At 38.6% G+C, this 72,089-nt stretch overlaps 1 long non-coding RNA gene and 2 pseudogenes across 7 annotated transcripts; 1 reads left to right on the top strand and 2 right to left on the bottom strand.

Annotated features, from left to right (window-relative positions):
• Positions 1 to 6,538: 6,538 nt before the first annotated feature.
• LOC107848560 lies at positions 6,539 to 12,344 on the bottom strand. 7 transcript variants are annotated; one of them, XR_007046556.1, is made up of 7 exons: positions 12,195 to 12,344; positions 10,804 to 10,914; positions 9,960 to 10,197; positions 8,770 to 9,104; positions 8,530 to 8,599; positions 7,935 to 7,950; positions 6,539 to 6,760 (listed from the first exon to the last, which is right to left on the bottom strand). It is a non-coding gene; the product is annotated as an uncharacterized LOC107848560 (long non-coding RNA). The 7 variants fall into 7 exon arrangements; XR_007046553.1 differs by having other exon boundaries at positions 7,857 to 7,950; XR_007046552.1 differs by lacking the exon at positions 7,935 to 7,950.
• A 1,576-nt stretch (positions 12,345 to 13,920) lies between these two features.
• Positions 13,921 to 43,370, bottom strand: LOC107846819 (annotated as a pseudogene).
• Positions 29,067 to 30,188, top strand: LOC107846915 (annotated as a pseudogene).
• Positions 43,371 to 72,089: the final 28,719 nt, after the last annotated feature.

Below are 72,089 nucleotides of genomic sequence, written 5' to 3' on the forward strand. Positions count from 1 at the left end.
AACTAAAGAAGAACATTTAAAATTATTAGAACAGTTCACAGATATAATAGTAAAATCGGGAATAAGTCTAAGCAAAAAGAAAGCTGAAATTATGAAAAACCAGATAGAATTTTTAGGAATACAAATAGATAAAAGTGGAGTAAAAATGCAACAACATATAGTACAAAAAATAATAAATTCGAAAGAAGAATTAGATACAAAAAAGAAATTACAATCATTTTTAGGATTAGTAAACCAAGTAAGAGAATATATTCCAAAATTAGCAGAAACCTTAAAACCACTGCAGAAAAAATTAAAAAAGGAAATAGAATATAATTATGATGAAAAAGATAAAAAACAAGTTCAAAAAATAAAATTACTTTGTAGAGAATTACCAAAATTGCAATTTCCAGATGAAAATAAAAAATTCATATATATAGTAGAAGCAGATGCAAGTGAATATAGTTACGGAGGAGTACTTAAATATCGATATGAAGCAGAAAAAATAGAACATCATTGTAGATATTACTCAGGTACGTTCAACGAGACAGAAATAAAATGGGAAATAAATAGGAAAGAATTGTGTTCATTATATAAATGTTTATTAGCATTTGAGCCATATATTGTATATAACAAATTTATTGTACGAACAGATAATACACAGGTACGCTGGTGGTTAACAAAGAAAATACAAAATTCAGTTACAACAAAAGAGATTCAAAGACTAGTTTTAAATATATTAAATTTCACATTTACAATTGAAGTGATCAGTACTAACAAAAATGTTATTGCAGATTACATATCAAGACAAAGCTACACAGACTGAAATAGTAGAGGAAGATACTCTAGAAAAAATACTTAACACCCTAACTACGCTTTCAATGAAAGTGGACAGTATGGGTAATGAGATAGAAAAGCTAAAGACTAATGAAGGTAAATTGAAGTCTATAGCTACAAATCAGCTAACTCAGCAGTGTGCAGAGCTATGTCGATCGGAAGACATTAAAAATTCAGAGCTAGAAGGAGACGTTGGGACACTCCATAAAACCCATAACGTTTATCAATCTACTTCTGCAGGTACAAGCAAAGGAGTTAATAGGCCAAGATACCAAAATGCAAATATGAACAAAATATTTGAAAAACCATTTACCCCAAAAACACAAAAAGACCATTTATTCATACCCCCACAAGTTAATACATACCGAGATAGCCTAAACCAAGACAAAAAAGTATACAACTACACCGCCCAGAAATACATAGAAAATATATACAGAGTACAAACCTTTCTAAACCATAACCCCAGAGCTACAGACATCAATGAACCAAATACCAATTATATAACCCAAAAACTACAAGGATACAATAAACTAATCGCACTACCCAAAACTAACCCAAGCCTAGTTAAAACTTGTTTTGACTATGGACTACTAAATACCATATATACCCACGACGGAGAAGAGCTAACAGCTATGGAGGAATTATACAAGATATTCACTACCTATAAAAGAATAACAAAAGGAAATTTATTTTATATAAAGTGTTATACTGCACCAGCAGAGATATTATATGACGAAATAAAATCAGTTATACAAGTTGTAAAGATAGGACTAACAAGAGATATGATTATACCAGAAGATATTTCGCAACAACCGGAGATACCTAGGATCGAGATACCAGATTTTTATGCAAATAAAAGACTTATTGGACTAGCTACGATCATTCAAGAACTAACAAATAATTTTATGAACGGAAACCCAATATGGAGCTACTATTCAAGAGATCATCAAATGATATATTCAAATTCGAAAGAGCTACGACAAGCAGATATGGAAGACGTAAGACAATGGATAATGACGCTACTCAACCCAGAAAAACAATCTACCGCGAGAGCAATAAAAAAGGGATTTATTTCATCAGGACTATTAACAAGATACTGTAAAATAATTGGACATAAATATCCAGACCACCAATGTTCGAGGTGCAATGGAGAAGATAATATTATTCCAGAGGTACATCTAGAATAAAGAATACAAAATACCAGCTGGAAAGATAAGATAAAAGAGCAATAATGGAGCAGATAAGAGAGCAATAATAGAGCAGATACAGAGCAATAATGGAGCAGATACGACAAAATACTGTACAAAAACAGAATTATTGTACATTATGTAACAAAAGTCTTTTGTACATTTATTAGGTTGTTGAAGTTGTTGACAACCTTTACGTAAAGATAAGTTAGAATTAGGATTAGGAAAGTTAGGCCATTATGGCCACTTTTGTTGACTTTTGTTTTTCTTAGTTTTTAGAATTAGAAACACGTGAATGTAAAAACTTGTAAATTCTCGTTCTATAAATACAGAGGCAGAAGGCATTGCAAAAAGCAAGCCTTCATGCGTTGAAGCACCTTGCTCTCTCCAATCCACAAAAAAAATAAAAATATTACTCAGTTAATTAGATAAACATACTCCAATGGAAAAGGCTATGGAACAACAAAACTCAGAAATAACAAAGCTACCCGAACAGGTATATCTATTTACGATTATGAATAGCTAATTTCATAATTCCCAACAATCATGATATGATAAAATAAATTCATATTAGTTACTTTATAGTAGAATTATTCGAAGAATAATATGTTAAGAAGTTTATTAACAAAGAGGAAACGGAGAAATATCCCTAAGGACTATGCCATCCTAAAGGTGAAACCAATGAGGCAAGAAGCCGTGGCGGGGAATAACCAGAGTAGAGGCGCTGTTTAAGGGAAAAATATCCGGATTACCATGTTAATAGTGACAGAAGAACATATTATTTAAGAATAATCTAGTATATAGTAAGCTAAGATGACTATATTTTATGTACATGGTTGAAGGAAATATTTTGAAAAAAGCAATTTTATGAAAATGAATGATAATATATCTGATGTGATGGTAGATAAATTCAAGATACTTATTTTGTATACACTTAGAAATATAAAAGTAGCAATTATAAGAAAAATAATATTAGAAAAAGCTTTTGGTAAATATTACATGACTAGAATAAATTATATACCACAACTACCTAACTACTCTTATAAATACTTACGATGATAAGTTACATAAAATTTTTAGAAAAAGATAAAAAAAAAAATGCAGTTACTAGAAAAACAGATAAAAATAAATATAGATAAATACATGGAAAATAAAGATATAAAATTTCTTAATAAAAATATGCAAAAACTACTAAGGCTAAAACAAATAACTACAAAATATTATAATTTTAAAAATAGATCATTTAGATTATCTTAAAGTTTTAATATTATATATACTTAAAAACATAGAAATCATAGATATCAAGAAGATAATATTAGCAAAAGTAATAAACTATGAAATTGAAACTATAAATTATCTAGAACAGTTATACGAAGAAATTTACCCAGAAGGATATTATTCAGATTAAAAAAATGTTAGAATATATTAGAAAAACAAGAGAAAATCAAGAAAACCTAAATAATGAAATTAATTATAGAAACCAAATTAAGAAAATAATGGAAGACCTAAAAGAAAAATTAATATGGATAGAAAAAACTTTAGAAAATTTAGATAAAAGTACATGTGATAGTTTACATAATTTAAAAAACTCACTACGAGAAGAACAACACAAGATAATAAATAACATTGAAAATCTAGAATTGGATATACATTATAGCACAGATAGGATAAATTATTATACAAGAATTTGTAACTCTGCAATTACTACAGGATAAAATAATTAATGAATATATCTTACAAAAAAAGTAAATTATTAAAAGATATTGAAACAAAAAATCCACGCACTAATAAAAATAGATTCACTAGAAACCTACTAAATCTATTATACCTATGGTATCCGCGCACCCCCCTACAAATGGTTGTGAGCTTTATTCCGGAACCTCAGCTTAAGGAAAACAGTCCTAAGCAGTTTAGATAAAAGAATAGGGAGTACAAAAAAACATCAGATAAGTACGCAAAGCACCAGATATTAAGGGAAAAGAAACTACAACAAAATAGTTCAAAATTTAGGTAAAAGAAAGAAGAGATAGTAAAATTATCCGAAGAACAAGAAACAAAAATGTTACATTAACAAATCTCGAATAAATCTTGACATTTACTACAAAACTCAAGTATAACAGCACAATAAAAGATACTATGAATTGTGATTCAAAACCATATACAAAATCAGTATATAATTGATATATAAATATAAAATATAATTAATACTGTTTTGTTCGAGATTAACAACACAATACTAGAAAGTTTTGCAGATCAATTCCACTATTTCAGCACATACAAAACCACATGCAAAAACAAATCAACATGGATGCTAACCAATCTATTCAAAACACGGAAAGTCACAACAATACCAACAAAGCAACCCCCAATTAACAGCACATTAGACCATTTTTGACATAAATTACATAATATCAACCATAGATTCATCAATACATCAGTAGAAAAGTATAACACATGCCTGGAGAATCAGTATACACACCAAATTTCAGTAAGTTAATCATGTCATTCCAGCTTATAATAATCATTTTCAACTGCATCAAGCTCAGATCTCATTTGCATGTTCAAATCGGAAAATGAAAACAAATAATAAGGAAGAAAAAGGGCTTATTCGATAATGTTAATACCACAATAACAGGGACATAATACATAGATCGAAAATCTATCTATCATTTGCCCGATATCTAACAATAAACTATTTCAAATTAGTCAACCAAGATACAAATAATAAAAACTTAGCTAACGTAAACTAATAATTACTCACACAAAATCTGGGGTTAGTGAATAACAACTTCTATTGAAAATGTTAATTTAAATATAGAAAAAATAACAAAATACACAGACCCATTTACAACAACAGCATACCCAGTATAGACCCATTTCGATTTAATAATGAAAAAACATATTTAAGCTTAGTTTTTTACCTTCAAAATTGAAATATTACCAAGTTAGTTGCAGACGAAAATGGGATTTTAATACAATCAGTAGATCTGATTAAGGATGTTACATATACAATCCATATAATGAAGTTAAAGAACCAAATGAGATAATTGAAAGAAGATGCATGCCTAAGAAGAAAATTTAATCTTAATAATGGTATAGAAATTAATATGAACAAGCATCTGCCATTTTTTTTTTATCGACATCAAGAAAATAAAGATGGAGGTAATAGGATAGTGACTTTTCAAACAAAAAAAAATTAATACCAAATGTTTCCTATTCTAGATACATCCAGGTATTTATTTTATTTTTTAGAAAAAAGGGCTATTATTTAATGAGCTGGATCATTATTATGAATTCACTTGGGCTAATATGGGCTGGATCATTATTATGAATTAACTAGGCCCGATATTTATGGGCTGGATGTTTTTTATTAGTTTGGACCATAATTTTATTTAGGAAAACTAATTTAATAAATTCAATTAATTAAGAAAACATAAAATAAATTTGTATTTAATTTATTACTTAATATTAATGGTAGTATATTGCTTGAAACTACATGTGCCTATACATTTGCATCAGTCAATTTATTTTGATATTATAAATTTTTATTAGTTTAATTTGTAAAAAAATTTAAATATGTTAAATCAATAATCAAATTAATAAATTATTTTATCTATTTATTAATACTTAACAATTTGGATGACATTTAATTAATAATATAATATTCATAAATAATATAATATTAATTTATCTAAAATTTCGAATCACAGTTTAACCAAAAATCATAGAAGATGAATTTTAATTTCAGATATCTAAAAATATGAAAAGATTGATAATAATTAGTTGTTTTGTAAAAATTATATAAACATTAAGATAAATATTTATTAATAAGTATATGAATATGTATATGCATTATAATAAAATGAAAATTCACATTTCTATGATATACAATTTCTTGATAGTTTCATTTTTTGCACTCTCCTACATACACCTTTTTCAAAAAATTTATGTTATTTATGCTATTATAATTCTATTCATTTAAAAATTAAAAATAAAAACTTTATTCATTTAATTCATAGAATTATAATATTAATTTAATACGTACATGATCCGCGCATCGCGCGGGTAAATATACTAGTATTATTAAAAGGAGAGGACAAAGCCTCTCCATTTGGAAACATTACATTTTGACACATATTATTTTAGTTAATTAGTTAGGAAATAGTTGTTGCATTAGTTGCTTTATAAATTTCAAATGCAACTTTTCCGTTACTTTACAATTAAAAATTTCAAATTCAAATTATCAGATACTTCACAATTTTATACTTTCTGTTACTTTACAATTTTATAGTTTTTTTTTTTTTAAATTTCAACTTCAAATTATCAGCTACTCCACAATTTTATATTTTTAGTTCGAATGTTTGTAAGTTGGTTATAATTGTTACCCCTTTTACAGTGTAATATAATACACTTTACAAATACAAACTTCCTATACTACTTTTTATAGAACAAAATTGATTTTGAATTTGTTTTATGTAACTGTACTATTTTTTTATTTTTTTTATGATCATAACTATACTATTATCAATAACAACTTACAAGTGCAAAAATACACTGTTTATTACAAATCTCTTACTTGAAATTCTTATTACAAATCTCTTACTTGAAATTCACATTCATTAAATCAAAATTCAAATCAAATCAAATTAAATCACATAAATTGCTTATACATTTAGTATATTGGCATCACTTCAAGCAAAATTTGATTATGATGCAACCTCCTCATTCAACCATATGTTATCATTTACAATATCCATCTGCATTGAATTGTAAACAAATCCAAATGTTAGTAATTCATTGTTGCATTTTTAAAAAAAAAAAAAAAAATTCAAACTTTCAAACTTATACACTTAACTAAGTAGCAAATATAAACGAGTTAATTTGTTTAATTAAAAATTTCATATTTATATCTATATCTATATACTCTTAATAACAAAAGGTGCAGCTCTCTCATTCACCCAAATGTCATCCTTTAAAATATCCATTGCTTTTATTATTTTTTAATTAATTTTAAATAATTAAGTTTTAATTTTAAACAATAACTAAAAAGATGAAAAATATGTAAAAGTTTAACAACTTCTATAAACTAACAACAAAAAACTGTAAATTTAATTTCAGTTAAACTATAACAATTGAATGATAAGTTAATTTCAATAAATAAATATAAATATTTCTGTAGTAAAAGCAATGTATCGGTTTGGTAAATATTTTAAAAATTTAAAGTTTAAAACTTACCACACTCTAACATTTGGACCCTTATTTCAAAAAGGAAAAAAGCAAAAACAAACTAAAATGAATAGTTGTTATGTTAGTTATTTTTAATATATATATATATATTAGTTGTTATGTTAGTTATTTTTAAACATTCAAATTCAAATTTACAATTACATTATCTTTTAATTTTTTTTAAAACAGATAAATACAATTAAAGATCAGTTATGACATCAAAAATTTACATACAGTTATAACATAAAAAATTTACATTCTTTTAAGTTGTATTTGTAATTGTAAAAAAAATATCGTAAAACTAAGGTATCAAAAATATTAACTAATTTATATAGTGTACTCTTTTTATTCCATAAGTACTAACGTAGCAAATATAAAAAATAATTTATAGAGTTAACTCTTTTTATTCAATAAGTTACCAAGGTATATTATAACTCTTTTATCAACATCTTATTTATCCATTTATCCACTGCTCAACGGAATCCTACCTATTTCACAACTATCATTAATCTTATCCTCAATTGTTAAATGCCCTTATTTTTCATCCCCTTCATCTATAAATTCAATTCATCTTCCGTTGTAACCACTGATTCCTCCGTATACCACTACAACTCTAACGGCCCTTACCGTTGTCTACAGAAACCTTGAAATGTTAATGTAACCAATGATTTCTTCTTAAACGACTTCTATACTTTAAATCCTTACCACAATCTGCATATACCTGCATACATCAAATATTAATGTTATCACTGATTCCTTCATAAACTACTTCAATTCATTTAATCCTTACCACAATCTACATATACTTTCATTCTCTATAAAAAATGTTAAAGACTTCATCAATGACTTAACAATCACTAAAATGTAGTGGAAGTTAAAGATCTTGGTTGTTTGGCTATGGAAAGTGAAAGCTCGCTTTAATCCTGACGCTGTTACGCAATTGAAATAGTACTTCAGGATAAAAAGGTATTAAATTTTGTTTACAATTGTTCATATTTCTTATACTCAGATTGTTTCCATTGTTTATAAACCTATTCTACAGTTTAAAAATATCTTTCTGTTTGTTGCTACTACTTTAAGATGTATTTGTTTTCACTGTTTTCGGGGTGACAGGATACAGGCTTCTAATGTAGTTTAGTGCTTAAACAATTCAAATCAAAAATCAAAGAGCATGAATTATATTTTATTCAGACAGTCAAGTTTCAGCCGAAAAAAAGAAGAAAAAATAGAAGTCAAATGATGCAAATTATAGTACACTATGCTCAAAGAAAAATGACCTTTGAATGAAATGTCGACTTACCTGGTATGGTTGGATAATCCACGACCCATAGAATCATTTTTGTTGTGCATCCTTTCTTGAACAATTCACCCTGTGTAAATGCAGAAAATAAGTGTATGTTATGGAAGCTTTTAATAGGTATTTATATATATGTGAACTCTCTCAAAGGCATGGGGTAGACTTAGACATTACCACACATTATGTGGTATAGCAAGCAATACGAAGGAAGCAACATGTGACAACTAAAGATTTGGTAAGTACCTGCAATTTTCAAGGTTCATTCATTTCTTTGCTAGCATATATTTGAGCCTTCTTGGTTTAACAACGACAATGTACACTCTCTTCTTCACAATTTCAATTTGGGGCTTCATATCAACTCCATCAATATACATCAAAGGCCTCAGTGTCTTGCAAGCTCTTAAGCTAGACATACAATCAAATCAAGTGGTTCTTCACCGGGAGCAATAGGCATCATAACCTCTTCCGGCAAATCCACCATGATAAGTGGCAAAACAAAACCGAGGTCTTTCCATAACTTATTACTATCTTTAAACTTTGAAATCTTCTTTATTACAGCATGCTTTCATATATTCTAGCTGCAATAAATGTGGCTTTCCTATAGTTATAAGTTCTCTTTACAGTTTATAACTAACAAAGTCAATCGTGAAAACTGCTCCTATTTCTATTAATAAAACCCAGCAAAATAAGTACAGAAAGTTAATTTAATTTATATGTAAGAGCATGTTGCTGTAACAGGTCGTATACCTCTTAAGAATTACTCCAGAATTATAGACTCATTTTCATTTTCAACTGTTGACTGAAAAGATAACAATTTGATATAATCAACGGTAAAAAAAAAAAGATTCATTAGCAGGCAAGAAGAGTTACACATCAGGCTGGACATGTAACAAACAATGAAATTATCTAGATAACTATTTCCATTAGACAGGAAGACATGACCACAAAAATCAAATTGAAATAATAGACAACGTGATCGAAACATTTTTGTAGTTTAACCTTGAAGTCTTATTTACATTCAACAATTTAAAACCCAAACACTAAATATGCAAATGAGATATTAGCACCTACAAGAATTAAGACATGGCAACACAGTTCTGGGGAAAAAATTATCCTTGAATCTGCATATTCTACACCCATATGATCTCAAAATCTGAAGTAATTAAATCCGAATACACTATAATTTATTCACCAGCCATGGGCTAAATCTACATTCTTTCACTGGCTAAAGATACATATCAACATATTCTGTAAAAGCATTCACATTTTAGCTTTGGTTTAAGCATTCTATTAACCAACACACATAATCTGAACTACAAGTGAATATATATTCTATAATTTGTCATCATAAATTTGTCCATGTTTGAGTAACAAACATTATATCCAAGAACTCTAGAAAATCTGGCTAAGTTTTACTAAGACATAGTTCTTACCATTAATCAGTCAACTCACGTTCAGTTTTTGAATTCTTAACCTTTCTCATCAGAACAATGATAGGATGAATTTGGATTTCTTGATTCCAGTTAATAAAATAGAAATAAGCCCAATTTCTTTACCGCAATAAGAGAAGCACACCTGCCTCAGATGGGAGACGTGTTAAATAGTTAAGTGCAATATGAAGTTGTCTCATACTGGTCCAAGTGCCGATTTCTTTTGGGCAATGTTGCTATGCTGCATACCAAGAAGAAGATTAGTAGATACAATCATATAAGAAATCTTTAGTCGAAATAATGACATATGATAAATGGTTGAGGTTGGTAAATAGAGTAAGCCGTATTAGAAAATAAAATTGTAACACGAAACAACATCTAAATGCCACTGATCAAAATAATTTAATACCATGAATTTTGTGAATGAAGGATACGCGGCTTTATACTACTCACTGATATACTTCAGTTTTCATATTATAATTTTACCAAAACAATCCAATAAATTAGAACTATGACACTGCGTCCCTCACACTCAAATGTACCTACATATTTGGTGTACCCATCAGTTAATGGTGCAGAAAATAATGTGTGAACTTTAAGAATCTCATTAAACTTGAAGAGTAGTATGCTGATGAAGGAAATATCTGGTACTTACTGGTTTTCGTTCAGTGAAATAAACACAAGATTCTTTAGAGAAGCTATCTCTTCCAGCTTAATGAATTATCCATGATTTTATTTCCATTATGAATCAATTTATGGTAAGCAGAACACTACCGAAACAAAATTTCTTCCTAACAGTGAAAATATCACAATTTAAAAGATATGTAAAGGAGTCAGCTCTACTGACCTAAAGAGAACTCAAGTTATTATTTGTGGCAGGAAGACGCTGTATTGAGCCGTGGCTGAGATCAAGGACTCTAGCAGAACATCCACAGGTCAATAGTTCATTAGGCAGGGCCTATCAACTTCCAATAAGTAATGAGAACAATATCTTCAAGAGGTAGAAAAAGTAAAATAATTGGCTAGCAACGTAGTTTAAGGACGTACATAATACTATTTACAATTTAACAGAAGTAGATAAATGACCCTTGCCCAATAGAAGGAATCAAACTTGATTCTACTAGATGGCTAAGATAAGTTTACCATTTGACCATAGTTATAATGACAAATTAAAAACACAATCAAATTGACATCAAAGTGACTATATTGGATGGACCAAGTAGGCTTAGGCCTGCTTACAAATTTTTGCAATGGTGGGCATGCCATCTACAATTCTTAGACATTGTAGAAGAATAATGGAGGCATGATATTGAGGGATGTAAAATGTTCATAGTGGTAAAGAAGTTGAAGTATTTAAAGACGAGATTGAGAAGACTAAATGGGCAAACAATTCAAGAACATTATCACAGAAGCAAATGACAAAAGGGTTGCTTTTGCACAAGCCCAGGCTTCATTGAACCTATAACCATTGGACAAAAGTTTACAAGCTCAAAAAAGGAACAACACCAAAAGTTCAGAAGGTCATCATACTTGGCTAAGATATTAGTAGATATGACTTATTAGATGTCATGCAATCATGAAAACAAGATTAAAGGAACAAGAAAATATCATTAACATCATTATACAGCTTCAAATATTATATTAATCAAAAAATTTTATTTTATTCTATATTTTTATCAAGCTTAACTGCATCAGATCTCCAATTTCACTTGCATGGTCTAATTAAAGAGGAATTTTTTTTTTTACATTGATAAGAGAGCATACCAGACATTATAAAGACCATGAAATCAGATAATTACTGGCATAAAAAAAGATTATTTTTCAACATCTACTAAAAATTCAACAACATAAATCATAGATTTCAATTGCATGATCAAATTAAAATTTAAAAAAATCACAAATAGAGGAGAATTTATCAGACTTTACAGAGACTAAATCAATTATTGACGTATGATTGGGGTTTATTTTTCTACATCTACTACAAATTCAACAATTAATAAACCACAGATTTCACTTGGATGTTCAAATCTACAAAAAGAAAAAGAAAAACACAGTAAAAGGAGAACTTACTAGACATTTCGGAGACCAAAATCAAATACCAACCAACATAAATGGAGATTATTTTCAAAGATCTATACAAATTTAACAATAAATAACACGGAATGATTTGAAGAATCCAACAAGAAACAAGTCGGAAAGCTTCGAAAAAACTAAGTAAGAAAAAAGAAATGCTTGGACCTTTCAGCAGCTATTTTTTGTTCCAAAGTGGAGTTTGGAAATTGTGATGAAGGTGAATAGGCAACTTCTCAAATTTTCTGGACGAAAAAAATGCTAACGAGGAGTACTTGCCAAATCTAGATTAATCTATATAGATATAATATTTTTTAATATATTTTATCCTTTGAGATGGACTTTTTTATACAGATATTTATTATATGGGCTGGTATTTACATACTCCGTATTACTTTTGGATCATTCAATTAAATCATTTACTTGAAGAATAAACATTGTAATATATTATTTATTTTAAGAAAATAAAAATACACAGATGCAAATACACCTCTATATAATTAAATCTAACGTTTTAACCTTACCATTATTTAACCTTTCTCTAGAATTTTTTTTAATGTACTTAATCATAAAATATAAAAAATATCATTACATTCAATATGAAAATACTAAAATTCTAAATAATTAATTTAAAGATATTTTAATATTAATTAAAAATATAAATATGTCATTGAACTTACAAATATTAAATATTTTAATTCATATATTAAAAATATGCACATTTATGTAATTATTATAAATAATTTTAATCCATCTATGTCACTATCTTTATAAATAGTTCATTTTCACTATTCCATTTAATGGTATTTAATGTCATAAATGACTAAAAAAATTGAATAAAAATTTAATGATCAATTCTATGTCAACAATTTCAAAACGAAATTTTAGTTACATCCGTTCCCCTATTATTTTTAAATCAAATAACAATTTCTAATCAAATCCAAATAATTTAATTCTACTCCCTCAGTTTCGTTTTATTTGACTCTCTTTCTAAAAGTATTTATTTTAATTTAATTATCCTTTTGATGATATCAATAGTATTTTATTATGTTCTTCAAATATTACGCCCAACATTAAATGACTAAACAAAGTATATTTACTTAAATATAAATTTTAAAAACTCAATTAATGAGGCTAATTTGGTAAAATAAACCTCTAATAAATACTTTCTTAAGGAGAGTGTCAAGTTCAAAAGGACCAACTATTTTTAAACGAAGAGAGTATTATATTATACATAAATGTACAATTATTTATTACATGATAGTAAGCCGTTACAATCTATAATTATTTAAAATAATACATTATTTACCCGCGTGATGCGCGGGTACGTATACTAATTTTAAGTAATAATTGAAAGTTAAGGTGTTGTTTTAAGTAATTTTTCCTTTAAAAAATCTAAGTATAAAAAAGAATTATCCACTTTTTATTAAAAATATTTTAGAACTTTGAATTAAATGACTCAAATCTTCATATTAATAATATAAATTTTTTACAACAATATCAAGTTAATATAATGCAAACCAATAATGACTTAACATTTTATTATTTATAATTAATCCTTACTTTTATAATAATAATCATATTAATAATAATAATATTAAAACATTTAATGTCTTTTAATAATACTAGAATTTCTATTAAAATTTGAATTTAGCCCACTTATTTAATACCCTTGCAACTGAATGATCAAAAACATTTTGCATACTTGCAAAACAATGAGCTACAGAAGAACAAATCAATCAAGCTAAAAACTAGAAAAACTAAACGAGTTATACACTCTTTATACAAAGTACATATAATCTTTACCCACACAAATAAGGGGTATGAAGGAAGTTAAGTCTGAAAGAAAAAGAATACCAAAATTCATCAAAGGATTCGAATATGTGACCAAAAATTAAGAAAAGAAAAGAGAAAAAAAAGTAAAAAACTTAAATGTCAATGAAGTTATCAACTATTCTCTTTCAATCAATTACCTGCCAAATTTTTCTTCGCGGTCCATCTCTTCCTGCACGCATCTATTGCCTCCAGCTTCATTCTTGCGAGTTCTTGAAAGCATTGTTGATATTGTGACTCAATTGTATCAAGCTCCAACTTTAACTCGGGGTTGTCCAGATCATCTTTCTCTACTAACGATAAAAATGAACAATTGTTGGATAATGTCATGCATTTAGAATCTTTATCTGTATCCGTCAAGGTCACCTCCAGATTCAGATTCTTTTCAAATTCATTTGATAATATGCAGTCTACATAATCGCCACCATTTCGATGTGACTTACCTTCATGATGAAATAAGCCCGTGAACTCTAGCTCTGATAAGTATCCACTAGAACCTTTAGAGATTAAATTTGCACATGTAAAGTAGTCGCCAAATCCAAATGAATTCGAAGAATCATTGTGAAATTCAAGCATTACAGGTTGATAATCCATGAACAATGAAGAAGAAAGGACAGATTGTAGTTGGGAATTTATTCTTCATCGTCTGTACATTACAACATTGCAGCTATTTATATACTTGAGCTAAGATACTGAGCTCATTTCCAGCTTAGTGATAGCTCATCATAACTGACTAACCACTTGCCTAACAACCTCTAAAAACTTGTTATTGCTAACTGACTAACAATCGAGAAGCTTCCAAAACCTTCCATCCAATGGAACAGTTAGTGTTATGTGGTTCTATACAGTGTGTATCATATCTTGAGCTCATACTTTGAGCTTGGATCAGTAGTTAAAATAGGCCTCCTCAAGCTACAGGGTGCAATATATTCAGCACACCAAGCTTGCCTAATAAATGAGCATGTTGGGCTTGGCTTAGTCCCTTGGTAAGAAGGTCAGCCACCTGGTCATGAGTGTGAACATGTATAGCTTGTATCAGTCCACTTTAGATCTTGTCCCTGATGAAATGGCATTCAATCTTTATGTGTTTTGTCCTCTCATGAATCACAGGATTGTTGGCCAATTGAATTGCTGAATTGCTGTCACTAAAGACTGATATGGGCAAGGTAATGGAAACCTTGAGTTCCTGGAGCAAACCAACCAACCAAGTTATCTCTGAAACTGATGAAGCCATGCTTCTGTACTCAGCTTCAGCAGAGCTCCTGGAAATAGTATGTTGTTTCTTGGACTTCCAAGAAATTAAAGATTCACCAAAATGAACTGCATAGCCAATAACTGATCACCTGGTGTTGGGACAAGCAACCCAATCCAAGTCACACCAGCAATTTGGAGTGGTAGAATGCTCAGCCTTTACCCAGATTCCTTTACCCTAATAGCAGTTTCCCAGTGTGATCTCTTGGGATGTTGCATAAACTGGCTGAGAGTGTGCACGGCAAAACTAATATCTGATCTTATAATAGTGGCATACATGAGTTTACCCACTAGTCTTTAATAAGAAGAAGCATCAGACAACAAATCATCACCTTGTGCACCTGTGGCTTGATCATACTCAAGTGATGTTAACCTTACATTGGATTCTAAGGGAGTGATTGCAGGTTTTGAACCACTAAGACCAGTATCTGAAATTAATTCTAGGAAATACTTATTTTTGTTTAATATCACCCCTGAAGTGGATCTGAGGACTTCAATACCTAAGAAGTATTTGAGATTCCTCAAGTTATTCATCTTGAAATGCTGATGTAACTTGTCTTTTGTTGTATCAATCAATGCTGCATTGCTTCCAATAAGGAGTAGGTCATCAACATATAAAAGAACTACTACTGTGTTATCACCTTGATGTAGAATGAAGAGAGAATAGCCATGAGCACTCTGAGTGAATCCAGTATCAAGAAAAACATGATTCAGTTTCAGGTTCCATTGTCTGGAAGCCTGCTTAAGGCTATACAAAGACTTGAGCAACTTGCAAACTTTGTGCTCTGCTTGGCTTCTGAAACCTTCTGGCAGCTCCATGTACACTTTCTCTTCAAGATCCCTTTGTAAAAATGCGTTATAGACATCCATTTGATAAAGAGGCCATCCTCTAGATACTGCTACACCAATCACACTCCTGACAGTAACTAGTTTTGCCACTGGTGAATATATTTCATGATAATCTAGCCCTTCTTGTTGGCTATATCCCTTGTCCACTAATCTTGCTTTGAACCTTTCCACTTTACCATTTGTAAGATATTTAATCTTGTATATCCATTTGGAACCAACAGTGTTTTTTTCTTTGGGCAGGTCAACAATGGTCCATTTGTTATTGGCCTCCAATGCTTGGATTTCTAACTTCATAGCTTCCACCCATCTTTCATCTTTTATAGCTTGTTTAAAGTGTTGAGGCTCAGTCAGAGTGGAGAACTTTAACAAGTACCACTAATATGCAGGTTTCAGTTTACTGTTAGATAGGTTGTTGGCTAAGGGGTGCTTGCATCTCTGGGCTTTTGAAGTGTCAACATAATCATGCATCCACACAGGTGTCCTGCTTGTTCTTGTTGGTTTACTAGAAGAGGGTTGAGGTAGGGAACGTTCATCTTGAAATATTTCTTCATGAGTGGTGTCAGGTGAAACAGCACCAGGTACTACAAAATTCGAAGAAGCTTATGTCAGAGAAGCCTCAGCTTGGCAATCAGCTTCAATATTTGCATCAGAGAAAGGTACATCAGGTGGTGCAGCATCAGCAAAATCAGCATCATCAACGTGAATATCCTCTAAAGGAACATCAGAACCAACTTCATTATCTGTGGATAACAGGAAGTCATTGATGTCTTCATCAGTTTTAGAAGCATTTGGATGCTGTAATTTTGCTTATGATGGATCAAAGGGGAATGAATCTTCATGAAACACAACTTCCCTACTCACTAATAGTCTTTTTGAGTGGATGTCCAGTAGCAAGTAACCCTTTTAAGACTCTGAATATCCTACTAACATGGCAGGTTTAGCTGTTTCAGAGAACTTGTCACTTCTAGGGACAACAGTCACATAACACTGACATCCAAACACCTTCAAATGAGATAGCTTGGGATCCTTGGAGAATAACAACTGATATGGGATCTTACAACTCAAGACTGAGGTTGGTAACCTGTTCATAATATATACTGCAGCTTTCATACATAATCCCTAATACTTGATGGGTAAGTGGGACTGAAACTTAAGAGCTCTAGCTATATTTAATATGTGCTTGTGCTTTCTCTCAACCACTCTATTTTGTTGTGGAGTGTGAGGACAGCTAGTCTGATGTAGAATACCTAGAGACTGAAATAACGTGTGACATTGAGTATCAACTCAGTCCCATTATCAGATCTAATAGCCTTTATCACCACTTCAAACTGTGTTCAAATCATGGATATGAATGTCTTAATAGCTACTATGGTCTCAGATTTTTGCTGCAACAGATGAACCCAAGTATATCTACTACAGTCATCAACCATAGTCAAGAAATAACATTTATTATCAAATGTAGATGTTCTATAAGGACCCCATAAATCCATATTTACAAGTTTAAAACATGCAGAATATTTAGTAGTACTTATGGAAAATGACATTCTTGTTTGTTTAGCTAGTGGACATACAGTGCATTTATTCAATATATTTACATCACTATGATTCATCAAAATGTCTAAGTATCTTAAAACCTAAGGAGCTGGGTTCCCAAGTCTTTGGTGCCACAGTCTACAATTGGGAACAATATCTTCTGTAATGAATCTGCTATGTTTTGGTCCTACATGATCAGTATTATTGTTGACACCCAATTTTGGCTTTCCTTTTCATAAAATTAATCTCTCGATGCTTAGAATTTTTGAATTTTTTTTCTTTTTTCTTCTTCAAAATATGTTTCAACGTTAACAATTTGAAAATGATATTTTTTTTACTAATATCTCATCTCACAAATTTAATAATAAATAAATAAATAAATAAATAAATTTTAAATTATCATTTCACTATTTTATTTTATTTTTTAAAAAATGAATAAACAAACATATGTTAGCATATTAACAAAATATTTACTATATTATTATATTTTTTTTGCAATATTTACACTAGTTTTTATTTAATTTTATATATATATATATATATATATATATATATATATATATATATATATATATAACTTTTTGAGAAAATTAATAAGCATCGATGAATTAGTCAAGTTGAAATGGATCGACGAGAATTAGATAAATTCATTGATCCGATTGGGCCAAATTCTTTAATTAAATTTAGCCCTTTAAAATGTTGGAAAACCAGCCCCAAAACTCATTTTACTAGCCCAAACCAAACCCCCTGGCCCAGCTCACCTTACAACATCAAACAACAGCAACATCAGCAATATGACCAATACAATCCTAAAAATCCTCTCTTCACGTGAAAGTCCACCAAAAACTTTAACTTTTGCAGAGCCCATAACCTTTGAAAAGGAAAACTTTGGTGCTCATTTTCCTTCTTCCTCTTTTTTCTGTTTGATTTGAATTTTGAATTTTGTGATACTTGAAGAAGTCGTTACAACCTTTTTTCCACTAAAAGGGGAGTTTTCTTCACAATGAAAGGGTGAAGAGAGATCAATTTGCCAGGGCCTGCTATTTTTTCCTTGTTTAATTGAAGTTCGAGTCTTTGAGTTGAAGCGCTAGTTCGTTTCTCCACACACGGTCAGTAATCGCCTTCATCTTCACATTTTTTGTTTCAGTTTTTTTTTAGAAATAAAATACGATTGTTTATAGCTTCTTGTCATTTATCTCAACTCTGCCTATCTGGATCCGTTTGCTTATTCTATTTATTTTAGGGCTATGCACGAAAATGGTTGATAAGAATTAATGTTATTTAAAAAAAAAAATTTGGTTAACTCATCCAATATCTATGTTCTAGTTCCGTATTTAGAGTTTATTTGGTGTCATTGTTGCTGTTGTTCTTATTTTAGTAAGATTGCCTCATTTTGATTTTTTTTTATGAATTAATTAATTTTAGGCCTTACTTGGTATGTTGTTGTTATCATCCTGGAATTTTATTTTGGTATTGTGGAGATTTTAAATATATCTTCAATGCTATCATCAATACTAAATACTCTCTCCATTTTATTTTAGTTGGCCCTATGAACTTAGTACTCCCATTAAGGAATAATTAATAGAATTTATTTTTATCAAATTAGCCTTATTAATTATGTTTTAAAAAAAACATAACTTTGAGTATTTATATTTGTTTAGTCATTTAATAATATTTGAAATATTTAACGAGAAAGGATTACGCTTAATTAAAGTATTATTATATTGTTATAAAATGTTAGGAGATATAAAGAAAAATGTTCTATTAGAAGTTATGCTATGAAAGGTTTTTAAAGGAAAGGGTATTTTATTTGATTTTCTCCAAAATTCATTATGTTTATCACTGTGGGAATACAATGGATTTTTTGTTGTTGTTGTTGTTGTGGAGTTTGACGGATAACATGTTTGAATATTATGATATGAGGTTTTTTTTTATGAGGCTGGTTCACGTGTTCCTTGACAAGGATTAAGTGAATGTTTTCCCCCGATGAATTGTTAGAAGTCTTATTAATTTACTTTCTTTTTCATGTTCATTTGGATTGAGTTGCCTGTTATATGAGACAAAAGCTGTTTACATCCCAAAATATTTATTTCCAAATGTTTGTTCCTAATAGGTATATGCTGATTTATTTTCGCGGTTTCATTAAAATTTCATATTCGAATATTCATGTGGCACGTATTTCTTTCCGTTCATTTTCCTTACAATTAGTTTGTCTCCTAATCTATATTTTTCTTATATTTTCATGTACACTCGGGAGTGTGTTTGGAGTCTCATGGCATGGCTCCATCTCCGTTCAAATCAGAGAAGCGAGCAAATTGCATTATGTATCTCCTTCTAGCAGTCTAGTGCATCCTTCCCTCTTTTCAAGCTTTACTCTTCTTCCGTAGAAACCTATTATTATTATTTCTTTTCTTTATTTAATATTTCGTGCACTATTATTTAAAAGTTGTGTTTTTATATGTTCTTATGTGATTTTGTGTAGCGAATTTTTATCGTTCCCTCTTCGCCCGTTAGATTTTAGACTTAGTATAATCACTAGACTTCGACATTTAATTTACATCATTAAACGTTTTAAAATTTGTAGGTTAAAAGATATATTTATAATAATGACCAAGTTTGTTAGAATCCTTATAATACTTCTTTAATACGAAATAGTAGCTTATCTTTAGAATAATATTAGTTTCTTATTAGGTAATAATTTGGAAATCCTTTAAATATAAATTTGTGGTAGATAGGCGTATTATTGCTAATTTGCTATTTTTAATAAAAAATGACATTTCGCAAGTCCCTTTTAAGTATTCCTCATAACAATAAAAAATATTTTATCGTAATAAATAATAAATTCTCAAGTCATTATATATTTAAAAAACTATATAATTTATCTATTCATGTATAGTAAGGTAAGTGACTTATTATTTTATAAAATTTGATAAATAAAAAAAAACAGAAGGGTCATCCTTTAGAATAAATTTTTATTTATTTTTAGTTAAAAGCTTTATTTTATTTTATTTTTATTTATGGCGAGGATGTTCTAAATTATTCCTAATCTTTATAATTAGCATATATTATCTTATAAAAGACAAAAAAATAATAATTTTTAATGCCTTATATATATCTTTTCTTAATTTAATATTTGATTTTCTTATCTAATCTAAGTTTGGTCGGTTAACCGTAGTTAGCGGATCCTTTAGGGCGCCTAATCCCTTCCCTTTAGGATAAATAGAATCCTTACCTAGAAATTTAGGTTTTGCAGACCTTAAAATGAAGTCATTATTTATTTTAATCACGTAGTTTGTAATAGGTGTCCTAATTCACCGTAGAACTAATTAGGTGGCAACTTCCTTAAATTTAACTCCGAAGTTTTTCAATAAGTTGTACACTATTTTGATCCGTGTTAAAATGGGTAACAATTATCTTTCCATTCTCCTTTAAGAACATACATTTCACCCTCCTGTCTACCAATCCCCTTCACCTTGCCATTGAAGAGGTCCTGAAATACACAGAAATCAGGATAAAAGGACACAAAGCATGACAGTTCCTTGGTTATCTTAGCAACAAACAACAAATTTAGTCTAAAATCAAGAACAAAGAGGACATCTTTGATCACATCATCTGTAAACATATAGGCTTCTCCAGTGTGAGAAATTATGACTTCATCATTTATTGGAAGGTGCAATTTGTCCAAGTGTCTTGAAACCAGGCTGGTGCTATCTTTGAACAAATGCCTATGGGCAGACACATGATGTGTAGCTCCTGAATCTATAATCCAACTGTCAGAACAAGCCTCGGATAAAAAACAAGTGGTAATACCTGTCATATTGACTTGTTTCATATCCTTAGTATCCTTGTTCAACATGTTCATGATTTGAATGTACTCTTTATCTGTGAATGTATGAGGTTTTGCCAGTGGTGCAGAATTCACATCATAACTGGAAATAGAAGCATCACCTGGTCCTACTACCATGCTTGCAGTTTGGGAAGACTTGCTACCAGTGCTAGTATAGTTGTTACCCCTATTATGTGGTGTGAAATTGTTACCACCAGCATTATGTGACCTGAAATTTGGAGGAGTATAACCTTGTTTTTGTTGCAGTTATCTTCTTGTATCCTAGTTTTAGTAGAACTCTATTTTGTATTTATTCTTGTACTTATCTATTAGATAGATATATGCTGTAATTCCACTCTATAAATACAGAAATATAGAATGAGCAAGGCTCACACTTTAACCCTTCACTTTATCTATTTCATCTTGGTATCAAAGCCTTAAACGATCCTTTCCATGGCTTCAGAAATTTCCTCATCTCAGACCGCCGCTGCCTCTGCTCAAACTGCCATAAATCAATCTTCTCTTGGACTTCTAAATCCCTCTCCAATAGTTTCCAATATCAAAGGTTTTTTATCCTATTGAATTGACATACGTCAACTACTTTACTTGGAAGAAAGTTTTTCTCACCATCCTTAAAAGTCACAATCTTCTTTCCTTAATAGATGGAACCATACCATGTCTACCACCAGAACACGCTAATTTCAGGCTATGGATTCAGTGTGATACTATTGCATTAAGTTGGATTAATGCAACCTCTCTTCAGCTGTTCTTGACACACTTTTGAACTATGCTTGTGAGACATCAAAACAAGCTTGGGACACCTTAGCCTCTCTATATTTAGATCAAGTCTCTTCCTCTATAATTCAACTCAAGTCTAAATTCCAAAACTTCAAAAAAGGGTCCCTTTCTATGGAGGATTATCTTCAAAAACTTCACTCGATTGCCTGCTCTCTCATAGCAATTGGTAAACCTGTAACTGATGATGATCTAATCACTCAAGCGCTGCAAGGATTACCTTCATCTTATCGTACCTTTGTGTCTGGATTAAATGCTACTGGCACACTTCCTTCCTTCATTGCATTACGACCACTCCTTCTTACTGAAGAAGCTCACATTAATGCAAATACTTCTGAAGAGTCAAATTCTCAAACCGCTTTGTTGGTGGCCACTCAAGGCAAGAACACTTCTAATTTATCATCATATGTTAATGGAAATCAGTCATATCAGTCATCTGTTAATGGAAATCAATTTGCAAAAGGACACTACAATGGACGAGGCCGTGGTATAAATAATAAGGGTCAACACGGTAGAAGCCGAGGTTACCAGAACTCTTCATGGTCTGGTTTCCAACAACAATCTCGGACTCCTTCCCATGGTACTGGTATTTTGGGTAAATCCCCTTTCTCTCCCGTTAAGCAATGTCAAATTTGTTTTCACTATAATTACACTGCGTTGGAGTGTAGAAATAGGTTCAATCATTCCTTTGTGGCTAACAATATTCCTCAATCATTTTCTGCCATGAATTTGGAGGAGGTTCAACCAACAGTTTGGTATCCAGACTCTGGGGCATCTGGACACATGACTCCTGATGCTTCTACTCTTACTTCTCACACTCCTTATTCTGGTTCTTCTCAAGTTATGGTTGGAGATGGTACTCTTCTCCCAATTAAATATATTGGCTCTTCTACTCTTTCAACAACCTCTAAACCTCTTCTTTTAAAGAACGTATTATATGTCCCATCCCTCACTAAAAATATACTTTCTATTCAACGCTTATGTGCTAATAATAATTATTTTATTCACTTTACTGACTCTGGTTGTTTAGTCAAGGACATGAAGACCGGAAGAAACATTACTCCACTGTAATAATTCTGGGTCCCTCTATCCTCTACGTGTCGCTCCATCCAGCTCTTCCAGCCTTGGTCTCTTTGTAAAAATTCTGCCTGCTTCACTTTGGCACCAGCATCTCGGACATCTTGGCCGAGAATCTCTTAGCTCTTTAGTTGTTAAAAAATTGATAAGTAGTACTTCTTCTATTAGCAATAATTCTTGTAATGATTTTAGTCAAGCAAACTCGAATGTCTTTTCCTTTATCCAGTACTAATGTAAGTTCTCCATTCGTTTTAATTCATTCAGATGTATGGCATGCTCCTATTATCTCAAATTCTGGATATTGTTACACTACAACCAAATTTGATTATTTAAGACAAATTATTTTGTCACTTATAAGTCATATTTCGTCGCAAAAGATTTAGCGTGACGAAAAAAATTTCGTCAATCAATCATCTCCAAAATTGGGTTGCTAAAAGTTGACAAAGACGATTTAGTGCTTCGTCGCTAAAAAAATTAAATTAGCTACAAAAAAAGAAAATCGTCTCCAAATGAATAACATTTATGACGAATCTGTTTGTCATAAAAGTATAATTTTTTTGTAGTTGATAATATGCTTTTGTCACTAAAAAGTTATCAATACCAACAAAATTTCATCGTCCCTAATTATTTAGTTCAATTGGCGACAACATTAATTGTCTCTAAAGTTATATATATTTCGTAGTTGAACAAATATATTTTCGTCACTATTGGCAACTTTTTGTATACAACAAAAAAATTAGTCCTTAAATGTATGAATCAGTGACAACTTTATTATTATAATAAAGGTTAATAATTTTGTAGTTAAATCTATCATTTTGTCACTAAAAATAGTATTTTTTATCGACGATGTAAAATCGTCACTAAATTATTATAATTACCGACAATTATGATTGTCATAAAATATAAAATTAATTTGTATCAAATAAAAAGGAAGATATTGAGACAAATACATTTGTCACTAAACATAATCAAACTTATGGCGAACTAGTTTATTTAGTGACGAAAATAATTGTCTTGAAAATTTTAATTTAATCATTGCTAAAAGTTAGCTTTGATAATAAAATCTATTGTCACCAATAACAAGAAAATGCTTAATTATTTCATATTGATATTATTTTTTAATTAGAATTGAATAAATTAAAAATAAAATTATAAAACATGTCAGATTGATAAAATTCACCCACAATCACACAATTATAAAAACTAAAATTGCATTTAAGGTAATATCTCCTTACAGAACAAAGAAAAATAAAATAAGTCCAACACAAAGGAAATCTAACTGAAATATAGTACTAAATATTACTATTCTAAAATAAGGTAGATATGTGGAGGTTTCTTCCAAAGTACCAATAACGTGTTTGCAATTGGTCTTCATTCAGCTCTCACTTTTACACCTGTGGAAAAGAGAAGAAAATTAAGATTGATGATGATGCTTTCTGATTTACAACAATAACATGCTCGATGTCTTCCCACAAAATGGGGTTTGGAGAGGATAGAGTGTTTATACTTTCCATAAGTTACTGACCTAAACTCTTGCACGCACTATATCAATCCTAATAAACCATTTTCCTAAAACTAGTATCATCCCCTTCATACGGTCATTATTTTCATAGCAGTAATTATCTAAAGTTCATGCATAGTGTCTAGTACTAAACATAATGGAAATAATTATCGTTTATTCTACACAAAGATATATTTTTTAAAGTAGATTCAAGAAATACTAGTCTATTAAAAGTTCATGAAACAAGCGATCTTAATCACTCGTCTATCTAATTACAACTTGTCAGCACGTTCTACTTCACAACATCATTATTACTTGTTCATTCACAATACATATTTTTTCTAAACTATGTTCTTAAAACTGCAAGTATCATAGGGTCCTTTCTTAAAAATCATAAAAATATAGCCTAAATCTGTCAATTTCTGACAACTTTATCCTTCCACTCACAATTTATACTAAATCTGTTAATTTCTGACTACTTTATCCTTCCACTCACAATTTATACTTACACTTTACTAACACATAACGTGCCATAAACCCCCAATTCAGGATAGATAATAGTATAACCAAAAACAAACATAAAAGCACACAAGAAGAATGCATAGTGTTTATAATAAGAAAATGTTGAGATTTGACTTAAAATGGTGCTTGCTCCCTGACTCTTGGTGTCAACTATTATTAGTAGAACTGCATATGCAGAAGGTTGAAATTGGTGGTACTTTCTGGCGGCTCTCCAGAAAAAGGAACAATTTATGCCTTGTTGGAAAAGAAAAAAGAAAAATCAAAATAAAAAACAAATTGAAGAAGAAAGAATACAAATTTTAATAGAAAATTTTCAAGGAAGAAGAAAGTTCGAGAAGACAAAAATGGTTCTATGGGAGATCACATTTGGAACAGCATATTTTTTGGGTCTAAAACGAACTTACAGGCTATTTTTGAAGATTCAGCGTAAGCTCATTAGTCCTAAATATCCCAGCCTTCGTGATTTCGCTCATAGGCGAACACAAGCTGCATTTGATGTGGCACTGACCATTTATCGCAAGGTACAGGAAAGAGATATTGAAGCTGGTTAGAACCTTGGTAATTGGATCCTTCGATGGCTTGACAAAATGAAGCCATCTGCTAATATTCGAGGTTCAAATAACAATGCAATCACGAGTGTATCTAAGCAGCTTACGAACTCATCGCACTCTCCCAATCCTGAAACTTTCCAGAAATATGGTGCTGGCAAGGACAAGGAATCCAGCAGCAGACATCTGTTTACCTCAGCTAGGAACACATGGCAGAAAGCTTACCCAACCATTTCCATGATGATTAAACCAAGAAGCCCAGCTGAAAAAAATATCCAATACAGGTAGTTCAACTCTATTTTGCCAAATAGTTTCAGTGCCATGAATCATGCCAAATATGGTTTTGAGGGAGTGATCTGACCGAATGTATTACAGTGGATTCAACGTATCTAATCCATTAACTACTTTGCTTCTTATTGGACTTTTCACTAGTGGAGCTGAACCCTCGAGAAAAGGCCTATCCAATACAAATAGCAGCTAACTAAATCAGTGTCATGGAAAATGAAGGTTCCGATTTTTAGTCGTTGTGGTTTCTATTTTCTTTCGGCCGGACCTAGTCCTTTCCAGTCAATATATGTAAAACTTCAATTTTAACAACTCTACCAGTAACATACCCATCAAGAACATGTTGGAATACGTTGGTGCACATAATTTATTTATTTAATAAAGAGAACTTAAATTGAACTTATCATATAAATTTATGTTACCTCTAAAATTGACGGCGATGGGCTAACAAGAAGTTGCATTTTCTTAAGCATTTCCTCTTGGCATGCTGCTACAGCATTCAATTGAGAATTTAATGCTTTGACCTGCGACTGTTGGTTTTGTATCTGTGATTATTGGCTTTCTACCACAGTTTCAGCTACATTTTATCGTTTCTGTAACTCATTTTGGGCACTAGCAGCTTCAAGTTTCGCCTTTTCGAAGAAATCTTCTAACTCTGCCGTTTTGTGTTTCCCTTGACCTTGTAGTATTAGGTTTAGGACCATAACCAAGACCTTTTATGTGCCCCGACTTTGTACTAAGTACAGTATCCACAATTTCACCAATAGTCATGGAGGACTCTCCAGAAGTATATAGAGCTTTCAAATCGTTCATGTTGTTCTGTATAAAATAATAACGCTTTTAACGGAGAAGACATGAAGAAGATTAATCAAATACATTCAATGGTATGTTACTAAAATATTAATTTTTTACATAATTAGTCTCAACTTCTTCGGATGACCATCTTTTTTCACTCGTGTAATGAGTATTCTTGTAGAACTCAATTCTGTCAGGCTCTACACCTTCAAATTACTTTTCACCACTGTTGTAACTTTAAACCAGAAGTTAACATCATCAAATCCAGCAATGATTTCATCATCAGCAGTGTTTAAAAAAGCTCTCCCACCTATTTATCCAGCAAGGCCAGCTCAGTCCTCTAAGCCTGAATTGCCTGCCAATGTATACAGAACAGCAACCCCAGTAACTCCAATAGTAATCCAAGTTCCTCCAAGTCAATATCATCAACAGTATTGCGGCCATTCCCTGGTTTCTCCTCTATCACAGCAAATGGCTGCTGTTTCTAATGGTACTGCTAATTAGGGCTATGAATATTCTCATCCTACGCATGACCAAGTGTTCTATACTCAACAAACAGCCGTACCACTTCCCTCTCTGTACCAAACTATGACTCCTACCACTGCGGTTTTTTTATCACAGGCTACAACACAGCTAGCTGCAGAGAATTCCATGACTCAGAACAGAAAATAAGGGTATTATAGTACCCTTATTTTTATAGTACGAAGTATATTATGGAAAAAAATGAGGGTATTATGGGATTCGTCACCCTACAACATGTTGCTGCTTTTGATGGGGCTAAGAACATACTTGTTTGTAGTGTCATAAGGTGAAATGAAGAACAATGTTGTAATTGCTTTCCATGTAGTTATTGACATCCTTTTGGTAATATAGTCTTAATATTAACAATGTTGTAATTGAGAGTGCGTACAGTGAGCTAATATCCATCTTTCTCTTAACAAATTTAATATGAATGAAAATTTTGAAGGTTAAATATTTTCTGTAACAACTTGACAAATAACTAAATAATATAATCCTAATAGACATTAGAGAGGCTGTTCGCAGGATGCGAAGGGGTAGGGCGACGAGGCCTAATGAGATACCTGTGGATTTTTGGAAGTTTTCTGGCGAGGCTGGTTTAAGGTGGTTGACTGGATTGTTTAACAGAATTTTCAAGACGGCAAAAATGCCCGAGGCTTGGAGGTGGAGTACTATGATCCCTCTTTATAAATACAAGGGTGACATTCAGAGTTGCAATAACTATAGGGGTATTAAGTTATTGAGTCACTCTATGAAGATTTGGGAGAGAGTGGTCGAGGTGAGGTTGAGACGGATAGTGTCTATTTCGGAGAACCAGTTTGGATTTATGCCTGGCCGCTTGACGACAGAGACAATTCACCTGGTACGGAGGCTGGTGGAACAGTATAGGGAAAGGAAGAAGGACCTGCACATAGTGTTTATCGATTTGGAGAAGGCATACGACAAAGTCCCCAGGGAGGTGCTTTGGAGATTCTTGGAGGTGAGTGGAGTCCCGGTGACATATATCAGAGCAATTAAGGACATGTATGATGGAGCTAAAACTCAGGTGAGGACGGCGGGAGGAGACTCACAGCATTTCACTGTCTTGACATGATTGCATCAGAGATCTACGCTTAGTCCCTTTTTGTTTGCTTTGGTGATGGATGTATTGACGCGGCGTATTCAAGGAGAGGTGCCTTGGTGTATGATTTTTGCAGATGATGTAGTTTTGATTGATGAGACGTGGGGGGTGTGAATGATAAATTAGAAGTGTGGAGACAAACTCTTGAGTCTAAAGGGTTTAGGTTGAGTAGAGCAAGACAGAGTATTTGGAATGCAAGTTTAATGACGTGAGGTTGGAGAATGAGGTGGTAGTGAAGTTGGAATCACAGGTGGTATGTAAGAGGGATAGTTTCAAGTATCTCGGGTCCGTGATTCAGGGTAACGGTGAGATTGACGAGGATGTCTCGCACCGTATTGGGGCGGGATGGATGAAGTGGAAGCTCGCTTTGGGGGTGTTGTGTGATAAGAAGGTGCCGCCCAAGCTTAAAGGCAAATTCTATAGGGTGACAGTCCGTCCGGCCATGTTGTATGGAGCGGAGTGTTGGCCAGTTAAGAACTCCCACATTCAAAAAATGAAGGTGGAGGAAATGTGGATGTTGCGTTAGATGTGTGGGCTGACTAGGGGGGATAGAGTTCGGAATGAGACTATCAGGGAGAAGGTTGGTGTGACTCCAGTGGAGAATAAGATGCAGGAAGTCCGATTGAGATGGTTTGAACCGACAAACCACCTTGATCTAGAGGCCTGTGCATGGTTAGAAGAGTCCTTCAAGAATTTCGAGTGCATTCTAGTTGTCATTTCACACTCGCAGGACTTTCTCAATGGTGTGAGTACCAATATCATCCACATGCAAAACAAGAAGTTGAAACTCTATACAGGAAACTACAACCAATATGTGCAAACCCGTTCAGAGCTGAAAGAGAACCAGATGAAACAGTACAAGTGGGAGCAGGATCAGATTGCTGCAATGAAAGAATATATTGCTCGCTTTAGGCATGGTTCAGCTAAACTAGCCCGTCAAGCACAGATTAAGGAAAAGACATTGGCTAAGATGGAGCGTTGTGGAATAACTGAGAACGTGGGGAGGGACAGCATTCTGGTTTTCCGATTTACTGATGTCGGCAAACTTCCTCCTCAAGTTTTACAGTTTTTAGAAGTTTCTTTTGGCTACACACCTGATAACCTCATCTACAAGAATCTTGATTTTGGTGTAGATCTTGACTCCAGAATAGTTCTTGTGGGCCCCAATAGATTTGGAAAGAGCACACTGCTTAAGCTGATGATAGGGGATTTGTTTCCCACTGAACGCATGGTTAACGTCATAATCACCTAAAAATCGCGCAGTACCACCAGCACTTGGCCAAGAAGCTAGACATGGACATGTCGGCTCTTCAGTACATAATGAGAGAGTACCCTGGGAATGAGGAGGAGAAGATGAGGGCAGCAATTGGGAGGTTTGGTCTCACAGGTAAAGCTCAAGTAATGGCTATGAAGAACTTGTCAGATGGTCAACGTAGTCGGGTGATTTTTGTATGGTTGGCTTATAGGGTACCTCACATGCTGCTGTTGGATGAGCCAACCAATCATCTTGATATTGAAACAATCGACTCACTTGATGAGGCGTTGAACACATGGGATGGTTCTAGTCAGTCACGACTTTAGGCTCATAAACCAGGTGGCCCATGAGATCTGGGTATGTGAAAATCAGGCCGTGACATGGTGGGAGGGCGACATCATGGCCTCCAAGAAACACTTGAACTTGAAGAAAAGCGCCGAATTGGGTGAATGAAGTAAGATACTATGTGCTACATTAGAATGTGATGGTATCACTGTTTGCCCTTTGGTATTTGGGGGGGGGGGGGGGGGGGAAGAAATAATTACTTTTTGCAAAAATTAGAAAACTCCTTTTTTGTGAAAAATAAAAAAATCTCATTTATATTTTTTGGCAAAATATTTTTAATTTACAGAATAAAAAATGAGGCTAGAGTCTTTTTAGATTATAGGACTCCTTTTTTTTCTCTTTCACAATCGATAGTATCCTAATATAAATTATATGGGAGTCAGAAATCAAATTCTTTTTTGGTTTATTAATACTCCTTTTATAAATGGAGTAGCTTTGTTTGGTAATTAAATTACGTGAATAAAAGCTACGTAGGCGCAATTATTTTTTTTCTCGTTTCTTTGGTTCAAATTTTGTGCAATTTATTTTATTTTTATGTTGTCAATTGTGCGTTGGATTGAAAATAAATCATTATCAATTTCTCACAAATTTGACTCCAAATTGATGATCAGCTTAAATTATTTAACCATGAAAAGTGTTTGGCTCTATTTGAGTAGTTATCATCTATTATATTGTATTGTATTCTTAGTTAAAACACAATATTTTGATTATCTTGGTTTGTTATTTCTTCTCTATTTATTTTGTTAAAGTGATTTTATTTTGATGGGTACATTTTGCAATAAAGTCCTTTTAATGTAGGATTTATTAGGAGTAGAATTAGTTTAGGTATAAAATTCATGTGATATTCTTCAATTTAGGTAAATTAATTTTTCTTACCTATTTTAACAAGGATGTGTGTTATTGATGTGGACATTAGTTAGTTAGAATTTTTATTTTAGGGGTGGGTTTTTTTATTAAAAGTGTGAAAAACCATAAAAATATTGTTTGAACTTTTTATCCTTCATTAAAAGGCTTTTTTTTTTATTAAAATTGTATTTTCACTATTTTTTCTAATATTTAAGAATTAAAAATTAATTAAATATATTTATGATAATGTTAAAAATTTTCCTTAACAGAAGTCATCAGAATTAATGAAAACTAATACTTCTTTCATTAGCTAAAAAATTCTAAATCAACTAAATTTTACTTTAAGAAGATTTGAAAAATCTAGAAATAAATATAACAACGTTAGAATAAGAAAAAATCTAGAAATACCATTTTTTTAAAAGTTTTAAGTACGTAACAAGAATTGAATCAATGATTTTGTAAAAGTTACAAGAAGGATATATATATATATATATATATATATATATATATATATATACATACTCCTATTTTTACTTTTTCTAATTGTTTTAAATTTGAGTCATGTGTATTCTTGAATTTATTATCATCTAACTTTATGCCTTCATTTATTTCTTTTAATTAATAGCTTTCAAGATTATCTATGAATTACTCATAATCAACAATTGATAATGAATTCTCTTCTTTTATTTTTTTTTTGTATTTCTCTTTTAGATGAGAATTTTTAATCAAAAAATTTGGAAGAATTACCCGTCAAATAAATCAATGATGCGTCTCTCTTAATTTCTGACAACAAGGAAAAGAGCTACTGCTTGACAAACATAAAAGTGATATCCATCAACCACTTGAAACTTATGGTGATAAAATATATATGTGTTCCAAAGATTATTATATTTAGCTACGAAATTTTTGTCGTACCAAATAGTTAAATTATTCAGCTACAATTTAAAATCGTCACTATTAAATGATGACATATTTTGTGATAAAATTAATTAAAAAACAATTGTGGCATGTGCAACTAAACTAGAAAACAAGAATAGCCAAAGATTAATTTATATTTAGCAACGAAATTTTTTTCGTACCAAATAGTTAATTTATTCTACAACAAATTTGAAATCGTCTCTATTAAATGATGTCATATTTTGTGATAAAATTATATTGTCATTGAATCACATGTTAATTAGAGACAATAAAAGGATCGTCACTAATTGCTTATAGTATTAGTGACAAAAATTGAGGTCACAATTAAATATCAAATTTTGTAGTTAAAAATTACAATATTTAACTACAAACTCTAATTTGTCACTATTGCAATAATATTTTTATGACAAATTTTTTTTGTGTCTAAAATTGTAATTAATTCAAGACAAATAATAGTTTGTCACGAATTAAATACGTTATTAGTGACAAAAAATGGTGTCATTGAAAACTTAAAATTCGTCACTAATTGTACTTAATAAATGACGCCAAAATTTTTTCTGGTGGAAAACTTTAGAGGACAAAACTTTGCTACAAATTTTTATGTTTCGTCACTAAAAGTGTGTACTTCATGTATTTAGATATGAAATGTAATTATCGTCATGAAAAGTGAACAATTAGTGACGAATTTCATCTCGTAGCTAATAATTTCATAGCTATATATCAATTTTGTTGTAGTGATTATTACATTTTATTCCTTGATGATTACACCAAATTCTCTTGGGTTTACATGATGCGCGAAAAATCTGAAACGTTTGACAAATTCAAAGAATTTTATACCATGGTTTAAAATGTTTTTCACACCTCCATTTTTTATTTCCAGTCTAATGGAGGTGGTGAATACGTTAACAAAAAATTTAGTTCATTCTTCAAGCAAAATGGCATAGTCCATCGTTTTTCTTGTCCTTACACGTCTGCTCAAAATGGTAGGGCCAAGCGAAAACATAGACAAATTACAAATGTCCTACGCTGTCTTATTTTTCAAGCATCTATGTCTTTCAAATTTTGGGCTGATGCTTGTCTGTATGCCGTCTCCCTGATTAATGTTACTCCTCTTCCGATGCTTCATTTCCTATCTCCGTTTGAACAACTTTATGGCCGTGCGCCAGATTATAATCTTATTCGTGTATTTGGATGCCTCTGTTATCCCTTTGTAGCAGTTGGTCCTTGCTCCAAGTTCCAACCTCGTTCCAAGCCTTGTTTATTCCTCGGTTCATCTGATAAACACAAAGGTTTTAAGTGTTTCGATCTTAATTCAAATAGAGTTATCATCTCTCGGCATGTTCATTTTGTTGAAGACTCTTTTCCGTTTCAAACCTTATTTCCTACTTAGCCAACAACTGCACCTAATTCTATCTCATCCGACGTTGTTTTAGATAACTTATCTAAATCTTCTCATTTTCCAATCCATCTCCCACGTTCTGGAGAACCTTCTCCTAATTTGTTCCAAATGGGACTTCTTCTTACTCAACCTTCTTCATGTTTGCCCAATGCACATAATACTAAATCTTTTAATTTAGAAACTCCTATCACCGAAAATAAGCAGCAACTCTCACCTAGCAGCAGTCTTCAGAGTTCTATATTAATGTCACCTAATTCTCGTGATTCTAGCCTTAAAGATTCTAATCAATTTTCTCCAGCTTCTCCCTCACACCTTATGCACTCCCCTTTGAATCAATGTCCTCCAGATACTTTAAATCTTTCTTCTGAAGGTTGTATTGATTTATCCCAAGCACAACCAACACCAATTCAACCTTCATCTGACAATATTAGTGTGCCTAACTCTACTCCAATCGCCATTAAACTAAACTCGCATCCGATGATTACTCGTTCTCAAACTGGTTCACTCAAACCATGTATTTTTCCTTCTTTAATAGCTTCAACTACTTCTATTTTATCTGAACCTACCTCCTTTTGTCAAGCTTCTAAAGATCCCCATTGGAAACAAGCCATGAGTGTCGAATTCGATGCTCTAGTTCAAAATAAAACTTAGTCTTTGGTTCCTCCTCCTGCAAATGTAAATATTGTTGGCAATAAATGGGTGTTTCAAACTAAGTTTTGTGCCAATGGCTCTGTTGAAAAATATAAAGCTCGGTTAGTGGCTCAAGGTTTTTCGCAGTAGCCTGGAGTGGATTATTTTGAGACATTTTCTCCTGTTGTCAAGCCTAGCACAATTTGTTTAGTCCTATCTTTGGCCCTTCAACGAAACTGGTTCATGCGTCAACTTGATGTGTCCGATGCATTCTTACATGGTGAGTTATCTGAGACAATTTATATGCTTCAACCGAAAGGTTTTGTCCATCCAGATTATCCTCATTATGTTTGCAAGTTATACCGTGCTCTATATGGTCTTAAACAATCATCACGTGCTTGGTTCTATCGTCTTGCTCATTTTTTTCTTGATCTTGGTTTTACACAATGTATCTCGGACCATAGTATGTTCATTTTTTACTCGGGGAGTGATTTCATAATTCTTTTGATCTATATGGATGATATAGCTATTTTTGGCTCTTCGAAGTCATTGGTATCTCAGTTCATCACTTCTATAAGTACGGAATTCTAAATAAAGGACTGCCCTCTTACTTACTTTCTTGGCGTTGAATTGAAGCATAATTCCTTGGGGCTGCTATTGGTGCAACATCGTTATATTACTTTTTTACTTCATCGGTTTAAACTTGAGAAGTGTAAATCCGTACTTACTCCACTTCACAGTAAGCTTGACTGGAATTCAACTTCTTCTCCTTTGCTTAAAGATCCTTCTACCTATCGTCAAATGGTTGGGAGTCTACAATACTTGTCTTTCACTCGGCCAGACATTCAATTTGCTGTAAACCTTGCTTCACAATTTCTTCACCAGCCGAGACAATTACATCTTCAGGAAGTAAAACCCATTTTCAGGTACCTAAGTGGCACAACTGATTGGGGCTTGCAGTTATACAAAAATTCTTTCCTTGCCCTTACTATTTATTGCGACTCCAATTGGGCTGGTTGCTTTGCTACAAGACGATCAACAACTGGTTTCTGCATTTTTCTTGGCTCCAATCTCATCTCTTGGTCCGCTAAGAAACAACCTACAGTTGCACACTTTAGTACTGAAGCTGAGTATAGGGCTCTTGTTGTTGCTACTGCTGAGGCTACATGGGTCCAATACATTCTTCGTGATCTTGGTATTTTTCTTACTTCTCCCGTCTCCGTAAAATATGACAACATTAGAGTCATTCACCTAGCGCATAATCCAGTTTTTCACTCTCTTACAAAACACATTGCTTTGGACTATCATTTTATTCGTGAAAAGATCAGTCATGGTGACTTGGTGGTATCTCATGTTCATACCTCTGAACAACTTGCAGATTTGTTCACCAAAGTTTTGCCTTCTGGCCGTTTTCGTGAGCTCACTGCCAATTTTCACGTTCATTCTTCTCGTTCAGATTGAGGGAGGTTGTTGCAGTTATCTTCTTGTATCCTAGTTTTAGTAGAAATCTATTTTGTATTTATTCTTGTACCTACTGTTGATATATATATGCTATAATTCCACTTTATAAATACAAAAATATAGAATGAGCAAGGCTCACACTTTAACCCTTCACTTTATCTATTTCATCTATTTCTTCTTGTTCTTCCAATCATTTGGATACCCTATCAATTTGTAGCAGTTTTCTTTTGTATGACCTGAGAGGTGATAGTAGTCACACTTTCTACTCTTGTAATTTGTGTTCCCCTATCCATAACCATAATTGTGATTCACCTGTATAGCAAGAGGTTCTGATCTATCGTGCGCAGCAAGCATACATGCTGAGTGTTGTATCTCATCCTCTATGAGCAATGCATAAGCTTGATTGAGAGTAGGAGTTACTCCCTTAAGTAAGATTTGTCTCCTATCTTGATCATAGGACTCATTAAAGCCACTCAAAAATTGTAGAAGTCTCAGTTGACACATATTATCTGAGTACTCTTAGGACTTAGGGCAATCACAGCTAGGATTAGGAACCAGAATATCATACTCACTCCACAAGGTTTTCAACTTAGTAAAATAAGCTGAGATTGAATCAGTACCTTGAGAATTCATATTGATTTCACAATGCAATTGATATATGCGGATACGATTCACTTTGTCATATCTTTCCTTCAAATCATCCCAGACAGCACAAGCATTTGTAGCATACCCGATCCCAGATAGTAAGCTTTCACTCACAGTGTTCATGATCCATGAGAGGACAATAGCAATGCATATTTCCCACTATTTATGGAGTTCCTCTCTGTATGACTCCTTGTTGCAAGATCTAGTGACAAAGCCATACTTTCTCTTCCCTAAGAGAGCAATTCACATAGATCGACTCCAAATACTATAGTTTTTTGAACCAGTTAATTTGATTGGAACGAGTACAATGCTTGAACTATCCAAAGCACCAATGAAGAGTGGATCGCTTTGATCAATTTTAGGTGCCATGAATGAAGAAATTGAACTGCAAAATCGACCAAACTTGCAGAGATGAAAGAACAAATACAGAGAACATACAGAGGTCTTACGAATTCTCTGAGAATATGAGGAAAAAGGATCGAAATACTCTCAGTATTGAACTCGTGTCTCTGATACCATGTGAAATTCAAGCATTACAGCTTGATAATCCATGAACAAGGAAGAAGAAAGGAGAGAGTGTAGTTGGGAATTTTATTCTTCATCATCTGTACATTACAGCATTACAGCTATTTATATACTTGAGCGAAGATAGTGAGCTCATTTCCAGCTTAGTGAAAGCTCATCATAACTGAATAACCACTTTCCTAACAACCTCTAACAACTTGTTATTGCTAACTGACTAACAATCGAAAGGCTTCCAGAACCTTCCATCCAATGAACAATTAGTGTAGCATGGCTCTGTATAGTGTGTATCATATCTTGAGATCATACTTTGAGCTTGGATCAGTAGTTAAAACAATCTTTTTCTAAAACTTCAGTAGCAACTGAACCTTGACACTCTCCATCTATCACACATTTGCCAAATATGATGGGGAAGCAAAAGTAACGTGAGAAGAAGTGCTACTTGAATTTGTATAAAATTTATCTTCATCAACTCGATGAGTACTACCAATTTGGTTATTCATATTGAGAACTGGAATATCATCTTACCGAGCATTAAATGTGGTAGTGATAGGCGACAAGGTTAGGTAATTCTCTATAGCTTCTTCTCTTTGACTTCTCCCTCCACTAGAAAAATAATCGGAAGGCTTCCAACTAGGCAAAATTTTCATTATTAGATAATCAATGAAGTCAACAATAAAATCTACATCATGATCAGCTAGTTCCAAGTGTTCAACCATCTCAGCCGCAACTAAGAGTGCAGTGTTCAGTATAAAGATAAAAATTGAAGTGTATATTTCTTACTCTACCTGAAAAATTCAAAGGCTTTTAATAAACAAAGAGACAATTTTATTCCAAAATGCCAAAAGAATAAAAATAATAATGAATTAGAACACATCTACATACCTGAAGCGCTTTTAATTCGCAAGGTCAATGAAACTGAGTTCTCATCTTTCTTCTTACCCGTCAATTTAAATTCATTATTCTGATGAAACCTCTGAAATTCCAATGTCGGAGCATAAGGACTTCCATAATGGGAGTCTGTATAAACTGATTGATTATACTCGAAATCTACATCTATTGAATGAGGTGCAGATTTCAATGAACTTAATGATCTTGGACTTTGGTAAGGTGAAAGCTAGAAACAGACTATGGGTTGGCTCATTTAAATTCTCAATCTGAAGAAATGGATCTTTGAGAAGGTCCTTGGAAGGCAACCTCAGCGAAGCAGGAACCAGGCATTACTCGATGAATGCTTTGATTTGAAGATCAGTAACTTTGCCGAGGAAAGCAGGTTTAACACCCTGAGAATAAATAAAGTTGCTTCGATTCACTAAAACATGTAATGCCTACACAACTTAAAGAAGTAACTTTATCAAACTTACCGAGCTAACTTTCTTAAAAATTTGAGCAGGATTTTTGCATTCACTGTAAGGATCTTCAAAGGTTACTAGTTCCAAAATACACATGCCGAAGGAATATATGTCAACCAATTCATTGTATTCTTCTTCGTAAAACTCCGGGGCCTTAAATTCCGGAGTCCCTTCAGAGGAATAGATAAAGTTAGTGTTTTAGAAGAGGGGACATTATTTAAATGTGTGTTGATACAAGAAGTATTCATAACAATACTCTTAAAAGTAGGCTACTCCGTAATGGTAGCCAATCCAAGGTCCCCAATCTTAATTTCTCCAGTATTTCCATCTACAAATATGTTGTCATACTTCAAGTCCTTATGAATGATAGGAGGGTTGTAACTGTGAAGATAACTAACCCTTGAAGTACCTGCTTGCCAAATTCTTTATTGCCTTCATATTAATACTTCTATACTTCTTGCGGTATCTGATAAGTACAATTTACATATTTATTGTCTGACAACATAATTTGTAAGCAAAGAAAATTAGGAACTATGAGAAACTCACTACCTCAGGTTCCCAGATGTGAAGATTTCAGTGATCATGTTAACTGTTCTCTTCTTGTCATCAACCCATGAATCACAGAACTTCATTATATTGCCATGATTCAATTTTCTAAGAAGATGCATCTCCGCATATAACTTTCCTAACTTGTCAGGTGACTGCAAAACGTCCTTGACTTTCACTCGGCTCCATGCGCCTTCAATACCATCATGTAAGTCAAATGTCTTGTAGCTGAAACATATTTTTTTTTAAAAAAAAAGAAGACAAAATGTTTTATGCTCTGAATACACAATTAGTGCTATAGAAAGGAACAATAAAAAATTAGTAATTAAGTTTAGGAACATACACAGTCTTGAATGCACCCTTGCCCAAATTGTAGAGGAAACACAAGCAGGTGATAAGTATAAATAATTGTCAGTGAAATAACACTCTAGAAATATAAGAGATGTCTCACACCGCAGTCGTTGCTCGCTCGACTTTGGCTTTGGCTTCAGCTTTGGAAAATGATTTATGAGATCTATCTTTTTGGACAAAGTTTATTTGACAGAAATTTAATCCGGAAATACCAAAGGAAAAAATGCAACTTTTCTGTGTTTTTTATCCTCCATTGATACGCATGCATGCAGTGGTTGATATTGTTTCGAAATGCAATGCAGAAACGAAGTGATGCTTTGGAAGGGATGCAACCCTTCAACGAAATGACACACTATTTCGCATGAAATGGTATGCCTGTTCGGAAAAGACACATTCTTTGGATGAACAGACATGAATTTTCAGAAAGATCACACCTTTTTAAGTGAACCATTGCCACCTTTTCAAAAAGACATCTGATAGGCTATATAAATCTGCTGCTTTCATCCACATGTTTAGACACGAATTTTCTGAAATACAAACTCTTTTCTTGTCTTCAAAAATATTCGGTGTGATCAATCAAATCGTTCAATGAGTTCGTTGAATATAATTATTTGAGGTATCACTATAGTTGGATTGAAAGTCATTTTATCTTGGGAGGAAGATTCCAAAACCTCAAGTACAGTGAGGGGAATTATTCCTTAAAGATACTCCATGAAGTCGGGGGACTTGTCTTTACATTTCTGTTTCATCTTAATTTCAGGAAAATAAATACATTTCTTAGAAAGATCACTTTGATCTTGTGTTCAGAGTGTTTTTGTACTTTATAGTGTTTTTATTTTAAACTTGAACTAGTGTTGAAGTTATTGTGTCAAATTATAGATTCTTATACCCGAATACATTCAAATAAATAACACAAAAAGATCTTTCAAAGAAGTGTGTTTTTTTTCCAGAAATTTAATTAAATGAAACAGAAATGGTCAAGTCCTCCGAATTCACGGAGTGTCCTTAAAGAAGTAATTCCCCTCAAGTACTCGAGGTTGTGTAATTTTCCTCCCAAGAGAAAATGGCCAAACAAACCAACTATAGCGGTACATCAAACAATTGGAATCTCTTCAAACTCACTCAACGATTTGATGATCACACGAAGTATATTTTTAGAAAACAAGAAGAGTTTTATTGATTATAATGTGCTATATATGCTAAAACGGGAAATGAGTTTAATTTTGCAACTAGACATAATTTATAAAAAAGAACAAGAAAACAAACATTTAAGCATAAACTACCGTAAAAAATTGGACTATATTTCGATGACAATATAAATCCTTAATTTTGGAACGGCTGCATTTCAATAACACTGTAGAAATGAAGTAATGTCCAAAATTTTAAGGCATAAAGAAGAAGTAACACCAAAAATAATAGAGAGTAAAGTTAATTACCCGAACATATCGACCAGTAGGGTCTTTCTCTAAAAAATGATCTTGGTTAACAGGTCGATTATTAGCACATGGACCAAAAAATCCATTTCCAGAATGATAAGAAGATCCGAATCCAGCCCCGACACTACCTCATTATGATAATCAACCAAACAATAACAAAGAAAGAAGAATAAGGAAAAGTAAAAACAAGAAGAACAAATTAAGACAAGCCAAATCAAGTAGAAATTGGAGGAAAACAAGATATTCAAAAAATGTTTCTACTGCCTAGACAAAGATGATGACCACAAGTTTGCATGTGATAATGTCGATCACGTGTGGAATAATCTTCGACGTGATCGGCATTCAAATTCGAGGCTAAACATAATTATTAGGTTTTTAATGAAAAGGACTTTAATATAATAATGTGAATATAACATATATCTTATAATAAGCATATATATGTACACACACACATATATATATATATATATATGTCGAAAACAGTCTCTCAACTTCTTTGGAGGTAGCGGTATGGACTGCGTACATTTTACCCTCCCCAGGCCCCACTTGGTGGGATTATACTGTGTTTGTTGTTGTTGGTGTGTGTGTGTGTATATATATATATATATGTATGTATATATATACACCACCAAAAGTTTCAATGAATATCACTTTTACATTTGTCATGTAGTAACCTTTTTACTCGTTGCTTGAGGCTAAGAAAAACGCATCGACTTGAACCCTATTTGTAATACAATTATTTTTTATATATATATTTAAAATAATGCATCGACTTGAACCCTATTTGTAATACAATTATTTTTTATATATATATTTAAAATCTTTCCTTATTTTAAAGTTAATTTTTTAGAAAATCTTTCATTACTTACTTAAAACTTTAAATATTTTGATACTGCTTATATTTTTCTTATTCTAACTCTTTGCTTATATTTTTCTTATTCTAACTCTTCATATTTATTTGTAGATTTTTTCAAATCTTCCTAAATTCAACTTTAATTGATTTAGTAGCCGTTTGGCCATATAAATTTTTTCCTTTTTCCCAAAAATTATTTCACCTTAGTGAAAAAAGTGAAAGTGAAAACAACAATCTTAAATTAAACAGTATATTACATCTCATTCTTAAACAAGAAACATAAAGGTAAATATATAATACAAAGCATAAAGACATCAATACGTAATTAATACAACCTACACAACTAATCCCCCTCTTTTAAAAACTCTCCACTAAACTATTCACCCTCTTCGGAGGTTTCCTCATCTCCTACCCACTCAGCCTCTTCTTCCGCAATATTAACTTCTTCAAATATATTTTTCGGGTGATTCAAACTAACCACTAAGTCAATGTCCACAAGCTGGTGATCAATCTGTATTTCATTCTGATACACAGTCTCCGGCACATTCTCAACTTCCACCCGTCCAATAGGCTTTGTTTTGATTACAGCCCACCAATTAGACTTGTCATTGCGCAACAGATAAGGAGCATAATACACTTGTTTAGTATTTTCGCTAGAACAAATGGATCGTAAATAGGATACGGCCTATTGTGCTTCACTTCAATGCTGTTATACTCCTTATGTACTCTTGTGCCTCTTGCGCTTAGATTAAACCACTTGCATCAAAAGACGATAATTTTTTTTATTGGGAAACAAGCATACTCCAGTTCTAAGATCTCGTGTATGATGCCAAAGTAATCAACATCATCATCACCCTTAACCCAAACACCACTATTGTTTGTTTTCCTTGTTCTGGAGTGTTGTTCGGTGAAAAATTTAAACTCATTTACTATGTATTGGGACATTGCATGAGCTTCAACTGGACCCAAAGAAATATCTCTCAAGAGCTGATTGTATGCGGCTGCATTTGGGAAATGGTGTACCTAAAAATATTATACATACATATATATATATATATTGAGAAATGTGTAAATGTTTAAACTTTATAGAAATATTAATACACTTACGAACCTCATTTTTAAACCATGTTGCAAAGGATGCATACACTTGATTTTCGTAGAATTGAGTCTTAAATGAACTGAAGATCCAATATGCGAAACACAATTAGTTTCTTTAAAGGAATGAGTAAAAAAATAAGATATGTTAAAATTCTAATCTCCTTACTTCAGAAAGGGCTCAATTTCCGGGCAATTCAGCGAGACATACAAAGTTGCTGATTTGCGCTCCGTTGGAGTGAGCCGATGACTTACAGTCTTTTTAGCCTTATAACCAGATTGATTGAAAATTGATATCAGTTGCAAATGAGGCTCATTCACATCGTCCTGATGACGATTCGGTCGGTTTCTTGAACAAGCAACTTCTTCACGAAAGTAGTATGAACAAAATTGAGATGTTTCTCTTGTAAGATATTCCTCAACTATAGAGCCTTCCACCCTATGTTTGTTTTTGGCACCCTTTTTTAAGTTTCCAGTTGCCCTGCACAATCTTACGATTAGATGTTTACTATATTTAAAAAAGATATGTATGAATTTAAATATGTTGCAGTTGCTTACCTTTCAAATAGATACATCCACCTAGTTTAAACTGGATCGCCTAGCCAAGTTTCGTGCACAAGGTGAATGGGAAGATGTTCGATCACATCAAAGAACGCTGGCAGAAAAATCTTCTCCAGCTTATTGGTGATAACAACTATATTACTTTTCATTCGCGCTAGATTTTCTTTTTTTAATGTGGTGGCACATAAGTCTTTAAAGAACAAACTAATCTCTACTGTTGATTTCCATATGTTTTCTGGTAAACCAATAAAAGTAATTGTTCCATGAAAACACGACAATCATGACTTTTCATTCCATGCAAGATTCCTTATGCCATATCAACCCTCTTTCCCAAATTTAAGTCATATCCATCGGACATCTTCAAACTTTGGACCCACTCACATATTTAAAGCTTTTGGTCCAACTTAAATGTAAAACTAGCCTTGGGCTTAAGAACATTACCATTGAGCCCCTCCTATAAGTGTAATTATCTGCATTGGCAATATTCTGGTAAGTCAAGTCTGGCCTTAGGATTATCCTTTGTTTTGCCTGTGACATCTATAACTGTGTTGAATAAGTTGTCAAAATAGTTTTTCTCAGTATGCATGACATTAACATTATTTCTCAGTAAATTATCTGGCCAATATTCTAACTCCCAAAATATACTCTGCTTAGTCCAGTTATGCAAAACGCCATATTTATCAAGCCTGTACAATGGTCTTTCACCGACTTTAGGCAAATCCTGAATGATCTCCAAGATGTCATGACCAGACAGCCTTGGCGGTGGACCATCATATTCCCTTCTATTACTTCTGAATGCATTCTTAAGTCTCCTAAATTCATGATCAGATGATAAGAAACAACAATGACAATAAAACCATGAATTTTTTCTACCATGTCTCAAAGTGAAAGATTTTGTTTTTTCCATGCAGTATGGACAAGCCAGTTTTCCAGTTGTCATCCACCCAGACAACATTCCATAGGTAGGAAAATCATCAACAGTCCACATTATATATGCATACAGATTAAAATTCTGTTTAAGTAAGATGTCTCAAGTTTTAACCCCTTCATGCCACAAAATTTGAAGTTCATCGATCAAAGGTTACAAGTAGACATCTATTCCGCTTTTTGGATTACGTGGGTCAGGAATAACACAATTCAGAAATATATAGGGACTAGTCATCAGCATTTCAGGAGAAAGATTATAAGGGATGACAAATACAGGCCAACATGAATATGGCGCAGCATCAACTAAAAAAGGAGAGAAGTCATCCGCACATAATCGCAAAAGAATATTTTGTGGCTCAGCTGCAAAATCTGGATAAGTTGAATCAAAATGTTTCCAAGCCTCTCCATCAGATAGATGACACATAACACCAGTAGGCCTTCTATTTTCACTGTCCCATCTCATATGAGCAGCTGAGCTGTTTGAAGCATACAACCTCTTCAACCTTGGTATTAGAGGTAAGTAATGCATTGCCTTAATAGCAATTAGATTTCCACTAGAACTACGCTTATATCGAGGGTGCTGACAAAACTTACAGGACTCTAGGTTAGCATCTTCCTTAAAGTATAACATGTAGCCATTTTCACAACAATCGATTCTAATCGATGAGAGACCTAACTTTGACACCAATCTTTTCACCTTATAGAAAGAATCAGGAACCTCCAAGCCAGGGTCAACTAACTCTTTAATAAGGTCTATCATTGAGTCCATTCCTCCTTCAACAATATTCTAGTCATATTTAATACTTCATAATCTAACAACAATAGATAAACGAGAGTGCGAACACCCATCAAACAAAGAATGACTAGCAGCATGCAATTGTTCATAGAATTTGCCCGCTTCGCTATTAGGAACATGTTCGACATTTTCCCTAAAGTCGTCCCCGTGTTGCATCCCAAAAGCATCGTGCACCATTTCTGTCATTCCAGTATCTTGATATTCATTATGCCCTGCAGATCTACTACTTTCTCCAACAACAAAGTTATTTTACACAACATCACCATGAGCACCACACAATCTTAAAAATTCCTCATGAAACCCCCTTCTATAAAGATATTCCTTTACATCTTCTTCATTTATAAGATTTATACCATCACATCTAACACAAGGACAACGAATAGCCCAAAAACATGTCCAAACATCAAGTGTCTTAGCATGTTCAACAAAACTTTTCACACCTTCAACAAATTTCTTCCTAATACCCATTCTATTATCATTATTCCATTGATATATCCAGCTATAACCAGGTTCCATCTACGCAATCAATCAGATTCAACTAATTAGATCAAGTCACAAAATTTCAATTATTACCAAACATAGCCACATTCAAAACAAAAAAAATCTCCTTTAAAGTCCCTCAACTTAACCATTTTCAACCAACTAAGTCAACAACCAAACCGTATTCAAAAATAAAAAATCCCCTTTAAAGTCCCTACACTTAACCATTTTCAAGTAACTAAGTCACCAATCAAACCACATCCAAAAAAAAAAAATCACCTCTAAAGTCCCTACACTTAACCATTTTCAAGTAACTAAGTCACCAAACAAGTCACATTCTAAACAAAAAAAATCACCTTTAAAGTTCCTACACTTAACCATTTTCAACCAACTAATTCAACAACCAAACCGTATTCAAAACAAAAAAAATCCTCTTTAAAGTCTCTACACTTAATCATTTTCAAGTAACTAAGTCACCAATCAAGTCACATTCTAAACAAAAAAATCACCTTTAAAGTCCCTACACTTAAGCATTTTCAAGTAACTAAGTCACCAATCAAACCACATCCAAAACAAAAAAATCACCTCTACCATTTTCAAGTAACTAAGTCACCAAACAAGTCACATTCTTAAAAAATCACCTCTAAAGTCCCTACACTTAACCATTTTCAAGTAACTAAGTCACCAAAAAAGTCACATTCTAAACAAAAAAATCACCTCTAAAGTCCCTACACTTAACCATTTTCAAGTAACTAAGTCACCAACCAAACCACATTCTAAATAAAAAAATCATCTTTAAAGTCCCTACACTTAACCATTTTCAAGTAACTAAGTCATCAATCAAACCACATCCAAAACAAAAAAATTACCTCTAAAGTCCCTACACTTAACCATTTTCAAGTAACTAAGTGTAATACCCCGTACTTCTACCTAGCTTGAAATCATCCCAAGAATATCAGAAACTTACTTTGGAAGATGAATCCACTTTTATATATGTGAAATTTTTAGTATTTTCACTTGTTTTTTTCATGTGGGAAACTTAATAAGCTTTCCATCGATACCTATTTCGTCCAAATCCGACATCGAATGAGAGAGTTATGGCCAAAATATAGAAGACAGTAAAACCGCCCAAGTGTGACACTGCAGGCTAACGTACCGTCGGACTGGCGATGGACTGTCGACCACGACCGTTGCATTGAGGCAGTGAGTCCACTCTCTGGTTGAGTACGACGGAGAGGTCCGACGGACCGTCGATCATGCGACGGACCGTTGCCACAAGGTAGTGAGTCCCAGTTCTAGTTCTATGCGACGGTCAGTCCTATGGACCATCGACCATGCGATGGAATGTCGCACCCCACCGTTGCATATCCCGATCAAAAATTTTAAGTCGTTTTAATAGGGGTTTTTGGTCTTTTACCACTCGCTTATATATACCCAATTATATCTGACCTCAGCTCATTGGTCTTTTACCACTCGCTTATATATACCCAATTATATCTGACCTCAGCTCATTTGTTCATTATTCTTTCATAATAACAAAATTAGGGTTTTCTCTCTAAGATTAATCCCCAAGAATAAAATTCAAATATTCTCCAAGAACTCAGAGATTCAAATCCTTCAAGTTCAAGAACTTCAAGAAAACTCAACCAAGGTATGCATAGTGTTCATCCGTGGAGCCCAAAAATCACGTTTTAAAAATCATATGTTGTAAATATTTTGTTGTTGTATGGTTCAAGTTGGGATTTTTATGGGTTATTATGAAGCTATGACATCATGTGAGTTGAAAACATGTAAAATTTGTTGTTTATGATGTGTTAATTTGATGCTTAGGCCTATGCCCTAAATGCTGCATGTAAGGTGTTTGGTTAAATGTTTAAGAGAAATAAGAAACATGTATTATGAATTATTATGGCCTAAAAGATAAATTCGTGATATGAACCTTATGCTTGAATGGTTTCCATGCTATTGTTGAACAATGAATGTATTGTTGGAATGCCATGATGTTAGGGTATGAAATTATGATCTTGATTATATAAATTCCTGCCATGTACAAGATTATGTTAACCATGTACTTCATGAAATCCCCAACTTATTTTATTATAAATGGTTGATATTGATCATGTATTCAAGAATGTCAAGAAGTGTTAAGTATCCTTCTATCAAGTCCTGGGGGTACTTGTACCCAAAAAATATAGCTGTGTGCCTAGAGCCAAGTCATGTTTTCACGATACCTACAGTCAAGCCATGATCCTTAGACTTCAGTCAGTCTTATGACTCAGGAACATCTCAGTAATCTCATAAACTCAGTCAGTTATCAGAATTCAGTAACATTCCGTCAGTCAAGATGCATGGAAATAAATAACAATGGAGCAAAAGAGTAATATCTGGTACAAGTGAGCTGATATGAGTCTGACGGCATTTTTTGCAAGCCGTCAGAGATGTGGTAAGCTACCAGAAAAAGGTGTCAGGAAGAACAGTGAAGAAGAGTTGCTGGATGAAGGTAACGACATTCTCAATATGTCGTCACAAGTGTGGTAATCCATTAGAATATGCCGTCAAGTAAGGCAGAACATGGTGAAATAAGCTAAAGGTCTGACGACATTTGCTACACGCCGTCACAAGTGTGGTAATCCGTCATAGGACATTTTCAGAGTGAGGCAGAACAAGTCAAGATGGCATGACTTCTGATGACATATCTGAGACGCCATCAGAAGCCTGACGACCAACACCAATATGGCATCACCTAAATCCAAGCCCAGCTGTGATTTTATTATTTTATTACCTTAATTAGGCTTTAGTATAAATAGCATCTTTTAGGGTTTTTTAAGGGGGGATTCATAATTCATCTATTAGAAAATTAACCTAAGGAAGAGAGGCACGTAACATTGCTCTCTTACTCAAATTATTCTTCTTGTTTTTATCAACTATTTTTGGGTTTCTACCTTGTGATTCAATCGAAGAAACTACTTGTTGTTTTCTATCTAATCGTAATTTATCCTTATCATCATGAATTAAACTTGTGATTTCTTTCATCAAATCATAAGCGGCTAATTCCATTAGCCGGGGTTATGGCATCCAAGGATTAGGGTTTGATATGATGCTAGGTGTTTAACGGATTCAAGGAGTAGCAGAATATCTTGAAATTCTGTCATTTTAACTGAAATCTAGTGGTTGCAAATATTAGGTTATGCCTTAGGTTTTATTTTCTTCTAACAGAGAAATAGACTAGAGGATGTGAATTATCAACAGGGACTCAGAAGCTACCAACCTTCTGTTTTATGATTAATGCTGTAACTGGATTAATCTACCTGAGATAACATCCTATTGGAAATAGATAAGTTATCTAAGTTCGAGAGAATTAGATAATAAATTGTCTGGTGAGGTCGATAGATAAGTCAGATAGTATAATAGCCAGGGATATTTTGCTGTTCTAATTATTCCGAGAATCTCTGGCATTACCTAGTATCTGTCAATTCCCAAAACACTTGGTGAATATAGCTCTGGTTTTCCATTTATATTGATTACAAACATTAATATTGAAGTGACAACATTACTTGATACTTTCAAAACCCCCATCTTAATTTTATATTTTCGTACCATTTGTTTGAATTGAACTTGTAGCTATAGCTTCAAATTAGCTTAATCGCCACTCACATTGTTCCCTGTGGATTCGACCCCGACTCTAAAGTTGGGAAAACATATTGACGACAACCGCCATACACTAATTTGAGGTGTAAGTTGAGCGTTATCATGGGCCCATAGGTCGGGCATCTTTTGGCCTAAAATCAACCGAGGCATACTAGAGAGGCTTGGGTGCAGCATAGTATCAGCTGTTTATGTGGATGAAGCTATTTTGTGGTTCAAACGGGCGAAACCGAGCAAACTAGCCATTTTAAGGCAGCCTCATATACCGTCGCTTACGATCCTGATGTGGGCCCATGGCTCGAGCATATTTTGGCCCAAAATCAACCGAGGCATGCTAGGGAGGCTTGGGAGCAGCCTAGTGTGGGATGTTTGTGTGGATGAGGCCAATTTGGGGTTCAAACGGGCAGAATAGGGCGAACTGGCCATTTTTAGGCCAGGCTCATATATCACCAGCTATGAGCCCAGGGGTGGGCCCATGGCTCGGGCATATTTTGGGCGCATAATCGACCGAGGCATGCCAAGAAAGCTTGGGAGCAGCCTAGTATGGGCGGTTTGTGTGGATGAGGCCAATTTGCAGTTCCAACGGCTGTAACAGGGTGAATTGGCCATTTTTAGGCCAGGATCATGTACCGCCGCCTATGAGCTCGGGGGTGAGCCCGTGGTTCGATTGTATTTTGGGCCCATAATCAATCGAGGAATGCCAGGGAGGCCTGAGAGTGGCCTATTATGGGCCGTTTATGTGGATGAGGATAATTTAGGGTTCAAACAGGCGAAACGAGGCAAACTAACCATTTTCAGGCCGGGGTCATTTATTGCTGCCTATAAGCTCGGGTATGGGCCCGTTTCTCGGGCATTTTTTGGGCTTAAAATTGACCGAGGCATGCTAGAGAGGCTTGGGAGTAGCCTAGTATGGGCCATTTGTGTGGATGAGGCTAGTTTGGGGTATGAACAAGCGAAATGGGGCGAATTGGCCATTTTTAGGTCGAGCTCGTGTACGAGCCTAGGGGTGGGTCGATGGCTCAGACGTATTTTAGGCCCAAAATCAATCGAGGTGTACAAGGGAGTCTTGGGAGCTGCCTAGTATGGGCCGTTTGTATGGATGAGGCCAATTTGTGGTTCAAACGGGCAAAACGGGGAGAATTGGTTATTTTTTAGCTGGGGTCTTTTACCGCCGCCTACGAGCCTGGGGGTGGGACCGTGGTTCGGGTATCATTTGGTCCCAAAATCAATCGAGGCATACCAGGGAGGCTTGGGAATGACCTAGTGTGGGCCGTTTGTATAGATGAGGCCAATTTGGGGTTCAAACAGGCGAAACGGGGCAAATTGGCCATTTTCAGGCTGGGGTCATGTACGGCCTACGAGCCCGGGTGAGGGCCCGTGGCTCAGGTGTATTTTGGGATAAAAATTAACTGAGGCATGTTAGCGAGGCTTGGAAGCAGCCTAGTGTGGGCCGTTTGTGTGGATGAGGCCAATTTAGGGTTCAAACGGGCAAAACGAGGCAAACTGGACATTTTCAGGCCAGGATTATGTACCGTCGCCAATGAGCCCAGGGGTGGGCCCATGGCTCGAGTATTTTGTGGGCCCAAATTTGATTGGGGCATGCCAGGGAGGCTTGGAAGTAGACTAGTATGGGTCATTGGTTTGGATGAGGCCAATTTGGGGTTCAAACAGGCGAAACGGTGCGAACTGGCCATTTTCAGGGCGGGCTTGTGTACCTCAACCTATGAGCCCAGGGGTGGGCATATGGCTTGGGCATCTTTTAGGCCCAAAATTGACCGAGGTATGCCAGAGAGCATTGGGAGCGGCCTAGTATGGGCTGTTTGTGTGGATGAGGCCAATTTAGGGTTCAAACAGGCAAAACAGGGTGAACTGGCCATTTTCAGGCTGGGCTCGTGTACCGCCAGCTATGAACCCGAGTATGGGCCTATGGCTTAAGCATATTTTGGGCCCAAAATTGACCGAGGCATGCCAAGGAGGCTTGGCAGCGGTCTAGTATGGGTCGTTTATGTAGATGAGGCAAATTTAGAGTTCACACAGGCGAAATGGACTGGCCATTTTTAGGCTGGGCTCATATACCGCCACCTACGAGCCCGAGGGTGGCCCCATGGATCGGGCATCTTTTAGGCCCAAAATAGATTGAGGTGTGCCAGGGAGGCTTGGGAGAAGACTAGTATGGGCCGTTTATGTAAATGAGGCCAATTTGGGGTTCAAATAGGCAAAATGGGGTGAACTGACCATTTTTAGGTCGGGATCATGTACCACCCCGCCTATGAGCCTAGGGAGGCTTGGGAGAGGCCTAATATAGGCCGTTTGTATGGATGAGGCTAATTTAGGGTTCAAACAAGTAAAACGGGGCAAACTAGCCATTTTCAGGCCGGGCACGTGTACCGCTGCCTATGAGCCTATGGATGGGCCCATGGCTTGGGCATCTTTTGAGCCCATAATCGACCTAGGCGTACCAAGGAGGCTTGGCAGTAGCCTAGTATAGGTCATTTGTGTGGATGAGGCAAATTTAGGGTTAAAACTAGCAAAATGGGGTGAACTGACCATTTTCACGCCGGGCTCATGTACCGCCACTTACGGCTCCAGGGGTGGGCCTGTGGATCGAGCGTATTTTGGGCCCAAAATCAACCGAGGCATTCTTGGGTGGCTTGGGAGAAGCCTAGTGTGGGCCGTTTGTGTGGATGAGGCCAATTTATTGTTCAAATGGGAAAATGGGGTGAACTATCCATTTTTAGGGTGGGCTCGTGTACCGCCACCTATGAGCCCGGGGGTGGTCCCATGGCTTGGGCGTCTTTTGGGCCCAAAAATCGACTGAGGTATTCCAGGGAGGCTTAAAGTAGCCTAGTGTAGGCCATTTGTATGGATAAGGCCAATTTGGGGTTCAAACGGGCGAGACGGGGTGAACTGGCCATTTTCAGGCTGGGCTCGTGTATCGTCGCCTACGATCCCGATGATGGGCCCGTGCCTCAGCATATTTTAGGCCCAAAATTGATCGAGGCGTGCCAAGGAGGCTTGGGAGCGGCCTAGTGTGGGCCGTTTGTGTGGATGAGGATAATTTGGTGTTAAAACAGGCAAAATAAGGCGAACTGGCCATTTTCAGGCCAGGATGGTGTACCACCACCTACGTGCCTGGGGGTAGGCCTAGGGCTCGGGCGTGTTTTAGGCCCAAAATCGATCGAGGCATGCTAGGGAAGCTTGGGAACGGCCTAGTGTGGGTTGTTTGTGTGGATGACGAAAATTTGGGGTTCAAACGGGCGAAACGGGGTAAGATGGCCATTTTCAGGCTAGAGTCGTGTACCGGCCTACAACCTTGGGGGTGGTCCCGGTGGTTGGGTTTTTTTTGGGCCCAAAATAAACTGAGGTATTGCAGAGAGGCTTGGGAGCGGCCTAGTATGGGCCGTTTGTGTTTATGAGGCCAATTTGGGGTTCAAACAGGCAAAACGGGGCAAACTGGCCATTTTTAGGCGGAGCTCGTGTATCGCCTCTTACCAGCCCGATGGTGGGTGTAACACCCTGTATTCAAGTACGTGTATTGGTCTTATTTATATGGAATTAATTTATTTTATTTTATTTTATTTATTTCAGAATTTGCCCATCGATGGTTCCATGCGAAGATTATTGAATAAGCTTTCCAATGATATAAAGATTTCTAAATACAGATAGGTTTTGGATATAATCGAGCACGTTCAAAACTATAAAACTGTGGCCGGGATATTTTGGAATAGTAAATATGTAGGAAAATTTCCTGCCCACAAACTACTGAGGCCAACCGAATTTTTGAGTCAACTTCGAACGATCATAACTCCCTTAATATAATGAACTGGGAGATATACAACCTATGAAAAGAAATATCTTTGAGTGTTCTTTCCAATGCAATTGGTTTCATCCAAATCCAACGTCTGTGTAAGGAGTTATACTCGTTTTACTTCAGCCTATCAAAATAGATTTTTAGGGTCAACTTCAAACGACCATAACTCCTTGTACAGGACGAACTGGGTGTCCTACTTTATATGAAATGAAATACCTTTGAATTATCCTTCCAACTATACCAATTTCACCCAAATCCGATATCGGAGCAAAGAGTTATGGTCGATCTACTTTAGCTTATCAAAACAGTCCACCAAAGGACAGATTTGACATTATTTAAATTTTAAAGGCATTGTGGTGATTTCCTATTATATTATGGACGGGAATATGTGTATATATACATGTATATGAGTTGAAAAACTCATTTTCATCATCAATCATTGAGAAAGAACAAACCCTAGCCAAATTTGACCTTTAAATTACTTTTGATTCAACCGTAGAAATTCCAAAGTAATCTGATAACTGCGTTTGTCATCTCGAGAGCTTCGAACGACACCTATTATTTGTGCAAACAGGATTGCATAATCAAGATGTGAATTCTAAGGTATGAATATTGTTTGCCTTTGTTCTTTTCCATGTGTATATGTGTGATAGAGGATTATATGTATTGGTTGTTATTGAAAGGTGATGGAAACAGGGTTATGGACTATTTTGCATGGTTTGGTTGTATTGAATTGTGGAAGGTGGATATGGTAATTGAGTTATGGAAGGTGTATATGGTGATATACTATTGAATTGATGATTATTTATGTCTATGGCTCAATTTGGTTTAATGGATTGGTTGGAAGGATAAATGAATCTAAACTTGATATTGGAGGATTTTGTATGAATATGCATGGAATGTGAATGTAATTGGAGTATAAGAGGGTTAAAGTGACACCCTTTATGGTGTTATTATGGCTTACTACTTAACCACTAGTTTGGTGAATTCAAATAATTGAATTGTGATGTTTGGTTGCTAATACTAGATTGCTATATATGTTCATTGTAGATAAGTAATCCGAAAAGATGGGAAGTCCATTTGGGACTAGTATTGAAGGTTGACAGTCAGGTATGTAAAGCGTACTCTATACCATATCTTTGGCATGAAAGTGAACAATTGTTCTATTAAGAAAGTTTCCAAAGTTATTCAATAACATGTGATCCATAATGGTTTTGTATGATGTCCTACGTTACCAATGAACTTGTTTCCACCCTACAAGATATCAAGACATTCCAATACTTACTTGTCTTCCAAATCTTACATGTTTATTGCACTAATGAATGCCAGAAGGTATCCGGTTAATCAAACAAGATCCATGTGCTATTAATGACTCCAAAATATTTCATTGATATACCAATAAGTTCCTACTTCATTTTTATGGCATTGATGACTCCAAAACACTTCATTGATGTGCCAATGAGTTCTTAATTCATCTTTTTTGCATTGATGGTCTATTTATATGTCTCTTATTGATGTATCATTGTTTTAAAGTATCAAAAATGTGGTGGTGACCGAAATAACAATCTCAAAGATTAATTGAACTAAGTGATGGAAGTTCTCTCTTATCGGGTGGTGTCCCAGGGGCATAAGCCTATCATGGGTCGATCCCTATTTATATGTTTATGGGTGGTATCCCAGGGGCATAAGCCTATCATGGGTCGATCCCAGTTGATATGTACTGGAGGTAGCCTAATGGTCATAGTACAGTACAGTAATAATTACAAAGATGATAAGAACTAAGGTAAAGTGATTGAATAAATATAATGTACAGGTTGTCACAAGTTCTAGTAAGTGTGGTCCACTCCTATTATGATTTATTCACTTATTTCTGATTTCTATTAAGCTCCTATATCATATGTGATTATCTACAACTTTACATACTCAGTACATGTTTCGTATTGACGTCCCCCATGGGGACCTGCATTTCATGCTGCAGGCACAGGTACCTCAGATCATACACCGGACAAGTAGGAGCCAGGATATCCAGCTGCTTTTGGTGAGCTCCAGTTTGCTTCGGGGCTTTCCGTGTCATATCTAGTCACTTTTGGTATTGTATAGAAGTTATTTATATGGCGGGGTATGTCCCGACCTTAGTTAAACTTTGTGTATTGTCTAGAGGCTTTGTAAACCCAATGTACAGTCAAGGTGGTGTTTTATTAATAGACATGATTGCTCCAATGGCGAAGTATTGTATATATATATGTGTGTGTGTGTGTGTTCGAGCTTATACAGGTGATTATTTACTTTTATATGCGATATGATGTTGTCTGAATTTTGGGTTGTCATAGAGGTATGCATGGGAAGTATAAGGTTACAAGCTGATTCTCCCGGGCCTTCTCGATTACGGGTGCCAGTCCGCCCCAATAGGATTTGAGGCGTGACAGTGGACCTATGGCTCGGGCATCTTTTAGGCCCAAAATTAACTGAGGCATGCCCTGGAGGCTTATGAGAGGCTTAGAGTGGACCGTTTGTATAGATGAGGCCAATTTAGGGTTCAAACGAGTGAAATGGGGTGAACAGGCCATTTTCAGGCTAGGCTTATGTACGCTGCCTACGATCCTGAGGGTGGGCCCATGGATCGAGCGGGTTTTAAGCTCAAAATCGACCGAGGCGTGCTAGGAAGGCTTGGGAGTGGCCTAGTATGGTCCGTTTGTGTGGATGAGGCCAATTTGGGGTTTAAACGGGCAAAACAGGGTGAACTAGCCATTTTTAGGCCAGGCTCGTGTACCGCCGCCTACGACCCCGGGGTGGGCCCATGTCTTGGCCATCTTTTGGGCCTAAAATCGCTCGAGACATGCCAGAGAAGCTTAGGAACTGCCTAGTGTTGGATGTTTGTATGGATTAGGCGAATTTACGGTTTAAACGGGCTAAATGGGGCAAACTGGCCATTTTTAGGTCGGGCTCGTGTACCGCCGCCTACGAGCCCAGGGATGGGCCCGTGGCTCGAGCAATTTTTAGGCCTAAAATTGATCGAGGCATGAAAAATAGGCTTGACAGTGGCCTAGTGTGGGCTATTTGTATGGATGAGGCAAATTTGGAGTTCAAACGGGCGAAATGGGGCAAACTGGCCATTTTCAGGCCAGGTTCATGTACCGCCACCTATGAGCCCGGGGGTAGGCCCTTGGATCGGGCATTCTTTGGGACCAAAATAGATCGAGGTGTGTCAGGGAGGCTTGGGAGCAGCCTAGTATGGGCCATTTGTGTGGATGAGGCCAATTTGGGGTTCAAACTGGTGAAACGAGGTGAACTGGCCATTTAAGGCTGGGCTTATGTATCGCCTCCTACAAGCCTGGGGGTGGGCCTATGGATCGGGCGTCTTTTGGGTCCAAAATTGATATAGGATTGCCAGGAAGCCTTGGGAGCAGCCTAGTGTGGGCCGTTTGTATGGATGAGGCCAATTTGGGGTTCAAACGGGCGAAACGGGGCAAATTGGCCATTTTCATGCCGGGCTCATGTACCGCTGCCTATGAGGCCAAGGATGGGCCAGTGTCTTTGGTATATTTTGAGCCCAAAATTGATTGAGGCATGCCAAGTGTGGGCCGTTTGTGTGGATGAGGCAAATTTACAGTTCAAACGGGCAAAAAAGGCAAATTGGCCATTTATAGGTAGGGCTCATGTACCGCCACCTACGAGCTCGAGGGTGGGCCCATGGATCGGGCATATTTTGGGCCCAAAATCGAATGAAGCATGCTAGGGAGGCTTGGGAGTGGCCTAGTGTGGTCCATTTGTGTGGTAAGGCCAATTTGGGGTTCAAACAGGCAAAATGGGGTGAACTGGCCATTCAGGCCGGGCTCGTGTACCCCCATCTATGAGCCTAGGGCTGGGCCAGTGGCTCGGGCATATTATGGTCCCAAAATCGACCATGGCATGCCAGGAAGCCTTGGGAGCGGTCTAGTGTAGGCGGTTTGTGTGGATGAGGCCAATTTGGGGTTCAAACGGGCAAAACGGTGCGAACTAGCTATTTTTAGGTTAGGCTCGTGTACCGCTGCCTACGAGTTTGGGGGTGGGCTTGTGGCACGGGTGTCTTTTGGGCCTAAAATCAACCAAGGCATACCAGGTAGGCTTAGAAGCGACCTAGAATGGGTCGTATTTATGGATGAGGCCAATTTGGGGGTCAAACGAGCAAAATAGTGCAAACTAGCCATTTTCAAGCTGGGCTTATGTTCCTCTTCCTACCTGCCCGGGGGTGGGCCCGTGACTCGTGAGTCTTTTTTAGCTAAAATCAATCGAGGCATGAAAAGAAGGCTTGGGAGTATTTTAGTATGGGCTATTTGTGTGGATGAGGCCATTTAGGGTTCAAACAGGCAAAACGAGGTAAACTGGACAATTTCAGGCTGGATTCATGTACCGCCGCCAATGAACCCGGGGGTGGGCCCTTGGCTCAGGTTTTTTTGGGCCCAAAATCAATCGTGGCATGCCAGGGAGGCTTGGGAACGGCCTAGTGTAGGCCGTTTGAGTGGATGAGGCGAATTTCAGGTTCAAACCGGCAAAACTAGGCAAACTGACCATTTCTCAGGCCAGGCTCGTGTACCGCCGCTTACGAGCCAAGGGTTGGGCCCATGGATTGAGCATTTTTTGGGGCCAAAATCTACCTAGGCATGCTAGGAAGGATTAGGAGCTGCGTAATGAGGGTCGTTTATCTGGATGAGCCCAATTTGGGGTTCAAACGGGTAAAATAAGGGGAACTGGCCATTTTTAGGCTGGGCTCGTGTACCGTCGCCTATAAGCCCAGGGGTGGGCCCATGGATCAAGAATCTTTTTAGGCCCTAAATAGACCGAGGCGTGCTAGGGAGGCTTGGGTACAGCCAAGTGTCGGCCGTTTGTATGGATGAGGCCAATTTAGGGTTCAAACGGGCGAAATGGGGCGAACTGGCCATTTTCAGGTCGGGCTCGAGTACCACCTCTTACTAGCCTAAGGGTCGGCCCATTGATCGGGCATCTTTTGGGCCTAAAATAGACCGAGGTATGCCTGAAGGCTTGGGAGCGGTGGTTCAAATGGGTGAAACAAGGAAAATTTTCTAATTTCAGGCTTGGCTCGTGTACCGTCACCTACAAGCTTGGGGTGGGCCCATTATGCTGGCGTCTTTTGGGCCTAAAATTGACCAAGGCATAATAGGGATACTTAGGAGCGGCCTAGTGTGGGCCATTTGTATGGATGAAGCAAATTTAGGGTTTAAAAGGGTGAAACGGGTTGAACTTGCCATTTTCAAGCGAGGCTCGTGTACTATCTCCTATGAGCTTGGGGGTAGGCCGTAGCTAGGGCGTGTTTTGGTCCCAAAATAGACCGAAGTGTGCCAGGGAGGCTTGGGAGTGGGTTAGTGTGGGCCGCTTGTATGGATGAGGCCAATTTGGGGTTCAAACAGGCAAAATGGAGCGAACTGGCCATTTTTAGGCCGGGCTCGTGTACCGCCGCCTACGACCCCGGGGGTGGGCCCATGGATTAGGTGTCTTTTGGGCCCATAATTGACCGAGACATGCCAGGGAGGCTTGGGAGCGGCCTAGTATGGGCTGTTTGTGTGGATTAGGCCAATTTAGGGTTCAAACGGGCAAAATAGGGGGAACTGGCCATTTTTAGGCCAGGCTTATGTACCCCCGCCTATGAGCCTAGAGATGGGCTCGTGGCTCGAGCATTTTTTGGGCCTAAAATCTACCGAGGCATGCCAGGGAGGCTTGGGAGTGGTCTAGTATGGGCCGTTTGTGTGGATGAGGCCAATTTGGGGTTCCAACGGGCGAAACGGGGCGAACTTGCCATTTTAAGGCAGGGGTTGTGTACCGCCGCCTATGAGCCCAGGGGTGAGCCAGTGAATCGAGCGTCTTTTGGGCCCAAAATTGGCTGAGGCGTGCCAGGGAGGCTTGGGAGCGGTCTAGTATGATCCATTTGTGTGGATGAGGCCAATTTGGGGTTCACACGAGTAAAACGAGGTGAACTGGCCATTTTCAGGATGGGCTCTTGTACCATTGCCTACGAGCCCAAGGGTGGGCTATGGCTCGGGCATCTTTTGGGCCCAAAATTGACGGAGGCATGCCAGGGAGGCTTGGGAGTGGGATAGTGTGGTCCGTTGGTATGGATGAGGCCAATTTGGGGTTCAAATATGTTAAACGGGGCGAACTAGACATTTTCAAGCTGGGGTCGTGTACCGTCGCCTACGAGCCCAGGGGTAGGCCTGTGGCTCGAGCGTCTTTGGGGCCCAAAATCGATCAAGGCATGCCAAAAAGGCTTAGAAGCAGCCTGGTGTGGGCCGTTTGTGTGGATGATGCCAATTTAGGGTCAAATAGGCGAAACAGGGCGAACTGGCCATTTTCAGGTTGGGCTTATGTACCGCCACCTATGAGGCTGGGGGTGGGCCCATGGATTGGGCATTTTTTGGGCCCAAAATCAGCCGAGGCAAACCAGGGAGGCTTGGTAGCAGCCTAGTGTGGTCCGTTTTTATGGATGAGGCCAATTTGGGGTTCAAACAAGCAAAATAGGGCGAACTGGCCATTTTCAGGTCAGGGTCGTGTATCGACAGCTAAGAGCCCGGGGGTGGGCTCATGGTTCGAGCATCTTTTAGGCCTAAAATTAAAAAAGGCAAGCCGAGATGGCTTGGTAACGGTCTAGTGTGGGACGTTTGCATGGATGAGGCCAATTTGGGGTTCAAATGGGTGAAACGGGGCAAACTGGCCATTTTCAGGCTGGGCTGGTGTACCGCTGCCTACGAGCACGGTGTGGGCCTATGGCTTGGGCATCTTTTAGGCCCAAAATTGACCGAGGTATGCCTGGGAGGCATAAGAGTGGCCTAGTGTGGGATATTTGTGTGGATGAGGCCAATTTTGGGTACAAACGGGCGAAACGGGGAATACTGGCCATTTTCAGGCCAGGCTTGTGTACCGCCGACTACGAGCCCAGGGGTTATCCCATGGCTCAGGCATTTTTATATTCCCAAAATTGATCGAGGCAAACCAGGGGGTTTGGAGGCGGCCTAGTATGGGCCGTTGTGTGGATGAGACCAATTTGGGGTTCAAATAGGCGAAATGGGGTGAACTGCCCATTTTCAGGCCGGGCTCGTGTACCGCCCGCCTATAGCTCAGGGGTGGGCCCATGGATCGAGTGTTTTTTGGGCCCAAAATCAACCGAGGCTTGCCAGGAAGGCTTGGGAGCGGCCTAGTGTAGTCCGTTTGTGTGGATGAGGCCAATTTAGGATTCAATCGGGCAAAACGGGGTGAACTGGCCATTTTCAGGCTAGGCTCATGTACCTCCGTCTATGAGCCCTGTGGGCTTATGGGTCGGGCATCTTTGTGGCCCAAAATGGACCAAGGCATGCCAGATACACTTAAGAGTAGCCTAGTGTGGCCTGTTTGCGTGGATATGGCTAATTTGGGGTACAAATGGGTGAAACGGGGCAAAATGATCATTTTTAGGCCGGGCTCGTGTACCGCCACCTATGAGCCTAGGGGTGGGCCCATGGCTTAGATGTCTTTTGGGTGCAAAATCGATTGAGGCATGCCAGAGAGGCTTGGGAGCGGCCTAGTTTGGGCCGTTTGTGTAACTGAGCCCTATTTGGGGTTCAAACGGGCAAAACGGGGCTAACTTGCCATTTTTAGGCTGGGCTTGTATACCGCCGACTATGAGCCCAGGGTTGGACAATGGCTCGGGCATATTTTTATTCCCAAAATCAACCGAGGTGAGTCAGGGGGCTTGGGAGCGGCCTAGTATGGGCTGTTTTTTTGGATGATGCCAATTTGGTGTTCAAATAGGCGAAACAGGGTGAACAATCCATTTTCAGGTTGGGCTCGTGTACCGCCTCCTATGATCCCGAGGGTGGGCCTATGGATCAGGCATCTTTTAGGCCCAACATCGACTGAGGCATGCCAGCAAGGCTCAGGAATGGCCTAGTATGAGCCGTTTGTGTAGATAACGGGCGAAATGGGGAAAACTGGCCATCTTTAGGCTGGAGTCGTGTACCGTCGTGTACGACCTCAGGGGTGGGCCTGTGGCTAGGGTAGCTTCTGGGCCCAAAATCGACCAAGGCATGCCAGGGAGGCTTAGGAGCAGCCTAGTATAGGCCGTTTGTGTGGATGAGGACAATTTGGGGTTCAAACCGGTGAAACAGGGTGAAATGGCCAGTTTCAGGCAGGGGTCCTGTGCCGTCGCTTACTAGCCTGAGGTTGGGCCCATGGCTCGGGCGTCTTTATGGCCCAAAATTGACTGAGGCGTGCCAGGGAGGCATGGGAGTGGCCTAGTATGGGCCGTTTGTGTGGATCAGGACAATTTGGGGTTCAAACGGGTGAAACGGGGAGAATTAGCCATTTTCAAGCCAGGGTCGTATACCGCCTACGAGATCGAGGGTGGACCCTTGGGTCGGGCTTTTTTTAGGTCCAAAATTGACCGAGGCATACCGGGGAGGCTCGGAAGCATCCTAGTGTGGGCCATTTGTATGGATGAGGCCAATTTGGGGTTCAAAAGGGAGAAGGGCAAACTGGCCTTTTTCAGGGCGGGCTTGTGTACTGCCGCCTACGAGCTTGGGGGTGGGCCCATTGATCGAACATCTTTAGGTTCCCGAAATCCACCGAGGAATGCTAGGGAGGCTTAAAAACTGCCTAGTATGGGTCGCTTGTATGGATGAGGCCAATTTGTGGTTCAAATGGGCGAAACAGGGTGAACTGGCAATTTTCAGACCGGGCTCGCATACCGCCGCCTATGAGTTTGAGGGTGGGCCCGTGGGTCGAGTGTATTTTGGGCCCAACATCGATTGAGGCATGCCAAGGAGGCTTGGGAGCGGTATAGTGTGGTCCGTTTGTGTGGATGAGGCCAATTTGGGGTTCAAACGGGTAAAGCGGGGCAAATTGGCCATTTTCAGGCTGGGCTCGTATATCGCCGCCCATGAGGCCGGGGGTGGGCTCGTGAATTGGGCATATTTTGGGCCTAAAATTGATTGAGGCATGCCATAAAGGCTTGGGAGTGGCCTAGTGTAGGTCTTTTGTGTGTATGAGGCCAATTTGGGGTTCAAACTGGCGAAACGGGGGAAACTAGCCATTTTCAGACTCCTACGAGCCCGGGGTGGGCCTATGGCTGTAGCATTTTTTAGTCCCAAAATCGATCGAGGCATGCTAGGAAGGCATGACAGCAGCCTAGTGTGGGCCTTTTGTGTGGATGAGGCCAATTTGGGGTTCAAACAGGCAAAACAGGGAGAACTGGCCATTTTCAGGCCTACGAGCCCGGGGTGGTCCCATGGCTCGGGTGTCTTTTGGGCCCAAACTCGATCGAGGTATGACAGGGAGGCTTGGGATTGGGTTAGTGTTGGCCGTTTGTATGGATGAGGCCAATTTGGGGTTCAAACGGGCGAAACAAATATTTTTATGTAGGGCACATGTACCATCGCCTACGTGCCCAGGGGAGGGCCAGTGTATCGAGCGTCGTTTGGGCGCAAAATCGACTCAGGCATGCCAGGGAGGCTTGGGAGGGCCTAGTGTGGGTCGTTTTTGTGGATATGGCCAATTTAGGGTTCAAACGGGCAAAACGAGGTGAACTGTCCATTTTTAGGTCGGGTTCGTGTACCGCCGCCTACGAGCCCGGGGTGGGCCCGTGGCTCAGGAATCGTTTGGGCCTAATATCTATTAAGGTATGACAGAGAGTCTTGGGAGCAGCCCAGTGTGGGCCGTTTGTATTGATAAGGCCAATTTGGGGTTCAAACAGGCGAAACCGGATGAACTGGCCATTTTCAGGCAGGGCTCATGTACCACCGCCTAAGAGCTCAGGGTGGACCCGTGGCTAGGGCATATTTTGGGCTCAAAATTGATCAAGGCATGCCAGGGAGGCTTAGAAGTAGCCTTGTGTTGGTTGTTTGTGTGGATGAGGCCAATTTAGGGTTCAAACACACTAAACGGGACGAACTGGCCATTTTCAGGCCAAGGTTGTGCACCGCCGCTTATGAGCTCATTGGTGGGCCCATGGCGCGAATATTTTTTGGGCCTAAAATTGATCGAGGCATGTTAAGGAGGCTTGGGGGTGGCCTAGTGTGGGATGTTTGTGTGGATAAGGCCAATTTGGGGTTCAAATGGGCAAAACGGGGCGAACTGGCCAGTTTCAGGCTGGGGTCGTGTACCGTCAACTACGAGCCTTGGGTTGGGCCCATGGCTCGAGTGTATTATGGGCCTAAAATCGATCGAGGCGTGATAGAAAGGCTTGGGAGCAACCTAGTAGAAGACGTTTGTATGGATGAGGCCAATTTGGGGTTCAAATGGGTGAAACAGGGCAAACTGGCCATTTTAAGGCTGGTATCGTGTACCGCCGCCTATGAGTCTGGGGGTGGACCTATGGCTCGGGCCTATTTTGGGCCTAAAATCGACCGAGGCATGCCAGAGAGGCTTGGGAGAAACCTAGTATGGGCCGTTTATATGGATAAGGCCAATTTTGGGTTCAAACGGGTAAAACAAGGTGAAAAGGCCATTTTCAGGCCGGGCTCGTTTACAACCGCCTATGAGCCAGAGTGTGGGCCCATGACACGAGCATCTTTTGGACCTAAAATCGATCGAGGCATGCTAAGGAGGCATGGTATCGACCTAGTTTGGGCCACTTGGGTAGATCATCCCAATTTTGGGTTCAAATGAGAAAAACGAGGTGAACTGGCCATTTTTAGGCCGAGGTTGTATACCGCCGCCTATTAGTCTGGGGGTGGACCCATGTCTTGGGCATATTTTGAGTCCAAAAGCGATCGAGGCATGCCTGGGAGGCTTGGATACGTCCTTGTATGGGTTGTTTGTATGGATAAGGACAATTTGGGGTTCAAACGGGCAAAATGGGGCGAACTAACACTTTTCAGGCTGAGGTCGTATACTGCCGCCTAAGAGTCGGGGGGTGGGCTTTTGGCTATGAGGTTTTTTTGGCCAAAAATTGTTCTAGGTGTTGCAAGGAGTCTTGGGAGAGGCCTAGTATGGGCTGTTTATGTGGATTAGGCCAATTTAGGGTTCAAACATGCGAAACGGGGCAAACTGGCCATTTTCAGGTTGGGTCGTGTACCGCGCCTACGAGCACGGGGATGGGCCCATGGATCATGCATTTTTTGGGCCAAAAATCGACCTAGGCGTTCCAGGGAGGCTTGGGAGCGGCCTAGTGTGGGCTGTTTGTTTGGATAAAGCCAATTTGGTGTTCAAACGAGCAAAACGGGGCGAACTGGCTATTTTCAGGTAGGGGTCATGTACCGCTACCTACGAGCCCAGGGTGGGCCCAGGGCTCGAGCGTATTTTGTGCCCAAAATTAATTAAGGTGTGCCAAGGAGGCTTGGGAGGGGACTAGTGTGGGCGATTTGTGTAATGAGGCCAATTTGGGGTTTAAATGGGCAAAACGGGGCGAACTGGCCATTTTCAGGCCGAGGTCGTGTACCGCCGCCTATAAGCCCGGGTGTGGGCCTATGGTTCGGCATCTCTTATGCCTAAAATTGACCGAGGCATGCCAGGGAGGCTTAGGAGCGGCCTAGTATGGGCCGTTTGTCTGGATGAGTCCAATTTTGGGTTCAAACGGGCATAATGGGTCGAACTGTCCATTTTCAGGCTGGGGTCATGTACCGCCGCCTACGAGCCCGGGGGAGAGTCCGTGGCTCAAGCATTTTTTGGGCCTAAAATTGATCGAGACATGCACGAGAGGCTTGGGAGCAGTCTAGTGTGGGCCATTTAGGTAGATGAGGCTAATTTGGGTTTCAAATGGGTAAAATGGCGCAAACTAGCCATTTTCAGGTTGGGGTTGTGTACCGCTACCTACGAGACCGGGGGTGCACCTGTGGCTCCGGCAACCTTTGGGCTTAAAATCGATCGAGGCATGCTAGGGAGGCTTGGGAGAGGCCTAGTGTGGGTCGTTTGACTAATAAAGCTAATTTGGGATCCAGATGGGCGAAACGGGTCGAACTAGCCATTTTGAAGTCGAGGCCGTGTACCGCCGCCTACGAGCTCGGGGGCGGGCCTATGGCTCGGGCATCGTTTGTGCCCAAAATCAACCAAGGCATGCCAAGGAGGCTTAGGAGTGGTCTAGTATGGGTCGTTTGTGTGAATGAGTCTAATTTTGGGTTCAAACGGGCGAAATGGGGTAAACTGGCCATTTTCAAGCTGGGGTTATGTACCACCGCCCACGAGCCCAGGGGTAGGTCCGTGGCTCGGGTGTATTTTGGGCCTATAATTGATCGAGGCATGCTAGAGAGGCTTGGAAGAGGTCTAGTGTGGGCCATTTGTGTGGATGAAGCTAATTTGGGGTTCAAACGAGCAAAACGGGGCGAACTAGCCATATTCAGGCCAGGGTCGTGTACCGATACCTACGAGCCCGAGGGTGGGCCCGTGGATCGGGCATCCTTTAGGCCTAAAATAAACTGAGGCATGCCAGAGAGGCTTAAAAGAGGGCTAGTTGGGCTGTTTGTGTGGATGAGGCCAATTTATGAGCCCGGGGGTGGGCCCGTGGCTTGGGCATTTTTGTGTCCAAAATCAACCGAAGTATGCCAGGGAGGCTTGGAAGTGGCCTAGTGTAGTCCATTTATGTTGATGAGTCAAATTTGGGGTCCAAACAGGCAAAGCGGGGCAAACCAGCCATGTTCAGGCTGGGCTCATGTATTGCTGCCTAAAAGCCTGGGGGTGGGCCCATGGCGTAGGCATTATTTAGGTCCAAAATCAACCGAGGCATGCTAAGAAGGCTTGGGAGCAGCCTAGTGTGGGACGTTTGTGTGGATGAGGCCAATTTCGGGTTCAAACGGGCTAAACGGGGCAAACTAGCCATTTTCAGGCCGGGGTTGTGTACCACTGCATACGAGCTCATGGATTGAGCGTCTTTTGGGCCCAAAATCGACCAAGGCATGCCAGGGGGGATTCGGAGCGGCCTAGTATGGGTCGTTTGTGTAGATGAGGCCAATTTAGGGTTCAAACGAGCTAAATGGGGCAAACTGGCCATTTTCAGGCTAGGGTCGTGTACCGCCGCCTACGAGCCCTGGGTGGGCCTATGGCTCGGGCATTTTTTGGCCCTAAAATAGATCGAGGAATATTAGACAGGCTTAGGTAGTATGGGTTGTTTGTGTGGATGAGGCCAATTTGGGTGTCAAATGGGCAAAACAGTGAGAACTGGCCATTTTCAGGTCGTGCTCATGTACCGCCACCAATGAGCCCCAGGGTAGGCCCATGGCTTGGGCTTCTTTTGGGCCCAAAATTGACCGAGGCAAGCCAGGGAGGCTTGGGAGCGGCCTAGTGTGGGTTGTTTGTGTGGATAAGGTCAATTTGGGGTTCAAACGGGCAAAATGGGGCGAACTGTCCATTTTCAAGCTAGGGTCGTATACCGTCGCCTATGAGTCCGGGGGTGGGCCCATGGCTCATTCATCATTTTGGCTAAAAATAAACTGAGGCTTGCCAGGGAGGCTTAGGGGCGGTCTGGTGTGGGCAGTTTGTGTGGATGAGGAAAATTTGGGGTTCAAACTAGAAATACGAGGCGAACTGGCAATTTTTAGGCCGGGGTCGTGTATCGCCGCTTACAAGCCCTGAGGTGGGCCCATGGATCGGGTGTCTTTCAAGCCCAAAATTTACTGAGGCTTGCCATGGAAGCTTGGAAGCTGCCTAGTGTGGGCCGTTTGAATGAATGAGGCCAATTTGGTGTTCAAACGGGTAAAACGAGGTGAACTGGCCTCTTTCAAGCCGGGGTCGTGTATCGCCGCCTACGAGCCCTGGGGTGGGCCCGTGGCTCGGTGTCTTTTGCACCCAAAATCAATCGAGGTATGCCAGGGAGGCTTGAGAGCGGCCTAGTATGGGCCATTTTTGTGGATGAGGACAATTTAGGTTGCAAACATGCAAAATGGGGTGAACTTGACATTTTTAGGTCGGGTTCGTGTACCGCCGCCTACGAGCCTAGGGGCGAGCCCATGGATCGGGTGTCTTTGGGCCTAAAATTGACCGAGGCATGCCAGGAAAGGTTGGGAGCGGCCTAGTGTGGGCCGTTTGTGTGGATGAGGCGAATTTGGGGTTCAAACAGGCCAAACGGGGCCAACAGGCTATTTTTAGGTCGAGCTCATGTACCGCCCGCCGCCTATGAGCTAGAGGGTGGGCCCATGGATCGGACGTCTCTTGGGCACAAAATTGACCGAGGTATGACAGTAAGGCTTGGGAGCTGCCTAGTGTCGGTCGTTTGTGTGGATGACGCCAATTTGGGGTTCAAATGGGCGAAACAGGGTGAACTGTCCATTTTCAGGTCGAGGTCGTGAACTGCCGCTTACGAGATCAGGGGTGGGCCCGTGGTTCGGGTGCCTTTTGCACCATAAATCGACCGAGGCATGCCAGGGAGGCTTGGGAGTGGTCAAGTGTGGGACATTTGTGTGGATAAGGCTAATTTGGGGTTCAAACGGGCAAAACAGGGTGAACTGGCCATTTTAAGGCTAGGTCATGTACCGCTGCCTATGAGCCCGGGGTAGGCCCGTGGCTCAGGCGTATTTTGGGTTTAAAATCGACCGAGGCTTGACAGGGAGGCTTAGATGTGGTCTAGTGTGGGCCGTTTGTGTGGATGAGGCCAATTTGGGGTTCAAACGAGCAAAATGGGGTGAACTAGCCATTTTCAGTCTGGGGTCGTGTACAGCCACCTAGGAACTTGGGAGTGGGCCCATGGCTCGGGCATATTTTGGGCCCAAAATAGATCGAGGTATGCCAGGGAGATATAGGAGTGGCCTAGTGTGGGCCATTTGTGTGGATGAAACCAATTTGGGGATCAAACGGGAGAAACGGGGCGAATTAGCCATTATCAGGTTGGGTTCGTGTACCACGGCCTACGATCCTGAGGATGGGGTCATGGATCGAGTATTTTTTGGGTCCAAAATTGACCGAGGCAAGCCAGGGAGGCTTGGGAGCGGCCTGTGGATGAGGTCAATTTGGGGTTCAAACGGGCAAAATAAGGAAAATTGGCCATTTTAAAGCCAGGGTCGTGTACCGTAGCCTACAAGTCCGCGGGTGAGATTGTGGCTCGGGCATTATTTTGGCCTAAAATTGATCGAGGCATGATAGGGACGCTTGGGAGCGGCCTAGTGTGGGCCGTCTGTGTGGATGAGGAAAATTTTGTGTTCAAATGGGCAAAACAGGGCGAACTGGCCATTTTCAGGCCGGGGTCGTGTATCACCACTTACGAGCCTGGGGGAGGGCCCGTGGCTCTGGTGTGTTTGGAGCCTAAAATCGATCGAGGCATGCCAGGAAGGATTGAGAGCGGCCTGGTATGGGTCGTTTGAGTGGATGAGGCCAATTTGGGGTACAAACGGGCGAAACTGGGCAAACTAGCCATTTTCAAGGTGGGGTTGTGTACCATCGCCTATAAGCCCAGGGGTGGGCTCGTGGATCGGGCATATTTTGGGCCCAAAATTGACTGAGGTATTACAGGGAGGATTTGGAGTGGCCTACTATGGGCCATTTGTGTCGATAAAGCTAATTTAGGGCTTAAACGTACAAAACGGGATGAACTAGCCATTTTTAGGCTGGGGTCATGTACCATCGCCAACGAGCCCGGTGGTAGGCCAGTGGATCGGGCATCATTTAGGCCCAAAATCAACCAAGGAATACCAAGGAGGCTTTAGAGCAGCCTAATGTGGGCCGTTTATCTGGATGAGGCTACTTTGGTGTTCAAACGGGCGAAACAGGGCAAACTGGCCATTTTCAAGCCGGTGTCATGTACCGCCACCTACGAGCCCAAGGGTGGGCCCATGAATCGAGCGTCTTTTGGTCCCAAAATCGACCGAGGCATGCTAGGGAGGCTTGGGAGCAGCCTAGTATGGGCCGTTTGTATGGATGAGGCCAATTTAGGATTCAAACGGGCAAAACGAGGCAAACTGGACATTTTCAGGCTGGGGTCGTGTACCGCCACCTAAGATCCCGGGGTGGGCCCGTGTCTCGAGCATTTTTGGGGCTAAAATCGACTGAGGCATGCCAGGATAGCTTTAAAGTGGTGTAGTGTGGGCCGTTTGTGTGGATGAGGCCAATTTGGGATTCAAACGGGCGAAACGGGGCGAACTGGCTATTTTTAGGCTGGGGTCATATACCGCCGCCTACGAGGCTGGTGGTGGGCTGGGGCTCTGGCGTCTTTGGGTCCTAAAATCTACCGAGGCATGTCAAGGAGGCTTGGGAAAGGCCTAGTGTGGGCCGTTTGTGTGGGTGAGCTTAATTTGGGGTTCAAATAGGTGAAACGGGGCGAACTGGCCATTTTCAGGCATGGCTCGTGTACCGTTGCATACGAACTTGGGGGTAGGCCTGTGGCTCTGGAATCTTTTGGGCCAAAAATCGATTGAGGCATGCCGGGGAGGCTTGAGAGCGGCCTAGTGTTGGCCATTTGTACGGATGAGGCCAATTTTGGGTTCAAACGGGTGAAACGGGGTAAACTGCCCATTTTCAGGCCGAGGTATTAAACCGCCGCCAACGAGCTCGAGCATGGGCTCACGTCTCGGGCATCTTTTAGACCCAAAAACCACCGAGGCGTGCCAGGGAGGCTTGGGAGCGGCCTAGTGTAGGTTTTTTGTGTTGATGAGGCTAATTTGGTGTTCAAACGGGCGAAATGGGGTGAACTGGCCATTTTAAATCTGGGGTCGTGTCCCACCACCTACAGGCCCTAGGGTAGGCCCGTGGCTCGGGCGTCTTTTTATCCCAAAATCAACTGAGGTATGACAGGGATGCTTGGAAGCGGCCTATTGTGGGCCATTTGTATGGATGAGGACAATTTAGGGTTCAGATGTGCATAACAGGGCGAACTGGCTATTTTCAAGCTAGGGTCGTGTACCCCTACTTACGAGCCCTGGGGTGGGCCCATGGTTCGACCATCTTTTAGCCCTAAAATTGATCGACGTGTGCCAGGGAGGTTTAGGAGCTACCTAGTGTGGGTCGTTTGTGTGGATGAGGCTAATTTGGGGTTCAAACAAGCAAAACGGGGTGAATTGGCCAGTTTTAAGCTGGGGTCATGTACCGCCGCCAACGATCCTAGGGGTGGGCCCATGGCTCGGGCATATTTTGGGCCTAAAATTGATCGAGGCATGCTAGGAAGGTTAGGAAAGACCTAGTATATAATCGTTTGTATGGATGAGGCCAATTTGGGGTTCAAATGGGTAAAACGGGGTAAACTGGCAATTTTTAGGCTGGGGTCGTGTACCACCGCCTATGAGTCCAGGGGTGGACCTATGTCTCGAGCCTCTTTTGGGCCCAAAATTAATCGAGGCATCCCATAAAGGCTTGGGAGTGACCTAGTGTGGGCTTTTTGTATGGATGAGTCTAATTTGGGGTTCAAACGGGAGAAACAGGGCGAACTGGCCATTTTCAGGCCGGGGTCATGTACCGCTGCCTATGAGCCCGAGGGTGGACCCATGGCTCAGGTATTTTTTTGGCCTAAAATAGACCGATGCATGCAGGGAGGCTTAGGAGTGGCCTAGTGTGGGCCATTTATGTGGATTATCCCAATTTGGGGTTCAAACGGGAGAAACGGGATGAACTGTCCATTTTTAGGCCGGGGTCGTATACCGCCGCCTATGAGTCTAGGGGTGGACCTGTGGCTTGGTCATCTTTTGGGTCCAAAATCGACCGAGGCATGCCTGGGAGGCTTGGATGAATCCTTGTGTGGGCCGTTTGTATGGATAAGGACAATTTGGGGTAAAAACGGGGGAACTGTCCATTTTCAAGCGAGGTCGTGTATTGCCGCCTATAAGCCCAAAGGTGGGCTTATGGCTCTGGTATCTTTTGGGCTGAAAATTAATCTAGGTGAGCCAGGGACGCTTGGGAGTGGACAAGTATGGGCCATTTGTATGGATGAGGCCAATTTATAGTTCAAACGGGCAAAATAGGGTAAATTGGCCATTTTTTGGCCGGGGTCGTGTACGGTGCCTACGAGCCCGGGGGTGGGACAATGGCTCGGGAGTGTTCTAGGACTAAAATCAATGGAGGCATGCCTGCGAGGCTTGGGAGTAGCCTATTCTAGGCCGTTTGTGTGGATGAGGCCAATTTAGGGTTCAAACGGGCGAAACGGGGTGAACTGGTCATTTTTAGGCCGAGCTCATGTACCGCTGCCTTCAAGCTCAGGGGAGGGCCATTGGCTCGGGAATTTTTAGGCCTAAAATTGACTGAGGCATGCCAGGGAGGCTTGGGAGTGGCCTAGTATGGGCCGTTAGTCTGGATGAGGCCAATTTGGGGTACAAACGGTCAAAACGGCCCAAACTGGCCATTTTTAGATTGGGGTTGTGTACCGCTACCTACGAGCACGGGAGTGGACCCATAGCTCAAGTGTATTTTGGGCCCAAAGTTGACGGAGGCATTCTAGGAAGGATTAGAAGCGGCCTACTGTAGGCCATTTGTGTGGATGAAGCTAATTTGGGGTTCGAACAGGCAAAACGGGGTGAACTGGCCATTTTCAGGCCGAACTCGTGTACCACTGCCTACGAGCCCGGGGTGGGCCCGTGTATCGAGCATCTTTTGGGCCCAAAATCAACCGAGGTATGCCAGGGAGGCTTGGGATCATCCATGTATTGGCCGTTTATGTGGATGAGTTATATTTGGGGTTCAAACAGGCAAAACGGCGGGAACTGACCATTTTCAAGCCAGGCTAGTGTACCGCCGCATACGAGCCTGGGGGTGGGCCTGTGGCTCGGGTATCTTTTAGGCCAAAAATCTACCGAGGTATGCCATGGCTACTTCGGAGCAGCCTAGAGTGGGCTGTTTGTGGAGATCAGGATAATTTTGGGTTCAAACAGGCGAAACTAGGTGAACTGTCCATTTTAAGCCGAGTTCGTATACCGCCGCCTATGAGCTCAGGGGTTGGCTCAAGGCTTAGGAATATTTTGGCCCAAAATTAACCGATTCTTGCCATGGAGTCTTGGGAGCGGCTTAGTGTGGGCTGTTTGCATGGATGAGGCCAATTTGGGGTTCAAACGGGCGAAATGGAGCGAACTGGCCATTTTCAGGTCGGGCTCATGTATCACCGCCTACGAGCCTAGGCGTGGGCCCATGGATCAGGCATTTTTTGGGCTCATAATCAACCGAGGTGTGCTAGGGAAGCTTGGGAGTGGCCTAGTGTGGATAGTTTGTATGGATGAGGCCAATTTGGGGTTCAAACGGGCAAAACGGTGAGAACTGTCCATTTTTAGGCTGGGACCATATAACGCCGCCTACGAGCTTGGGTATTGGGGTTCAAGCGGGCAAACCGGTGCGAACTGGCCATTTTTAGGCTGGGACCATATAACGCCGCCTACGAGCTCGGGTGTGGGCCTGTGGATTGGGCGGTTTTTGGGCCCTAAAATTGACCAAGACATGCAAAGGAGGCTTGGGAAATTCCTAGTGTGGGCCGTTTGTGAGGATGAGGCCAATTTGGGGTTCAAACGGGTGAAAGAGGGCGAACTAGCCATTTTCAAGCCGGGGTCATTTATCGTCTATGATCCTGGATTTGGGCCTGTGGATCGAGCATATTTTGGACCTAAAATCGACCGAGGCATGCTAGGGAGGCTTGGGAGCAGCCTGGTGTGGGCCGTATGTCTGGATGAGGCCAGTTTAGGGTTAAAACAAGCGAAATGGGGTAAACTGGCCGTTTTTAGGTTGGGCTCGTGTATAGCCGCCTACGAGCCCTTGGGTGGGCCCATGGCTCGAATATCTTTTGGGACCAAAATTGATCGAGGCATGACAGGGAGGTTTGGAAGTGGCGTAGTGTCAGCCGTTATTTTGGATAAGGCCAATTTGGGGTTCAAACGGGTAAAAC

This window comes from Capsicum annuum, chromosome 11 (genome assembly GCF_002878395.1).
Source record: "Capsicum annuum cultivar UCD-10X-F1 chromosome 11, UCD10Xv1.1, whole genome shotgun sequence".
Classification (NCBI taxonomy): Eukaryota; Viridiplantae; Streptophyta; class Magnoliopsida; order Solanales; family Solanaceae; genus Capsicum; species Capsicum annuum.